This window comes from Eucalyptus grandis, chromosome 7 (genome assembly GCF_016545825.1).
Source record: "Eucalyptus grandis isolate ANBG69807.140 chromosome 7, ASM1654582v1, whole genome shotgun sequence".
NCBI classification, from domain to species: Eukaryota; Viridiplantae; Streptophyta; class Magnoliopsida; order Myrtales; family Myrtaceae; genus Eucalyptus; species Eucalyptus grandis.
The window spans coordinates 34955443-35027531 of record NC_052618.1 but is presented as its reverse complement, the minus strand read 5'-3'; the positions used below and the strand labels follow the sequence as shown (position 1 = coordinate 35027531).

General features: G+C 38.6%; 2 protein-coding genes across 3 annotated transcripts; one reads left to right on the top strand and one right to left on the bottom strand.

Annotated features, from left to right (window-relative positions):
- Positions 1–28767: 28767 nt before the first annotated feature.
- On the top strand, positions 28768–36245 carry LOC104455467 (phosphatidylinositol/phosphatidylcholine transfer protein SFH8). 2 transcript variants are annotated; one of them, XM_039316669.1, is made up of 15 exons: positions 28768–29080; positions 29287–29342; positions 29862–30165; positions 31058–31157; positions 31252–31518; positions 31616–31693; positions 31810–31911; positions 31993–32042; positions 32185–32284; positions 32381–32479; positions 32975–33088; positions 33344–33476; positions 34171–34574; positions 35743–35817; positions 35919–36245. In XM_039316669.1, the coding sequence occupies exons 2-15, from the start codon at positions 29309–29311 to the stop codon at positions 35937–35939; spliced, it is 1881 nt and encodes a 626-aa protein (XP_039172603.1). In that variant the 5' UTR covers positions 28768–29080; positions 29287–29308; the 3' UTR covers positions 35940–36245. The 2 variants fall into 2 exon arrangements, with proteins under 2 accessions (XP_039172603.1, XP_039172602.1); XM_039316668.1 differs by having other exon boundaries at positions 28768–29089; positions 29289–29342.
- Positions 36246–39642: 3397 nt separating this feature from the next.
- On the bottom strand, positions 39643–41317 carry LOC104453315 (peroxidase 11). Its single transcript, XM_010067843.3, has 4 exons — positions 41043–41317; positions 40683–40874; positions 40365–40530; positions 39643–40210 (listed from the first exon to the last, which is right to left on the bottom strand). The coding sequence occupies exons 1-4, from the start codon at positions 41277–41279 to the stop codon at positions 39786–39788; spliced, it is 1020 nt and encodes a 339-aa protein (XP_010066145.2). The 5' UTR covers positions 41280–41317; the 3' UTR covers positions 39643–39785.
- Between the last annotated feature and the right edge of the window lie 30772 nt (positions 41318–72089).

The following is a 72089-nucleotide window of genomic DNA, read 5'->3' as shown; positions in this document are numbered from 1 at the left end:
GAAAGTCAAAAAAAAAAAAATCGTCAGCTAAGAAACAGAAACAAGAAGGAAGAAAGAAGCTGATAAAGCCCTGAAAAAAGCACTGGCAAACGTCGCAAAAGGTTCTCTCATTCTACTCAACGTGGCAAAAGATTTAATGTTTACATATATGGGTGTTTTATAACTTTCTCTCTCTCTCTCTCTCTCTCTCACTCACACCTTAGGTACATTGTTTCCTCTTATATATTGGATAAGGTTCTGCTTCAAACCCCGGAGGATGAAATTAAATTGACTATAGAAAGTTGCGCATTAAGGATCTAATTCTTCTTGTGAAACATAAGGAACGTTCGGCAGTGCACGATAAGATCCTTTATTCCTTCTTATGGGTATTTGGAATTCTGATCCAGAACTTGTTGCTATTCTTCATTCTGATTTCTATATGTACGTGTCGTTTTGCTGGTCAAAATGGCAAAACCATCAAAAACTAATTCAAATAATAAGAGTTATCTGAATTCAGTGAGATATTTGACTCTTTGCTATTTATTTCATAGATGCAAGTAGTTATTGCTGAAGTTTGTTCATAATTGGTTTAGCTGATTGTTTGTACAAGATAGTTTCTTGAAAGCTCTCTTATTGTATATGAACTCTAGCCTTTTCTTTTCCCATTAACAGATTTTGAGAGACAAAATTTGTGGCGGCTTGCGTTGAGACAATGAACATTACCACTGTGGCACTGGGTTGTCTGCAGTGGACATGAAGCATCGTGTCCTCATGATGCCTAAAATCTATTGCGGCCTTTTGATATCTTTGGAGGAATCTAATCTAATTAGAAAAGCTATAGCCTGTCGATGCATTTTCAGAACAGGGTATTGAATAATACGTATATCTCTAGTTTTGGCTATACCAATTTGTCTAGCAAAACGCCAAGGAAATGGAAGAAAAATCAACAGCTAATTAACATGGCAATATAATTGTTGGAAGTTGAAATTTTGGGGCCTGTTCAGATTCTGCAAGTTAATTGGTGTCCTATCCCCAGACAAGTAGTCAAAAAAGACTAATCTGCGACTTGGTTGGAGTGCATATGCTAAACGGCCAAAATAGAGATGTTAAAATAGAGTGCATGGCTTTTGTATTCATTATGTGCTTATTGCAACTGTACTGAGTGCATTGCGATTCGAAGTATCTCTATGCAGTGCTGACAAAACATGTCAAGGGGATGCTTCTTGTATGGAAGGCGAGAGTATTCCTTCTGAGCAAGTAAAAGGCTCCACTAACAGAGCCCATAGCAGTGCCGAACCGACTCCTTCTGAGCAAATAAAAGGCACTGAATTGTTTTATGTGGCGCGTAAAATTATATTATGACATATTCCATCTGCTTTACAAATCTTAATCTTCTCAAAGAGAATTAATTGCAGATGAATTGCCTCGTAAATTTTATTTTTCCTGATTCCCGGCTTTGCTTGGGCATTTAAGAGAATAGCACCTAGCGAGGAAGATCTATTTTGTCTTTATTGCAATAAAATTCTGGTTTCTTGTTCATGGGTTGTAATCAAGAGTTTGTGCACTATTTTCATCAACAAAATTGTTAATTATGATTACCGTTTTGGAGTTCCGTTCTATCTGAGACATAAATGCAGCGCATAGCTGGACTACCAGTCAAATACTTAGCTCGGCATGACTCTCAACATGTTCCAGGGTATATGGCAATTTGGAACAGATCTCTTAATGATCAAGGAACTCCACCCTACCCCAAATTGGTGCCCCTGCAAGTAAAGTTGAAATTTAAGAAGGAAGAATGTCGAAATCGGTTAAGGCTTATTGAAACTTTGGCCAGCCGTGCAAGAGGTGAGACATCTCCTGCTTCTTTATCTATTTTTCTTTTATCTCTTTTCTTAACTATCAGAGAAATAAGGAACTTCTGATATAGCAAATAATCACAATCAGCTTCACCATTCTCTCAGCCATCATCAATGTCTGCTCATTTTTGCAAGTAATTTTTTTGACCATTTTATCTTCGAGCAGAGTTTTTGTCATTTTAACACTGCTATAGTAATTTTTTATTTATCTTTGGTGGAAATTCTTCTTCTTTTTTTTTTTTTTTTTGTGAGAGGGGGTGGGTTTGGGAGGTTGGTGTGGGTGGTTGGTGGGGATTTACTTGTTAAACGTTACTATCGGTCGTTGTACTTGGAACTGCAAATGTAGAATCCTTGCTCTCGAATCTTAGTGCATGAAGATGGAGTATAAGCTCATTTCTCGACCAATTTCTTTGTGCATAAGCATGGCTCCTCATTGAAATGGCTTCACACTTCTCTTTTCCCTTAGTTTCGGTCACTCTTTCTCGTGCTGGGAAGGAGATACCAGATTCGCAACTCTCTTGTCGACAATCATTACTAAAAATAGTTACCATTCTCTATCAGACTAGAATTTGCCTATCTAAAAATTTCAATGGTTCCCTGGCATAAGAAATGTTGGAGAGTCTTCTTTGGCATGTTAGCTATTGACTTGTCAATATACCATATTCCCTATAGACACCACGATCAAATTGTTCAGATGTTACGAATTAAATGTCTATTTTATTATGTTATTTCAGCAGATTATTCTCATTTTGAATTGGTGATTAAGCATCTCTGAGTTGCTGCTCAGGCAGGGAAAGAATCAAGTAAGGTTCCTTCAGCTAGCATGATGGCTGAGGAAGAGGATGAGAAATCGTCACCCGAAACGAGTATATGTATCAACGGAAAAACTCATAAGTATGCACGGCTATCTAACTGGACCTGTGGACAAATTGGTCTAGCGATTGTTTTGATTTGACAACTCATCCTGTCCTAGTGGATCGTCTGCCTTTTGAGTGGTTGTTGATGTCTTGATGGAAAAAACAGTTATGATATATAGTATACCTGTATCAAATGTTGCTGCAAAATCACATATCAGATGCTGAGCGTGCACCTTTAAAAGTTGAGGGCTAAGGTTTGTTTCTTATGCTGTTTTAGATGTTTAGTATTTTAGGAAACGATCTGGTTGATATAGTAATAACGAACTTATCTTTCGTATAAGAACTGAAAAGGTGGGTGAGTGGCATAGTGTTATTGTACCACCGACTCATACATTTTATTCCATGATAAAAGATCAGTAAATTAGTTGGATAAGGTTGACACTGGTTGAACAGGTGGACACCGAGTGAACCTGATTTTGACCTGCAACGTGTCGTTTAATCAAGCTAAATAAACTACTGTGCGATATCCTAGTAGGGCCGTAATTCTAGGAACATTAACATGAAAAGTATAGCAACATTCATCTTAAGTGGTAGCGCCCCGAGCAATTAGATGTTGAGACCACAGAACTAGTTCATATATAGATGCCGTTTGGGCTGTAGTTTTATCTCGATAAAGCAGGTTGTGTATCTTGCCTTGTAGGAGGAAGCAGAAAAGCCTGAGAAGGATGCGGAAATAGGAGATGAAGATGGTAAAACACGAAGATAGTGAAGGTGATGCTGAGGTTCATGATTTTCTGAAGTCCGATGAAAGTGATGATGACCTTTTCGATTGCTTGAGTTCGTACAAGAGTGAGCTCTGATTATTTCAGGCGTCGCTAACTGTAATTGTCGGGGAACTTTGCTTGATACACACAGCGGCTCACTTTTTGGGCCATAGAATGTCATAGGCTAATTATTGCCGACATTTAGAGTATGTGATCTTTCCTGTCTAGTGCAGAAGCAATACTTTTGTCTTGCGATCTTCCTGTGGTCCTGCAATGCTTGGCTAACAAATGTGATCTCTCTTGTATACAATGGATTTGGCTAATGACAGCTTTATGTAACCGTGTTGGATCCGATAAACATTCCTAGTCGCCAGAGTTATGGTTGTCCTGGATTCAGCTTAATTGTTTTGAGTAAGCTTTGCAAATGGAGGCGGTCTGTTATAGTTACCAAGTAAAGCCGTAGTCCGTCGTTGTTCGAGTGTGTAAACGTTGAGATACCAATTTCAATTGACACTCAACAGCTTTAATTGAGTAAGCTTTGCGAGTGGAGGCGGTCTGTTATAGTTACCAGGCAAAGCCGTAATCTGTCATTGTTTGAGTGTGTCAACATTGAGATAACAATTTCGATTGACACTCAATAGCTTTAACTGAACCGAATCGATAGCATTGTCGTCGGTTCTCTTAATTTAGGGATAAGTGTTTTGAAAGTACTAAAACTTATCAAGAAAGGATCAAGTTCTAAAATTTGTTAAATTGGTCCAATCAAGTCCTTCTATTAATTGCATTTTTTGATAATTTCAGGATTTAACTGCACTTTTGTGACAAGTTTTCGAATTTGATTGTATTTTTTGAACAATTTAGGATTCAGTTACACTTTCGTAGCAAATTTTTTAACTTAATTATATATTTTGAAAGTTTCAGAACCGAATTACACTTCTGTGAAGAATTTTATGACTTCCAATGCACTTATTTCCTTAAATTAACTCATCAAACCCGTGCTGGTTCGGGAGCCCGGCACTGTCACATTTCATACTTTTCATACGACATCAAAGACCACTTTTTTACGGCATTGACAACGTTTCCAAGGCGTGTTCCTGCACTCAGCTGGCGAAGTCGTTCACCTGAATTTCATTTTCAAAAGAAAGAAAGCTTCACCGGGACGTGATGCTAGTGAAACGACGTCTTACCTTCCTCATTGGTTTCAGAGAAAACTCCTGTTGCTGTTCAAGATGCCCTTTCGCCATCATCAGAAAGAAGAAACAACGCTGGACAAGGAACGATGGGGTTGTGTACTTGAAGTATGCATTATTGCCGATGCAATCGAATGGCTTGTCAAACTTGCAGATGGAAGTAGAGTCAGACAGGGCTTGCGTTACTTTTCGATGGACTCAGGGGAGCTTCCGTGTCGAATTGAGTGTCTTGAAAAGACGAACAAAGACGAGATTAATTCAAGGCACATAGTGCAAAGTCGCTCCCAACCCTGCCGCAGGCAAATATTAAAAAAGATTAGATTTGGATGTTTCAACAAAACACGACATGCGTAATCTAATCTAAATGAAGTGGCTTGCTTTGCAATGTTGGAAAGACTCTTCGATTGGATTAAGGAGGACCTATTCCTATATGCCGCCAAAGTTTACAAGAACAAAAGATCTTGCTTTTGACCGGGTAAATTCAATCCGCAGGCGACCAGATTTAAGTGAATTTTGCAATCGGATCATTGAATTTTGATTTCAATCATTTACGACGCGAACAATTGATATTGCTAGTATGAGTACCTAGAGAGGGGTGAATAGGTATATAAAAGATTTTTCTTCAACAATCGCACAATACTAGACAGTTGATGGATTTTAGACAAACGATAATCAAAGTAAGACTGAGAGAAGAGAAAATTGAACACGCAGTTTATAGTGGTTCGGCTTATATCAAGCCTACGTCCACTCTTCTTCACTGAGAGCCTATTGGCTGGATTCCACTATGAACAAAAGAGAAGTTACAGCACAGCTTTGCCTTGATTCCACAGTGTAGATGTTCTACCACACCTCCTCAAGATTCCTCACAAATATAGACTCTTTGTATACAAGTATTCGCTCAAAGGAATTGTCTAAACAAAAAGGAGCTTCGACTTTGGAATTCATCTATCGCGCACACCTTGAACAACTAAGACCGTCTTCCTTATATACTCATTTATGCCATCATACCCGTTGGCACTTACCAAAGGAATTCCTCCAATTTACCCGTTCGATGGAATCAATTAGGAAAATTGTTCAAGCTATTAAAGGAACGTGTTGATAGCCCATCAATCATGTTCGCCCATACAATCGTGGATCTCGGTTTCCATAAGTAGAACCTTCCAATAATATTTAGGCAATCACCGGATCTTCAATTTATCGAGTCAATGTTCGATCAATCAAAGGACTCCGTTATGTCTTCTCCAGCCACGAGATCTTCTCCGGTTGATAAGGTTAAATCCTTAACGGAACATCCAATTCTGGATAACCTTTCTTCAACGGATTAGAGACTGTCAATAAGGATAGACTTTGAGTCTTGAGTCTCGGCTGTCCTGAGGTCTTCGCACTTTAAATAACAGAGTTTGCAAGCCTTCGTACTAGACTCGATAGAAACGATTTGTCAACTTCAAAACACTTCAAGAGGATTTCTCCAACAATCTCCCCATTTTTGATGGTGACAAAACTTTCCTGCAGATTTGGATATCTTTGACCTGCAAAATATTTCTCAAACACATATGCATATCTTATAGAGATAAATGGCTAAAAGAATAACACTAGAATCTGCAACCACAGAAAATAGGTTAGTCTAGTATATGATAAAGCCATCCATAAGATATCAATACTAGTTAATAGAAGCAGTCAAGTCCAAGTCTAGTTCAGTTCTCATCCAAACACAAAACAAAGTCAAACAGAGTTTAAACAACACAACAATCCAACAAACAGTTAAAAGTTTAATGATTGAAAGTTTTTGTTCAAATCTTGCATCTCTCCCCCTTTTTGTCATCATTAAAAAGGATGAGATGAAGTCAAGATTGCTTGGGAACGGACAAGCCGGAAATCTTCCATAGATCGAACGATGCCTTCCAGCCTTTTAAAGTCTTCCTTTAGTTGTGCAATCTCCTCACTCTTGGCATTGGCCTGATTCTGAACAGAGAGGGCTTGCATCTTATCATTCAATGAACAGGAAGAAGCTTGACTTTCATTCTTCAAGCTTTGAACCTCGCATTCCAAGGCATAAATTTGACCTCGCATCTCCAAGAGAATATCCATGATTCTCGCGAAAATCTGCTCCATTATCAGTCTGAGTACTTGCTTCGGCTCGATCTGATGGAGTAAATGCAGACGATGGTAGATCAGCATAATCTCGCAGGTTTGGTGATGAAACTTCATGACCTTCCTCTGGAAATTGAGATGCATAAACATCCTCTGGGTCTGCAGTGAACGATCGACTCCTTCACTTGCATCAGATATGAAGACTTCACTCCTTTCTCCCGATCTCCCCCCGTTTCCATGCCTTCATGTGGAGAAGAGTGTTCCTCGGGTTCTCCTTCTTCTCTTCTTTCTTCTTCAGGTCTTTCCTCCTCTCGCTTCTTTTTCAGCTTCTCTTTCTTCTTCTTCCTTCTCCTCTCGCTTCTTTTGTCATTTGTTCCGATTCTTTCAGTGGGAACAGACGACTTAAATTCTTCAAAGTCAATGCAGAGATGGTGATGTCTTCCTCATCATCTTCATCCTCAACGAGGAGAGCTCTTCTTCTCTTGGATGGAGCAACCATGGGCTCCTTCCCTTTTCTTTTAGCAGAAGAGATTTGATGAGATTTGGCAGAGTCTTCTCCTTGAATTTCTCCAACTCCTTGCTCGGTTCTTTCGACGCATTTTGGTCACCATTTTCAGTCCTACCACCATATGATCGCATGGTCGAACACAAAAGATTTGTGGAGGCTGAATATTCGATGTCCGAATAACTTCGTAACAAGGCTTGGGTAAGGGAGTTGACCTCCGTCCTTCATCATTGCTCTATACATGTGAAACATAACAAAGTGTGAGGGAGAGAAAACCTTTTTCCAAAGAGAATGACATACATCGCCTTGGCCTCTCGAACTTGAAACATCGAGTCTTGGAAGTTGATTTTGGTCGGAGGCAATTAATCACAATCTTGTGAAGCAAGATGTTGAATGCACCCATCCTTAAGTAGGTGATCTTTTCATCTCGTTCTCCCGTCCTTCACCCGGTTCAAGTGTGGCCCGAGCAATGGAAACTTTGATTGGTTGATATCTTCCTCTTTCAACTTCTAACACATCTGCCAGCATATTCATATCCACAACATAGTCTTGGTCTTTAACGCTGAAAGAGAATCTATTTGCATCCAAAAAGCTAAGATTTGAATAGAAATATGCAAGTTAATTCAAAGATAAGCTTCGTAGTGTCGAGCGTAACTTTTCAAGTTGAAGATAACTCGAACTTTTCCTCAAGTTCATATTCACAAAGATCCAGAAAATCAAAATCCACACTCCTAGGTTTATTACCCCACGTTTCAGCAATTTCGAGTACGCATCCTTTTGCTCCTTTGATCCGAACAAATCTCCCATTTTTCCTTGATTTTCAACCGCAACACCCATTTTCGGTTGAAATTGACCGTATAATTTGTCATCATCATTCCCATCTACAGATTCGGCCCCGCCCACGAGGATCACTTGGGATATTTGCAAGGGTTTCTTCAGCCACCCCTTTTCGAGCAATTCCCAAACTTTCCATTTTTCGCAGAAAGATATATTCGTTCCCATGTCCTTTGTCTTTAAGAAAATCATCAATGTAGTTCAAAGGAGTACGAATTCCTTTTAAGGCACGATATAACTAGTAAATATAAGCGGGCTTTTGAACTCTTACAGGGTCTACATCCTCGATGATTTCTTCCTGTTGTTGATGATCAACGCCTTGAGGACTAGATGGAGGAGAATGACGCCGCGAGAATGTTGTGGGCTCGCTTGTTGTCCCGGGAGTCACTTCTTCTTCAGTAAGATCGAAGTGCGTAGGCCCCTCACTCATTCGTCGTGGTCCCCCGCTGCGATTCTCGAAGACTTTCTTGAAGATGACATCTTTCTCGGTTTTGGAAGATTCCTTGCTTGACTTTCCTGGAAAGATGACAACTTTTTGAAGATTAAACAAAGAAGAAAAACGAGAATGGAGGATCGATGCTTTCTAGGTTTTTGAGAGTAAAGTGAAGGGGAATTGACAGTGCACGATCGGTTAAAAGGAGGGATAAACGAACCGTCACAAAGGAAATAAAAAAAAATGCATTTTCAAAATAACTGCCTTTTTCCGCAAAAATGGCCATTTCAAAAATAACTTCCTTTTTGAAAATGAAACGATGCAATATTTACGTCAATTAAATATAGCAATAATTTAAACACATCGACAATCGTACCTTTTCAAGATGAGATTAAGGAGAGAAAGACTTTACTCGACGGCCGTACCAAGACTATCTTTCGATAAAGTCTTGTAAGTCTCGAGTCCGAAAGTCTTTAGACTTTGATATCCTCATACCTCAAAATGTTGAGTCTGGAACGTATAGATTCAAATTGATTTTCTCCAAAGGCTTTGTGAATATATCCGCCGCCTTGATTCTTTGAGTCAACAAATTGAATTGAAACATCTCCATTTTGAACATGGTCTCTAATAAAGTGATGTCGAATCTCTATATGCTTTGCTCTTGAATGGAGAATTGATTTTTGGTGAGGTTGATAGCGCCGGTGTTGTCGCAATTAATCTCTCGTGCATGAGTCTTCAATTTCAAAGTCTCTTAGTTGTTGTTTTATCCATAGAATTTGCGAACAGACTTCCAAGGGCTACATACTCGCTTCGTTGTTGAAAGAGACACAAGTGCTTTGTTTCCTTGAAAACCAAGACACTGTCCGCTTCCAAGCAACCGGCAAGTTCCCGAAGTGCTTTTTCTATCAACTCGCAACCGGCCAGACTCGCGTGGCTCGAATATCCTGTAAGATTAAAGTCTTCCTTCTTAGGATACCAAAGACCGATGCTTGATGATGAAGCAACGTATTTAATGATGCGTTTGCAAAGATCGAGATGGGATTCTCTAGATCCGATTGAAACCTAGCACAGATGCAAACACTCAACAAGATGTCGTCCGGAAGCGTAAGATAAAGGAGTGAACCAATGATGCTCCCTGTACAGCTTTTGATCAACTTTCTTCCCTTATTCATCTTTGTCTATCTTTAAAGAACTTGACATTGGTATGTCGGTCTTTTTTGCACTTTTCCAGTCCAAACCTTTTGACAAGATCATTAACATATTTTTCTTGATAAATAAAAGTTCCTTCCTTCAATTGTTTTACTTGAAGACCAAGAAAGAATGTTAACTCTCCCATCATACTCATTTCAAACTCATCCCGCATAGACTTAGAAAATTTATTGCACTGATTTTCATTAGAGGATCCGAAAATAATGTCATCCACATATATTTGAACAAGTAAGAAACTTTTGTTTTCCTTTTTGATAAATAAAGTTGTATCTACTTTACCTTTGACAAAACCATTTTGTATTAAGAACTTACTTAATCTGTCATACCAAGCTCGAGGTGCTTGCTTTAAACCATACAAAGCCTTTTCGGGCTCCAAGACCGAGTCCGGCTTCTTTGGGTCTTCAAACCCCGGTGGTTGTTCCACATAAACTTCCTCATGGATAAATCCATTTAGGAAAGCGCTTTTGACGTCCATTTGGAATAACTCGAAATTCTTATAACAAGCAAACGCAAGTAATAGTCGAATAGCTTCTAACCTTGCTACTGGAGCGTAAGTCTCATCATAGTCTATTCCTTCTTCTTGCGTATATCCCTTGGCTACGAGTCTTGCTTTGTTTCGTACGACTTTTCCTTTCTCATTCATCTTGTTTCTGAACACCCATTTATCTCCGATAACAGTTTTACCTTTTGGTTTGGATGTCAATTCCCAGACATCATTAATGTTGAACTGTCGAGCTCTTCTTGCATAGCTTCAATCCACTTTCATCGATAAAGCTTCTTCTATGCTCTTTGGTTCAATTTCAGAAACGGCACTAGACTCTTCTCCCTTTTTGATGGGTGCGAATTCCTTCATTAATAAGATCTTTGGGATGACTGGACTTATGCTTCCAGTTACTTGTTGATTTGTCTGGTTAATGATCTCTCTCTTTGTTTGGATCTTCACGAACAACCTGATGCTGGTTTTCCAGAGTCTGAAATGCTTCTTGAGTTGTAAGCTTTGGAAGGTCTGGAGCAGGTTCAGACTCTTCTTAATGAGTCTGACTTGATTCATCTTGCGTTGAGTCTTGAAATTTGACATTCATTGACTCCTCTACAGACTGGCTCTTCTTGTTATAGACTCGAAGGCTTTGCTTGATGTAGAATATCCAAGGAAGATACCTTCATCCGATCTTTCTTCAAACTTACCAACTCGATCTTTTGCATTTTTCAATATAAAACATTTGCAACCGAATACATGAAAGTATGAAACAATAGACTTCTTATCTTTGAATAACTCATAAGGGGTTTTCTCTAGAATTGGTCTTAAGAAGACTCTATTGATGATATAGCATGCTGTTGAAACAGCTTCAGCCCATTTCAAAATCGTGAAGAAATCTTACTTTCAATTAAAAGAGTTCTAGCCATTTCTTAAAGAGATCTGTTCTTTCTTTCCACAACTCCATTTTGCCGAGGAGTATATGGAGAGGAGAACACATGATTAAAGCCGATTCATCACAAAATTTTGTAAAATCTTGATTTTCAAATTCACCTCCATGATCTGTTCTTATACTTGAGATAACACATCCTTTTTTATTTTGAACCTTTTTAGCAAATTTTTCAAAATACGAGAAGGTTTCGGACTTACTTGCAAGGAAATATACCCAAGTAAAACGGGAGTAATCGTCCACAATTACTAGGCAATATTTCTTACCTCCAATACTCTGTGTTCTGGTTGGTCCAAAGAGATCCATATGCAGCAACTATAGTACATGATTAGTAGAGACATGCTTTATTGGTTTAAATGAATTTCTTACCTGCTTTCCCAGAATACATGGAGTGCATGGATCAGTCTTTTGATAAGGTAATTTGGGTAGTCCTCGAACAAGCTGCTTTGATGAGATTTTGGCTAATTGCTTCATGTTGACATGACCAAGCTTTCGTGCCATAAGCTTGCTTCGTCTTGAATTGAGATAAAACATTGCGATTCATTTGGTTTCACATCCGTAAGATAAATGTTTCCATGTCTTCGACCCATGAAAGACGAGTAGAGTCTTTACCGATTCCACAACATATTCCTTCTTGAAAGAAGATCTTGAAACCAAAGTATCACACAATTGACTAATCTTGAGAAGATTGTAATTGAGTCCTTCCACTAAGGAAACATTACTTATTGTGAGATTTCCAATTTTCACAGTTCCAAATCCCACAATACTTCCTTTGTCTTTGTTTCCTCCAAATGAAACTTTTCCACCATTTACTTGAGCAAGCTTTATAAAACAATTTGAGTCTCCCGTCATGTGTCTTGAGCATCCTTTGTCAAGATACCACTTTACCTTTTTCTTGATGGTGACCGCATTTAAAATAAAGTCTCAAGTTTTCTTTGGTACCCAAACTTTCTTGGGTCCTTTGGTGTTAGTAACATAAGCGGTATTAGCCCATATTTTCTTAACAGGTTTCCAAACCATAGGACACTCTTTTTCAAAGTGATCCTGACGTTGCACTTTGAACATTTGAGAGCATTTCTTCCTACATATTTTACAAAAACTTTCTTGAAATGATTTTTGTAAGCCTCTCTCGAGAGTCTTTCCTTAATTCTTTCTTTTACTTTAGGAAAATCAATCAAGGGAATTGTTTCTATTGTCATACCTAGACCGGACTTATTGAAGTAAGGTCTTTGAGCCGAAAGAATTTTTCAAGTTTTTCAGACCCTATTGAAAATTTCTTTGAAATATTTGATAAGTCTGTTTTTAAAAGAGCATTTTCTTTTAAAAGATTATCTTCATTTTCTTTAAGAGTGGAAACTTGATCAAGTCTAGACTTTTAACTCTTTCTACTAAAACATTTTTTTTTTTTTTTGTTTTAGAGCTGAGTTTTCCTTTTTCAGTTCGGAAATTCTTTTGAGAGAAGTCTTAAGACTAAAACACGGTTCATCAATGTATTTAGAAACTTTGACAGAATTTTAAAATTACTTGCCTCAAATTCACCGTTCGAGTCCGATTGTGCCATCGGACATAGATTGGCATATTCATTATCACTTTCTTCACACTCGTATCACCCGTGGTTTCGGCTTTGAGAGCTTTTCGAAATTTTTCAGCTTTTCCTCTCTTCTTCTTCGTAAGAGGACGGTTGGGTCTACGATGTGTCCCTTTTTCTTACATTCAAAGAGACTACATCTTTGTTTGGTTCTTCATCATCATGCAGACTTGGTCGCTGTCTTTGAAAGCTTTGTTTCTTTGAGTTGAACCTTCTTCCTTTTCTATTCAGTTTTTCGAATCTTCTTATCATGAGAGCAAGCTCCTCATCGTCCATATCATCTTCAGAATCAGATCATCGTAATCATCAATTGATTTTAATGCAATGGATTTCATACCTTTTGGATCTTCATCTTCATTGATCCGTTCCACTTCATAAGACTGAAGAGTTCCAATCAGCTCGTCGACAGATAGTGGCATAATTCTTTGCGTCTCTCTTATCGAAGTCTTTATGTGATTCCAATCCTTGGAGAGTCCACGCAAGAGCTTGTTTACCTTCATGGGATCGAAATTGGTTGACCTTGATTTCCAAGACCATTCACAATATCTCGTAAAATGACTAAACATGTCGCTTATAGATTCTCCGGTTTCATTCTCAAGGCTTCGTATTGACCGAGAAGAATGTTGATTCTTGTTTCCTTCACTCGATCTGTTCCTTCATAGGTGATATGCAATGGTCCTAAACTTCTTTTGCTGTAACACAAGAAGATATTCTATTATATTCAGTTGGTGACAAAGCACAATATAAGGAGTAAATTGATTTTGCATCGAGTGCTTGTCTCTTGATTATCTCTTCCTGAGTCATTCCGCTGGTCTCATCAGTTTCTTTCCCTCTTTCAGAGACTGATGCAGTGGTAGGAGTAATTCCTTTTTCTACAACGTCCCATTCCAGAGGATCCTTTGATCGTAGGAAAGCTTTCATCTTGTTCTTCCAGATGTTGTAATCATATCAAAGTAGGGTGGTCCGGTATTGCTTTGCCCTTCCATCAGCCCCCGGTGCTAGCATACTAGCCATGGATCTTTAACTCTGAAGTAAAACACTTCAAACAAAGTGAGTACACAGGCTCTAATACCAATTGATATTGCTAGTATGAGTACCTAGAGGGGGGTGAATAGGCATATAAAAGATTTTTCTTCAACAATCGCACAATACTAGACGGTTGATGGATTTTAGACAAACGATAATCAAAGTAAGATCGAGAGAAGAGAAAATTGAACACGCGGTTTATAGTGGTTCGGCTTATATCAAGCCTACGTCCACTCTTCTTCACCGAGAGCCTATTGGCTGGATTCCACTATGAACAAAAGAGAAGTTACAGCACAGCTTTGCCTTGATTCCACAAAGGTAGATGTTCTACCACACCTCCTCAAGATTCCTCACAAATATAGACTCTCTTTTGTATACAAGTATTCGCTCAAAGGAATTGTCTAAACAAAAAGGAGCTTCAGACTTTGGAATTCATCTATCGTGCATACCTTGAACAACTAAGACCGTCTTCCTTATATACTCCTTTATGCCATCATACCCGTTGGCACTTACCAAAGGAATTCCTCCAATCTACCCATTCGACGGAATCAATTAGGAAGATTGTTCAAGCTATTAAAGGAACGTGTTGATAGCCCATCAATCCTGTTCGCCCATACAATCAGGATCTCGGTTTCCATAAGTAGAACCTTCCAATAATATTTAGGCAATCACCGGATCTTCAATTTATCGAGTCAATCTTCGATCAATCTAAGGACTCCGTTATGTCTTCTCCAGCCACGAGATCTTCTCCAGTTGATAAGGTTAAATCCTTAACGAAACATCCAGTTCTGGATAACCTTTCTTCAACGGATTAGAGACTGTCAATAAGGATAGACTTTGAGTCTTGAGTCCGGCTGTCCAGGAGGTCTTCGAGACTTTAAATAACGTAGTCGCAAGCCTTCAGACTAGACCGATAGAAACGATTTGTCAACTTCAAAACACTTCAAGAGGATTTCTCCAACAACAATAACATTCTCTTTTTAGGAACAATTTATGGTCCGAAATAAAGACGCACATTTGATTAAAAATTTCTATTTTCTATGTTCTCAGCGAGTTTCTAAGCAAAAACACTCATTTAATAACGATACAAAATTTTTATTCCCAGAACAAAATTTGTTTGTTATGCCTTAAAATTTTTTACCAGTGGCCACAAGCGGTGGGTGGGAGGTGGGAAGCAAGAGGCAAGCGATTAGAAAAGTTTTTGTTTATGTTTCCATTTCCAAAACAAGAGAAGTTAAAAATTTCTACCAAATTCTTGACTAAAAATTTGTCTTAGAAATAGAAAATGAAATTATGTTACCAAATGGATTTTTGTTCCAAACTTGTTCTTGATAATAGAAAAATAGAGAAACATAATGATTATCATTCTTACCCTTGTGCATTGAATTTCCGTTTCCCTACAATTAATGCAATTTGATGAAAATCAGGCCAATTTTGTAGTTATGTACTAATGTGTCGAACACATTGCCATAATTTATTGAATACACTATCACCATTGTGTTGGCACTTTGTCAAGAAATTGCATGGATTTGATCAAAGTGCATCAATTGCAGAGATACTGGAAACTAATGCCTAAGTCGGCTCAATTTCTCTTATACTTTTCTCCTCCTCCTTGACTTGAAATTGACCCACACGCTAGTAATACAAAAAACCCAATATTCTTGTTTGCGGGAGAATGAAAACCATAAGTGTCATAAGTTGTGTACGATACTCATTTTAATGTAAAAAATTTCACCGGCTCACTTAAGTACCCAAATTTTTGAAAAACGATATTTTCAATGCCAATTCCGATGCTGACGTGGTTGGCCAAAGAGTCTAGTCAGCATCAAAACCATAAACAATGCTGTCTACTCACTTTCCTTAAAATAAGAACCCTAAAACCCCAAATTGAAAGAGGAAGCCAAAATTGAAGTCCTAACTGGCCATTCAACCAAAATTGCCTCATAATTCGATTTGCCCTCAAAACTAACAGCTCAATCTTGCAAATGAAGGCAAGAGCTTCAATAGTGGCTTAAATTCATTTCCACAAAGTGCAAAAGAAGGTGAGTGTTATTTTTATTGTGGGTTACTGAGTCCAATAAGAATATCTTGGACTTGATTGAATCCTAAAAGAAGATTCCATGGATATGCTAAGTATAGAGAAGGCTCAAAGTGCACATATTTTAAATAGATGGATGCAAAATTATCTATTCTAGCGAGAGAGGTGTTTTTGGAGTTAATTAGATGATGGCATAAACCTCCACCTACAATGGTGGGCAAGTTGAAGGATGTTGACTTATTGCAAGCTCAAATGAATGCTTTAGAATCTCTAGCTAACCATTTGAAGAAGGAATTTTGAAGATGAAAATTGAAATAAAGTGTTATTGAGCATGTTTGTATCCTTGTTTACTTGTGTAGCCTATTTTTGGTCAAATGTAAAGTGAGTGATGAGAATAAGTTTCTCCATCTACCATAGTTAAGATATATGTAATATGTACTTATATTAGGTAATTTGTAAGTATAATTGTATTGTTGGTTAGCTCCAATTTTTGTATGTAATCTATGGTGGAAATGATGGAAATGGAAGGATGGAATATTGTTTCTAAGAACTTATAAGTCTCTTACTTAGTTGTGTATCAATTTTGGTTTGCTTAGTTTTTGCTTGAGCATTTGGTTTTGCTACAATGTTTGTTGGTAACAAATATGGGTCAAATTAAGGGGTGGTAACAAGTTCTCAAGAACCAATAATCATTTGAGTATAAAGTTTAGCTGAAAGTAATCACTTAAATACTAGTCGTGATAAAAAAGTGATCACTTAAGTACCAATCATGGTAAAAAAGTATTCACTCATGCTGTGTAAGTTTCTAGAAATAAATATGTTGGTTTCATTTTCTTTTTGTTTCATTTATAGCGCACCATTGCACCCATATAGTGCATTTTGTGCTGGCCAAAATGGCCAATGCACATGTCCACAATCTTTGGCCATATTGTGCATTAGCACGATGCAAGAGACACTAGACACATATGCAAGCAAGGTGAGTGGGGACTATGTAAACTAAGCACACTCTTTGGCCATAAATCTCGGCCAATGGTGCATCTTTTGCTTGCACCAACACGACCAGCACATATAACTCTGTTGATGCAAGCACTACACCAACACCAAGGATTGTATTAGCATCAAACATAACTACAAATAAATCAACACAATCACAAAAACAAAACCACCACAACCAAAAGCAATGTATGTAAATGGAAAATATATAGATGAAATAAACATATGTCCATAAACATTGAACATAGAGCAAAAGTACACTCCAAGTGCCAAAACTTAGCATGGAGGGACACTTAATTATCAAAAATTAGGAAAGTGATACTTAAATGCCAAAATCGGAGCAAAATGGATTATTTAAGTGGCAATCCAACCAAAATCAACCAAAATGCCGAATGGCGATTTTATGCAAAGTAAGGGCAAAACAACGTTGTTTTGTACATTGATGTGGCTAGACAATGCAAAAAAACGATGTCATTTTTGTAATGACATGGTAAAAAATTAATATAAAAATTAATTAAATTAAATTTAAAACTAAATTTATTGAAAACATTTAAAAATAAAAATAAAAATATTAAATATTAAAAAAGGAAGGGGGCGGACGAGGGTTGAACCCGTTGCCGCCTCCAAAAAGGCTCGCGACGGATGGGAGAGGGTCGACCGGGGTTGTCGGGCCCTGGCCAGGGGCTGGCAACCTCGGCTGACCGGCGGCGAAGGCCTGCGAGCCCTTGCCCAGCTTTGGTAGGGGTCGGCGGCCCTCTCCCCGATCTAGGCGAGGGCTCGCATGCCCCTCGCCACTAGTCGATTGGGGTCGCAGGCCCCTTGTTAGGCCTCGGCAACCTCGACCAACCCCCTCCGGCCCTTTCGGAGGTGGTAGCGAGAGCTAGCCCTTAGCCGCCCCCTTCCTTTTTTTTTTTTTTTTTTTTAAATTTAAAATTTTTATTTTAAAATGTTTTAAATAATTTTGTTTTAAATTTAATTTTTATATTAATTTTTTATCATCATCACAAAAATGACGTCATTTTTGTATTGTCTAGCCACATCAGTGTGCAAAACGATGCCGTTTTGCCCTTACTTCACCGGAAAATCGTCACGTCGACATTTTGGCTAGATTTTCGCTAGATTGGCACTTAAATGATCCATTTTGTTCCGATTTTAGCACTTAAGTGTCACTTTCCTAATTTTTGGCACTTAAGTGTCCCTCCATGCCAAGTTTTGGCACTCCACGTCCGACACTCTTGAACATAGTCTTGACTATATTTGGCTAGTTTGAATAACCAACTAAAATATCCACATCTAGGGGTTGGATTCCAACCAAACATTGAACTAACTCAACACTAACAATATCAACTTCCCATTAGTTAATATGCACAACCTCCTCACAAAAAACAAAAACAATTATATTTATATCGAGCACCCTTCAATAACTAGTCAATATGCACAATCCCTCCTATCCATTTTTTAAGTGATAGACATTTGGGTTAAATCATCGCACTCTTCCTACGTGCAATTGGACTTAGAAGTTGTTATATTGGTTTTTTTATCGTTTGCTTTTTCTTCTTAATAGCTTTCACATTCTTGGTAGTGATGTTACTAGCTATTTTGGAACTGCCAATATCAATTATTTGAGATGGTACTAGTGTCGAATTCTTTTTTTATGGTCGTTTTGGAGCTGCCGCTTGTGTCATTTGTTTTAGTTTTGGAGCACTCTTCTTATTCAATTGTGCTCTTATTGTAGGACCCACAGCTTGTATTATTTGATTTGAGCACTAATCTTACTCGATTGTGCTCTAATTAACCTTGGTTGGGTCTTATGTCTAGTGCACCCATTAACTCTTGATTTGGGTCACCTTGAGAGATGAGCACTTCCAAAGTTTTTTCAGGCTACAACAATCTAACCATATTATAAATAAAGTCCAATACCATAAATTAAACGCATGATAATTACAAAATCTACATTCAAAATAGTCATTCCATTATTGAAGTATGTATAAAGGCTATAATCATATTGTCTTATCATTTTCCCAAGAGCTCTTCCATTCGAACTAGTGCCTTACTTTTAGCAACCCGAGCAACTTGGGTAGTTTGTCTTCTTCTAACTTGAGAAAAAAATAGTAAAATTTAAAATTTGCCAAGATCAGCCAAATAAACAACACAACACACAATAGAAATTATATGACTTACGGGATATTTGCTCCTAGTCTACGCAACGGTCAACTTAAGGATTGGCCTTTTAGTTTGGCTTTGGCTGACACTTCAGTTGTCCTTTTAGTTAGCTCTTTGGTTGCCCTTTCAATTGTCCCTTTAGTTGCCCTTTAGTTGGTCCTTCATCAACCCCTATAGATAGTTTGCTATTGATGTAGTTTCTTCAAATCACAACCAGTCTTATTGTGTCATTCTTTACAACAATATGAGTACTTAACTTTTCCACCTATCCTGCTCATTCTCTTATTTGAGATCTCCTCCTCCTACATTCTTTGTTTCTTTTTTGACCTACCAATTTGCTTTTTTAGGGGCAAAGGCTAAGGGCTCCATGACTTGTAGGTTCCCAAAATTTGCTGCTTTTAATTTGCTATGACATGTACTGGTACGATGAAACATAGGTGCTTCTCTTGTAATAATCAAGTAGGTAGTCCTCTAGAATATGATGCTTTAGCTGGATGGCACAAATGGCATGTGCAAATGAAATTTCAATCACTTGCCAACCATGATGTGAATACTTTCTCTCCTCAAACTAGAGAACATACTTATTAGCATTGTGCATTATCTCATATCCATCATCTCCATTCTAGATCACATAACAACACTTACTAGCAACCATGTTTTCCTTTAATCTCTTTGCAATCCTAGGACCACACTATTTTAGTCTACTTTCTAGGCTCATCCATTTGCCTTTAAAGCCTAGTCATGACTATTATTATTATATCTTCAAGTATGTTGATAATTGGTTTGTGCCTAGCCCTAAGATTCTCTCATTGAATGCTTCATTGAGGTTGTTATCAATGATATCACACTTGAATTCTTTATTGAAAAATGCTATATGCTAATGCTTAGGTTTGATTTGGAATAGTGCTTCAAATCCTTCCTTGTCAACTCAAGCAACCCTTGTTTATGTATTCTAAAATCAGCCATATCAGTGCTCCTTGCTATATAAGCCAAAATTGTTTCTATAGTCTATCTCCTATATAGTTCTTTGCTTAGTTTTCATAAATGTGTCTCGCACACATTCTATGTTCAGCATATGGTATCGACTTAGTTAACATTGGAACAAGTCCCTACAATAATACAAAAACAACTACTTGTAAGCTAAAATATGTGAATAACATGAAAACGCAAAAGATTGGCAATAGCATTACTTTTTGTTGCTCACTTATGAATGTCCAACCTTTCCCATTACTGATGTCTATGTTAGCCATTCTATTCTTTAAGAACTAGGATCAAGTGTTCTTGTTCTCTACCTTAGCATCTCTCTTAATGATAGCCAACAACTCTCATTTGCATAAATCTTTCAAAAACATCCATCCAACCTTATCACTCTTCTACAACTAGCCATTAATCCTTAGTCCCATGGTTAGGTAGTGGCATTTCCACAATTTATACATATATTCTACTCAATGGATTTTGAAGCCTATACTTGCCAGCATAATGCCAAACTTGAGCATATTGTTCCTTGTACCTACCCATCAGTGTACTATCACCCTTTGCTTTACTCTTTTGCATTGATTCTGGGACACATCTACTCATACCTACTCCTTCATTAATTACTTGAACTAAGGACTCTTAATTTCAGGCATTGCTTTAATAGTGTTGAAGAAATGCTTTGACAACCATTCACTTGTTACTCTTTTGTTATCAAATACAATGGAACAAATATGTTCTTCTTGCAATGACCTAAGTTGGAATGATCCACCCTCCTTGTTTGGTGCACCATATATCTTCCATGAACAATTTGGTTGTGCACTTTGCTCTCACAAATTTCTTAGGGTGTGAATGATAACGCTTCTTGACCAGGAAACAATTTTTTTCCAGAAATAGTTCCTTTTTATTTTTACTTCGAGGAACAATTTCTGAGTAAAATAAAGTATTTGATAATTACAAAAATTTCTATTCTTGAAATAAAAAAAGAATATAAATGCGTTTGGTAAGATTTTGTATTTTTTGTATATATTTGTTTTTATTCTTGCTCATGGATTGCTAACCACCGCTCGCTCGCCGGCCTCGCCCCGTCGCTACCCGCCGCACGACCGTCGGCCGCCGACCATCACTAACGATTGTTGCCGCATGATCGCCACACCGCCACCGACCGTCGGCCGTGACGGTTGGCGGCCGATGGTCGGCGGTGGCGATGGCCGGCGGCGATCGGTGGCGGGCGGTGGCTTCGGGTGGTTGGAGGTGGTTGCGACAAGAGAAAGGAACAAAAGAAAATAAAAAAGAAAATTGGTTTATTTCAGAAATTGTTCCCGAAAACAAAAAGCTACTTTTTTTTTTGTTTCTTATTTCTGTTCCAAACTGTTCTCGAGAACAAAAATAGAGAAATTGTTTCCGAAAAAACAAAAGTTTTACCAAAACATTTCTGTTCTTTTTTTTTTTTTTTTTGTTCGGGGAACAAAAGAACATAAATCGGGAGGAATATAAATGTTACCACCATGCAGCATGATAACCAAAATTTATGTTCCGTAAATAGTTTTTCTGTTCCAGGACTTATTTTTGGAAGAGAAATCCATTTGATAAACCTATTACGTTTTTTTCTATTTCGGAATAGATTTCTATTCCGAAATAGATTTGAAAGAGAAATAAGAAATAGAAAAATCTACTTCTCTATTTCTAAAATAGAAAACCGAAATAATTTCTCCCACAAATCCTAATTTTGGTAACTCTCTTCTCCTCTACGACGTCTTGCCTCCTCCTCCTCCTCCTCCGCCAAGGTCGCCGCCGCTACCACTCGCCATCGGCCGGTTTGCCGCCGGCCCCGCTCCACCGCCGGGCCGCTGTGACCCGCCGCGCCCTCGCTCCATCGCGCCGCTGCGACCTTCGCCGGCGGCCGTTGGCCATCGCAGTTGCGGTTGCAGCAGCCGCCCGCGTCGCCGCCGCCGCCGCCCGCCGCCCGCGCCGCTGGCCGCCGGCCGTTGCAGTCGCCGGCCACCGCCGCGCCGCCCGCCGTCGACCGCCGCCGATTGCCGCCGATCGCCCCCGCCCGTGTGGTCGCCGGTCGCCGGTCACCGGCCGCCGACGACCCGGAAATGAAGAAATTTTGTGTCGTTATCAAACAAATTTCTATTTTTAGAGTAGAAATTTTGTCTCGTTATCAAACGGTTATTTTTGCTTAGAAACTCTTTTAGAAATAGAAATAGAAAAATCTATTTGCCTCAAACTATTTCGGAACGGAATGGTTGTCATGCACCCCCTTAGTATTTCTCAAGAATTCAACACTCCTCTGTTCAACAATTGAATATTTGATAATAGCTTTTTTGAATTGTTTTGCATCATTGAATTTCATACAAATAGACAAAACAAGTTAACAGTAGGATCATAATAATAATACTTACTTTTCCTACTACGCACGGCTCCTTTGACATTTTCTTTTTTTGAAGTATGACTCTTGTCATCACTATTTTCTTCATAATCGATTTCATTACCATCAACTAAGCTCATTCAACCCTATTTACAAGTCAAGATTCATGCGATTCTCTAAACGCTGTAACTTTATTTCTTTGAAACTCGCTTTACTTTTTTCTTGATTGTACAAGTTCCTCATCGTCGTCATCATCACCCGGGTCATTCACATTTAGTGGAGTTTTATCATTTGATTTACTGAATAGAACAACTTCCCACTCTAATCCAACCAATTCGTCATCACTTACGTCTTCACTAGAGACTCTTCTTGATTGTTCTATATGCTTCTCCTCCTTCTCCTCCCTCTCATGTCTCTCTTGTTGTCCTTCATCTAAAACAAATCTACACCCAATTAGAGTAATGGGTTTCCCACACTACCTCCTACTTCTTTTACTTGATTGCTCTCATCATATTCATCTTCTTCATCATCTTCATCATCACCTTAATACTCAACAAATACCATAGCTTTCTTGTCATGAAGATAATAGTAAACAATATCTTTCATGCCATTATCATAATTGAAGGTTCTCAAACCATCATTCAACTCTTTCCAAGGAACACAATAGTGTAATTTCTTTATTTTGCAATGTAACTTATGCATTATTTCCCTCATGACATCAATATATGATGGTGCACCTACATTGACATAGATGGTACCTTCATTTCCACCAACATGTCCCTATTCATTGGCACCAATGAAGAATTCCCCATCATATTTGACAATGACACCTACAGTATTGTTATCCCCCATGTTGACATTGCACCCAAGAAAAAAATTAGCATTTTTATCACAACATAGAAAAGACGAACGGCAATTTAACATGATGGTCCCCACAAAAACATCTAACTAAATAAAGAATTACTTAGCCCTTGTCTTTTATTGGATAGAAAGCTACAACAAAGTACAATGGTTGATAAAATAAATCGAGATCCCCACATTGCCGGCTTTAATTTAAAACGATTCCTCTTTTGCCACTAACAACCTATTTTTTCCCTCCTCACCCGAACCCTAATTTTTTCCCCACTTGTACTAATGACTAACTTGACAGACTAAAAGCAATGAGGTGGCAAGTGAGCTATAGCAAGTGAGCGATGGACAACGATCAAGCGACGGCAACCAAGCGATTGATGGCAAGCAATGTTGAGAGAGAGAATGGTGGACGATGAGACAAACACAATCAAAGCCTTAATTTTCATTCATCAAGTGTAGTGTCATTTTGGGTAAAGTATGGTGTGGCATCTTTTTGGATAGAATGATGTGGTGTCATTTCTTGGCAACAACATGATGCAATGCAGTTTAGTCTTGAAAGTGCTAGTATGAACACTTAGAGGAGGGTGAATAGGTGTAAGAAAATTTTCGCAAAGAACAGTAAAAATATTTCAATTTTGAAATTGAGTCTAAAGAATAACAAAATTTTGAAACTAAGTCTAAAGAGCAGTAGACTTTGAGCGAGATCAAACTTTAGCAATTAAATAAAACTATGAACAAAATAAAGAGATTCAGGGAAGAGAATAAGAACACGGATTTTATAGTGGTTTGGCTTAGATTAAGCCTATGTCCACTCATCCACGCTAACAGCCTTCTGCTGGATTCCATTATGCAATCAACAAGAGATTACAACTTTGAGTGCAAACATTTAGTGGTAGATCACACTATCTCACTAAGTCACTCTTTTGGTATTTCTCTCACGATCACAAACGTTTAAGCTCATCAAAGACAAGTGTATGATCAAAGTTTGCTTAGGCTTTGGAATTATAAATTCTACGCTCCGTCTCTTACTTGCTCATCGGTCCTTCATCTCCTTAAATACTCATCCACTTCCAAACTAGCTGTTGGACAGATCTGTATCTAGAATATTTGGTAGGCGTTGAGTGATAGAAGTAGAATTCCAAATTGATTCTGATCGTCCATACAAACAGAATCTTGGTTTCCATAAGTAAAGCTTCTTCGTGTCAAAAGTTCTTGTCTTTAAGATCCAATCGTCAATCAATTAGATTGAGTCAACCAAATCAATATTGATATAGAATCCAAACCAGATCACTAGCTATTATATGTCTATTGCTTGTGTTATGTTCTGTTAAGTTGTTTTCTTTTGAACATGCTTCATTCAGAATTTGCTATGCTCTAAACTTCTATCTCGTTCTAGATGTAAAGTCTGAAAGTCTTTAGATTGAAGTAGAGTTTCTTCAGATTGAAATAGAGTTCGAGTGTCTTTCGTTTGAAATAGACTTTACAATCTGGATATTAGTCTGAATATATTCTGCTTCTGAACAGATTTAACTTTAAGGTCTGAACACAGTCTGAATAAGTTCAGCTTTAGCATAGAGTCTGTCTTCTGGTTCAGTTTTAGCATAGAGTCTGTCTTCTGGTTCAGCTTTAGTATAGAGTCTGTCTTCTAGTTCTTCATTCACGTTTAGTTTGGAATTTATCAGAGTGGGAAGATTTCTGATGTAGAACAAACTTTGACACTAAAGTCTAGCAGTCTTTAGACTTTGATACAGAAGTCTGGAAATCTTCAGGATATACTTTAGACATGTGTTACGTTCAGTCTTTTGGTAGTCTTTAGACTTTGACAATATCCTTTACATGTTCAATTATCTGCATAGTCTGTTACTTAACAATTAAACGTTAGTAGCTTTTGATTTAGTTTGTCATCTTCAAAACATCATAAGGGATTTCCCTAACAAGTCATACCTAGCCATGTCGGACTAAGCGATGCCGTTTTGCCAATCCACATGGATTGGAATTTTTAACAAAAAAATCCAACTAAGTTTTTTTTTTTTTTAAATTATAAAACCACGTGTTAGAATAATTAAATATAAAACCACACATTCTTCTAACATATTAAGCTTTTAGAACAGTTAATAGTAGTCTCACAAAATCCTACATGGTATCAAAGTTGGAGGTCTTGAGTTCAAATCTTACTAGGCTCAATTTACCACCTCAATCAAATTTCCACACTTTATCTAAGCATGAAGGGAAGTGTTAGAATATTTAAATAATAAACCACGCATTTATCTAACAGCTTAAGCTTTTAGAATTGTTGACAGTTGTCTCACAAAATCTCACAACACTCCCCCTCATGCCGAATCGGGTCTTTTGCCTAGAATATTTAAATAATAAACCATGCATTTACTTAAGTTTTTAAAACAGTTGACAGTGGTCTTACAAAATCTCACAACACTCCTCTTCATGCTTAATCTAGTCCTATGCCTAATACTAAGCATGAGAATTTAATTGATGAGGTAAATGGGGTATGGTGAAATTTTGTAGGACCATTACCAATTGTTCTAAAAGTTTAAGCCGTTAGATGAATGCATGATTTATGTATTTAAATATTCTAATATTTTCCCTCACACTTAGTCTAGCTTTTTGCCTAGCACTAAGCATGGAATTTAATTAAGGAGGCAAATGGGGCCTAGTCAGATTTTGTAGGACATCTTTTGTCTAGTACTAAGTGTGGAAATTTAATTGAGAAGGCAAATGGGGCATAATGAGATTTTGTGGGACCACTGCCAATTGTTTAAAAAGTTATGATGTTAGATTTAAACTTAAGACCTCTAAACTTTGATATTATGTGAGAATTTATGGGACTACTGCCAACTGTTCTAAAAACTTAAGTTATTAGATGAATGTGTGATTTAATATTTAATTATTCCAACACTCCCCCTCATATTTAGTTTTTTTTTTTTGCCTAGTACTAAGGTGTAGACATATTTAATTGGGAAGACAATTAGGGCCTAAAAAGATTTGAATTCAGGACCTTCAACTCTAATACCATGTGAGATTTTGTAGGATCAAGGCCAGTTGTTTTAAAAATTTAAGTCATTAGATGAAAACATGGTTATTATTTAAATATTCTAACATCATGTAACCATTTTAGCAAGAATATCTCGTTGTTAGCACTTAAGTGAATCGTTTTTCTCCGATTTTGATATTTAAGTGAGCCAGCGAAAAGTTTGAGCACTAAAGTGAGTGTCGTAACAACTTATAGCACTTATGGTATCTTTCTCCTTCTTGTTTTCTATACTACACAAAATGATAGAGTTAATCAATTTGTTTCCCTCTTCTTTCGCCTGATTCTTTTTTGGAATTTGTTAGATCCACCATCGATATACAATTATATACATACATCCTTTGAAAAGTGACATGCATCTTTAATTTTAAATTTATAATTGCATTCTTTCACATTCGACCATCCAATATAGAAAATGCCTAAGCTACCTCTTTTTTTCATTGGACCTAGTAAATATCTTTCATTTCTTTTCTTTTTTTAATGCCTTCCACATGGACCAAAAAGAAGAGACTGAGTTCTCACGACATCTAAGAAAATTCAATTTTGGCAAAAGGAGAAATTGGAAAAAGGGCCCGCCAGGGGGGTGGGGGGTGCCGACCAATGAGAGCAAAATTTGCCCTTTATCCAAGCACCTACAGCTTGACTTGGGACCCAATGTCGGACTAATGTCTTTGCTTTGAGCAACTTTGGCATAAATTCTTCATGTTTTCCTCGTTTAGGAATCTCAACTTTGTATTATGCATAAAGACAAAAAGAAAAGGGACCGATTAAAGAGGACAAGAAAACTAAAATTGGAGTGTGCTACTCCAAATGGATTTCCATTGCGTGCTTAATAGATTGGCATGACCCTTCTCTAGCGGTCCATTTGGCATGTCAATTCCAAAAGGTCAAAAGGGCAAATTGCAAAATTAAAAGTGTCAGATCGATTCGGCGAAATAGTTGGGAATGTGTATCGTAAGAAATGTGGGATCTTTATGTTCAATTGCTATCTTCCATAGTTATATGGATCAAGCCGCGAATAATTTCTAGAGTCCTTTCAATTACGACTTGGATATCTAGCCTACAATTTGAACACAGAAAAGTAAAGTACGGTTCTACACAAAACACGGTCGATATTACCATCTAATCTCGACAAAAAAGAATAGTAATGAAGATCTCGACATTCTTTTTTGGGTGGTCTGTCATTCCTAGCCAACATTCCGGGTCTAATGCTCATCAGGAATCCCCTTGGCATGGCATTTAAAAAAATTGTTGATGAAAATGTCTTGAGACAAATATCATAGGATGAAATTAGCCACTTGGGAATTGGTCAATTTTGGATGCCTTAAAAGATGACAAATACGATATGCATTTGGTGAATCAAAACCTCAAATCCAATGGTGTGCAAGCCTATGCTTTTTAAGAACTAAGAACACTTCGATTGATAGGGAAGAGGCTATTGCTACTTCGAGTATTGGGTTAGGGTCGTGGTCTGAGATTCGCACCAATAATTATGAGGTGCAAGGTTTGATCCCTATCATGGTGCCCATCCAAGTCGGCACACCTCGGTTGATTTTATGTGTGCAAGCTTTTCCTTGTGCAGAATAAAATTTGTAGAGAGATTTGGTTTGGTGTGAGAAAAGTGACAAACATGGAAACTGTTTCTTTTTGGAAAGTAAACTATATCTCTATCTTTATCTTAATATAATTGGAAAAGTGAGATCGCTCTTGCTTTCTCATCTTTTTAAGCCAATCTTGATTTTATCCTTTTGGGGCAACGAATAAAGTTCGATATTCCGTTCACTAATTACATAATTTGAATGCAAAAAAAAAAAAAAAATTAGCTGACCGACTTTCAAATAAAAAATTTAAAATAAGGAATCTCATTAATCAATGCCTTTGAAACACATGTTAAGCATGCTTAATTATGAATACTTCAATATATTCTGTTAAGGAGCACTCGATAAAGAATGTATTGCTATTTTCAATACCCTGTTTCTCCCACCTTATGTTTTAAACAATGCATAGGAAATAAATTTATTTTCTTAATTCAATTTCGAAGACAATGGCTACACAAAACGCAAGAAAAATAGCACATCAAAAACTATAAATTTTTCTCGACTTTCCGCTCCATCAATAGTTTGGAGAGGGCGCTCCTTCACAAAAGCAGAGTCAAACATTCAATCACACAACCTGAAAAAAAAAAAAAAAATTTAGGAGGGATGCAGTGCAATGGAATGGAATCAATTCAAAAAATTCTTAATTATCTCCCAACCGGGGAATGATTTAAATTATTTCCTCTCGGATCGAAAAATTCCTCCTCCGCGTGCCACCGAAGCATTATTAAATTCTCACCGGCGGTGACCAAATCATGACCCAATTATCCACAGCAACGTCCCCAAAAAAAAAAATCCCCACCTCCCCAGCGCGCGCTGTCACCGCAGGGTCAACCGCGCGGCGCCCCTCCACGTGTCGCCCCGCCATTGGCTCTCGCGGGCCCCACCTCCCCCTTGTCTCTGTCTGTCTCTCTCTCTCTCTCCGCGAGGTCGCGCTATACATACATTGCCATCGTCTCTGACGTTCTCTCTCCTCCCTCCTGTCTTTATCTCAGATCTAACCCCGCTCTCTCTCTCCTTGGGGCCGACGATAAACGGCCATAAGTCCTCTCTCTGTCTCTGTCTCTGTCTAGCTCTTCCTTATTTTTATTTATTTTGGTTAATTTATTTTGGGAGCTAAATCTATCTATCTATCTAAAATCCGTCATCGTCGGCGACATCGCCGAGGGGAGCCGTGGGGGTAGAAAGAAAGAGTCGCGGATCCGTCGGAGGAGGACGAAACCAACCTTCCCGGGCCGCGCGCATCGCATTTATGGTCGGCCGATCTCCCTCGTGATCATCCGCGCTGCTGAGTGCAGAGGTGAAGTGGCGGCGTCGTTTTTCTTCTTCTTTTTTGGCTCCGATGAGCTAGCTTGTTCGGTTTCCGGCGTCTTATCGGGGGCTTTTTTTTTTTTTTTTTTTTTTTTTGGGGTTCTAGGGTTTCGATTGAGGGCTCTCGCGCGCGGCGGCGGCGGCGGCGGCTGTGAAATTTGATCTCGGGCGGTTTCTTTTGGTCGCAGGTGGGGATTTTGCTCAGGAGATGTCGGGCCCACTGGATCGATTCGCGAGACCTTGTGAGTAGCGACAGCTCTTGCGATTCTATGTGTTTTGGTGCTGCTTTTTTGTGGTGATTGTTGTTTGCTGCCACAGGTGGGGGGGGGGTTGTGACTGTGTGTTTTCGCTTGGTGGGTATGATCTAGGGTGTTGCTGGCTGTTCCGTCGGTTCGATCGTGCTGCATTCGAGAGAAAAGTGTTTGGGGGGGATGCTTGCTCTTGAATGACGATTTCGCAATTTGGGTCCTGCGGGCGAGGGTTGACCTGTTTTAGGCTGAAGGGAACGACTGCAATTTTCGATTTTGAAAGCTTTGGCATGATCTTCGCTGCCTGTTTTACGAATGGTCTTGTCAATGGGTGTTAGGTTTTGTTTCTGCTCGTTTGTGGATTAGCACCAAATGCCTAGAAGTGTCCAGTCTTTGGTACTTCGTTTTGCTGGAGTTAATTCTTTCTTTATAGCTAGTGCTGGGTAGTGCTGGGTCTGGCTTTTCTTGTGTCGGTTGATAATTTTAACCTGTTTGCAAACTCTCTCGTGTCAGGCTTTGAGGGATCTTCTGGTAGTGACGAAAAAAGAGAGAGGAAATCTGACTTTGAAATCTCTGAAGATGAGAGGAAGACTAGAATCGGTTCCTTCACGAAGAAGGCGATAAATGCGTCCACGAAGTTCAAACGTTCCTTGAAGAAAAAGAGCAGTAGAAGGAAAAGTGATGGTAGAGTTAGCTCCGTTTCCATTGAGGATGTTAGGGATCTAGAAGAGCTGCAGGCAGTTGATGAATTTCGACAGGCACTGCTTTTGGATGAATTGCTGCCAGAGAAGCAAGATGATTATCACATGATGTTACGGTATTTCTGTTTGTCCTATATATTACCTTTTTGCATGCAAATGATTTATATGCTGTTTAATCCTGTCATCTGTGTTTGGACCATGCTATTTTTGTGGTTCATGAAATAGGCATTGGTAAATCAGCCAGCTTATTATAGGTTTTTCTGTTCTCTCTGCTGACATTTGGCTGAAGTTTGGTTCTCTCATTATTTAGAAGCACTTCCTTTCAATGAGATTCTGGTTTTTATTCAGTTAGACTTCTATGAACTCATGCAATCTTCATATGGTTTTACAGCTCATCTAGAAGCTGGTTAAGATGCTTGTATTGCATTATATACATTGCGGAAAATCAAGTCTTTGAAAATATGTACTGTTAGATGGTGGTTTGCATTAGATGTATGAGACTTACTGTGCTTTTCTCACATTTTACCTTTTGCCTTTTCTTGCAGCTCTCGCAGTTCTAATTATATTTAGCACTAAACACCTGATATCTTTTGAAAATATACAAAGATTGACATGAAGATTGTTATGTAGTTTTTCGTAATTTTTGGAGATTTGTTTCTTTTTCCTCTTCGAACTTGGGAAGTAAAGCGAGTTTTCTTTTTCTAAAGTAAAACCAAACAAGCCTTGACAGTTCATGCATAAATTGGAAGGACATATTCATAGCTTCTAGATGTACATCTTGTGGGTAGCAGTCTTAGTTCCTTGAGTATAGCAGGTTTTTATAAGATATTGCCTTAACTGCTTTGGTCTTTCTGCATGTGCCAAATTTATTTGTTCTTTCTGATGTGTGGAATACCTCATATAGGCAGTGGCATTTCGTTTTTTTTTTTTGGCATGGTTCTACAGAATCAGTTTACTATGCATTGCATTTTCATTCTAACAATATATGTGCATTTTGAAATCTTTTAGGTTCCTGAAGGCAAGAAAATTTGATATTGAAAAGGCAAAGCACATGTGGGCTGACATGCTTCAGTGGAGAAAAGATTTTGGTGTTGACACTATTATGAAGGTTATTTTAGTTGACAGTTACTGATATGATTATTTGAGTGGCTTGGCAAATTGTTTTTTGATTTTCACTGAACACCAAATTTTGCCTGTTTCAGGATTTTGAATTTAAAGAGTTAGATGAAGTTCTGAACTATTACCCTCATGGATATCATGGTGTGGATAAAGAGGGTCGACCAGTTTACATTGAAAGACTGGGAAAAGTTGATGCTACCAAGCTTATGCAGGTCACAACTCTTGATCGATATATTAGATATCATGTGCAAGAATTCGAGAGAAGCTTTGTTGTCAAGTTTCCTGCTTGTGCGATCGCTGCAAAGAGGCACATAGATTCGAGCACAACCATATTAGATGTGCAAGGCGTGGTATGTTTACTTGTCATTAATTACCTTATATATCAAGGGTGTACACATGGTGCATTTCATGATCCATTCTCTACAATTTTCCCCCATGTTTGTTCAGGGCCTTAAGAACTTCACTAAATCTGCACGAGAACTCATTACTCGACTTCAGAAGATTGATAGTGACAACTACCCGGAGGTACGTATCTCATAGCCTTTAAATTCTAATGTCCACGTAATTTTGTGGTGTGCATATTGCAAAAATAACTATGGCGTTCCTTGATTTTTATTTACTTGAAACTTCAATTGCTGCAGACTCTGTTCCAAATGTTCATTATCAATGCTGGTCCTGGATTTAAGCTTCTGTGGAATACTGTTAAGTCATTTCTGGATCCAAAAACTACTAGCAAGATACATGTACGTTGCATTTCTTTTTTCCAGCTTTTCAGTGTGTCAAATTTTTTCCTTCTTTATTTTTCACTTTGTGGGAAATTGTAGGTTCTTGGAAACAGGTACCAGAGCAAGTTGCTTGAGATAATTGATGCCAGGTAAGCATAGGCCTTTACTGTTAAACCTAATGGCTAATGTAATTATCCACATGCACACAAAATGGTTGTCACACTTCTTATTCTTCTGACTTTTTATGTCTATGTTTCGGTCATCTTATATGCTCAATTTCCCTATGCACAGTGAGTTGCCACAATTTCTAGGTGGCACCTGCACCTGTGCTGATCAGGGTGGTTGTCTTCGATCTGACAAGGGGCCGTGGAAGAACCCAGATATATTGAAGGTATATGATGATTTAAGTCCTTTGTCATTTAAAGGTTTAAGCTGCATACCTTGCTTTAGTTTATACGGTAAGGCCTCATGTAGTGACTCTTTACAGGTGGTTTTAAGTGGTGAAGCACGACGAGCCAGGCAGGTTGTTAAGGTTTTGAATAGTGAGGGGAAGGTCATTGCTTATGCTAAGCCAGGGTATCCAATGGTTAGTTCTTTTCTATTTCTATTCTGCCTTGAATATATGCATGAGATTTCCAACAGTGCTGTAGCTACGTGCAACACAAAGTATTTGATATGGGGATGTGCTTATTTTGCAGCTCTGCCCTTTGTTATTAGTAGTAATGTATTAAATGATATAAGAACTTTTGATAAATGAATGCCTAAGTCCATGGATTTGGTGGCTAAGATATAAATTCCTGGTAAAAAGTCTTCTTTTATTGGGGGGGACACTCATATTAATAGTAGTCACATTTAGTATGACAAGCCAAAATCTGTATTTCTATGCTTCTATGTTAAAGGTTCTGAGGAACATCTATTTAACTTTGAGACATTTTTTGGTCGAGTTTAGGAGTATTAAGCTATCAATGTAGGCAGTATGTCCTGCTGCTATATCTGACCTAGACAATGATGAATGCATTAAGGATTGGCGTATATTTATTTGCAAGTAAGAGTTCAATTGTCCTTTCATGATCTGGTTCAGGTTAAAGGGAGTGATACATCGACTGCTGAATCGGGATCTGAAGCTGAAGATATTGCTTCCCCAAAAGCAATGAAGAGTTACTCTCATCTTCGGTTGACTCCTGTTCGAGAAGAAGTGAGTTCTTACTGCTATGAATATGCAATTAAGTATTTTAGCAGTTGTATTGGTTTGACTTGTAGTATGAAGCTCCATAGAGCTATTCGTGATATGTTTATCAAATCTAATATTTTCTGATCAGTTGCCTCTCTTGTTTTGTGATGTGTTGTAATTACCAAGCTGTTCGTTATTGTATGGCGAATTGCTGGATATATAAGAGTAGCTGAATTTCTGGATTCTGGCTTCCATTTACAATGTATTTCAAATGTATAGGCTAAGGCAATTGGAAGGGCAGGCTATGCTGGAACATTCTCAGGGTATGATGAATATGTACCCATGGTTGATAAGGCGGTTGATGCTGGTTGGAAGAAGCAATCAACCCTTCAGAGGCCTCTTGCTTCTAAAGGTTAGCATGTCTGCTCTTATTTTTATGTAAACCCAGTGACTGGAAAAGAAAGTAAAGAGAACTAGTGAGGACAACATAACAACTGGCTGTTCCTTCTTATATACTATGTAAGGCAAGTTAGACTTAGATTACAAAGCACAGGTGCTGGGTAAATTGGACTTCAGACTTAGATTACAAAGCACAGGTGCTGGGTAAATTGGACTTCAGACTTAGATTACAAAGCACAGGTGCTGGGTAAATTGGACTTTAAAGATCCTGGTTAATTGCTTCTGTCACCCAGTGTTTCCTGGCTGTGGATGATATCCACGGCTTTAAGGGCTCACAGCTGTGCCTACTCAAGGAAAATAAATTCTCAGGAGCTACATATGGTTTTCTTGTTTTTTATATTTTAAGAAAGAAGCAAAGTATGTTCTACATCTCAATTGTCTTTGACTGATGGAGACCAGGAACTGGTGCTGACCTATTTTAGAGGAATTCTGTTCTTGGTGTATGCTTTTAGGAATGAAATCTATGCTTGTAGTTAAGGACTTACCACTGGGCAGGTTGGGAATTCTTCTAGTGAGCCATTAACATGTCAAGCATGTATTGTTGTTAGTAATGCTGGCCAATCTGTGGTTTACAATCGCTTCTCTTCCCTGTATTTTAGGGTTTTGTTTGATAAAATCAAGTATGATTTAAATTACCTATGATTCAGGGACTGTAGCTCAGCCAGACCCTTCAAAGAAACCAGAAGGACTTCGTGCTCGGATTTTATTAGCTGCTATGGCCTTCTTCATGACTCTTTTTGCTTTCCTCCAATCAATTACACACCGTGTTACTAAGAAGCTTCCCAGCAGCCCACTTGATGTTGACCAGAAGATTTCCGAAGTTGCTCCTGATAGTACTCAGAAGGAAGAGTTCCGTCCCCCATCACCTACTCCAGCATTTACTGAGGCAGATCTCCTATCCTCTGTAATGAAAAGACTGGGTGAGCTGGAGGAGAAGGTCGATACACTTAAAGCGAAGCCATCTGAAATGCCCTGTGAGAAAGAGGAATTGCTTAATGCTGCTGTTTGCCGTGTTGATGCCTTAGAAGCAGAGCTAATTGCTACTAAAAAGGTACTCTTGTTATGTTTAGTAAAGAATTCACTTCTTTTCTTGTTTTTGTTTTCTTTGGGGGGATTCTTTCATGTTTCTTCATTGTCACATTGTGTTAATACTTCTCATTATAGCAATATTATAATCTTCTCTTTTTACTTTATATAAAGTGGTGGTTTAAAATTCAGGCTTCAATCTTTGGCTGAATTTATTATTTAAAAAGAAGAAGAAGAAGAAACAAAATAAATCATAGTTGATACTATTAATTGGTTTCTCTCTTGCTTTACAAGTTCATCCTGCTTGAATATGAAGTTATATGGTGATTGATCCTTGGAATATTTTGCATTGTTTCTGTCTAGAAATCTTGTCATCGGTGTATTGTATAGCATTTAGTTTGCCACCTCAATCTTCTGTCTAGAGATTGGTTCCTACTGATGATGGAAAGTATATGATTTTTCCTGGTAACCACTCTTAATAACGATACTTGTCTTTTCCTAGTATGCATCTTATATTATAGCATCACTCAAATATCAGACATTACATTATTTGCTCAAGTCTTTTTATTGGAGGAAATTCTCATATATTGGAGCATGTATGCTTATCCTTTCAGTATTCACTGCTCGTGAGCAAGCGTGCATATGTAGTGTCTTCTATAGTGTAGAACGGTAAAAGTACAGCTCAGTAAACAGATTATTTAGTTATTCCTATCCTTGAATGATAATTACTTCTCTTTTTATCATAGATTTGTTAATGAACATTTATTTTCTGGACTTTTTTAATCTAGAAATTGCTCCAGGTAAGAACTCAAACATTTTCCATTGGCTAAGCAATTCAAATTTATGTAGTAATGAAGTCTTATGTGACATTTTAGACATGCTAGCTTGTGCATGAGTTGTGCATGAGTTCATCAATGAAATATGGGTGCTTCTATGCGATTGTATGTATGAGTTGGCACCTTTTAAAGGTCTTAATGAACCGATAGAAATTAGTACGGTCATCTGCCCTCAAAGGTACGTGAGTGCATGTAGTTTCCACACCTATGTGCTTCAGCTTTTGCATTTTCCCAAACCCATATTATGCATGTGTCTTATAATTACATAAGTCGAAAAAGCAAAGCTTCCTTGGTATCTCAAATGTGACTTTTCTGACTGCTGCCCCCTTTCTATTGGTTGCTTAACTTTGCTCGCAGGCTCTATATGAGGCCTTGATAAGGCAAGAGGAACTGCTCGCGTACATGGATCATCAACGAGAGACACAATTCCGGGTATGTTGATGATCAATTTTTGTGCTTCCTTTTCTGTGAATAGGCAGATAAAATAGATGGTACTTCCTTGAGCTAACATTAGATTACTGCATGTTGTCCAGAAAAAGAAGTTTTGCTGGTAGGTTGTTTTCCTGATGCGAGAGAACCGGGGGATACCTTTGAATTCCTCATGGACGCCTTTGAACGGTGTTCCGCTTATCTTGTGTCAATACTATGGGGGGGAATACACAGGCGCAAGAAACTGGATTGTCCGTGCGCAGATTGTAAGGATATATGCAGAGAATTATTGTGCATAAAATTTGTCTTTCGATTTGTCCCAGCTCCATTCCTTGTTTGCAACGTGAGGTGAGTAAAACTTGAGACGAGTAAAACTTGAGACGTAATATTTCCTACATAATTTAAGCTTCTATATCGGTTTGTTTGGCAAATCTCACAATATGTCTCGGCTAGTTACTTTCGGGTTTCCATTTGTAGAATTAATAGATCGAGGGAAAAGAAATTCCTGCAAGAACATGATGCAAGGAATTCGTTATGCATTAGATAACCTACAAAATTCCAGGCTCTGCTGCATAATGAGGACAAAGTTGTGAGGAAAAATATCAATTATGAGTACCCGGTAAATTTAGAAAGCGTGGAATTAAATAACTATGTGAATCCGACTCCTTGTCGATGATTACCTCCATGATTGTGTCCGTGCCAAATTCCTTCCTCCACCGGAGCATGTCGGTCGGCATTTGCTTTGTCTTCTCGATACCACAACTCTGGCCCTCAAAAGTCTCTGTAATCACATGAAATATTAATCCCCAGTATAGCCTTGTCTTCTGCATAATCACACTCAAACTCAAGTGACGCCTGAACAGAGAGCGACCTTAGTATGATATTTGATCATCGTGTCTGGATGGCGAAAGCTCTTCTGGGATGAGTACTTGGCAAAAAAAACATCCACTGCCTTGGAATGCTCAGCGTCTAATGAGATGGATATGACGTTGCTGGCTCTTTGGCCCCTTTTGGTTGAGGCATTCATTGCCGCCTTCTTTGGGGAGCCAAGCTTGGTTTTCGTCCTTATCGAGTTTGTCTGAGTCCTCTCTGCGTCCTGTGTGGAAGAAGTGAAAAGAAAGCATCCTCAAATGCATCATCAGCAATGCGGAAAACAAATTGAGGTCGATGTTAAACCGGTACTTGCATAACAATTCCAGGCAATCAAAACCTGCTGCGACATTATGCTTCGCGAAATAATATCAAATCCTAGAAATGCCAACCTAAGTTGACTACTTTCTTATGGCATTAGGGACCGGATTGTCATAGAAACTTAGGGCACCCAGGGACAAGAACTGCGGTGAAAGAATACACATCTCATGATTGCTATGATCATCATGCCTTTTCTGATCCGCCAAAGAACATGGAAAACATATTTCTCGATCAGCATCTCTGTTTCCTTGCCTCTTGTAGAAAATCACATGATCAGAGAGAACTTAGGAGGTAAGAAGTCATGGTTTTTGAGCTATCAAGAAGGGAAAAGTTTACTATTCAAATCCAATCCAATTTGCCATTTTGAATCTTTTGCCCTAAATAAGCATTCTCTTCTCATTCCATGGGGTGATGAACCTTACAACCTCATTTGCTGGATAGCACGTTGAGAGCCTAACTGGAATGCAGACTTTGCAAGCAAACCACATTGCTTGAGGTAAAAAGGCAAACAGATTCCACAAGAAGAACGAGACGTACCCGGCTTGACGGAACAAAGGAGCTGTCCGGAAACACCATCGCTCATGCTCGAATCTCGTGAATCTCGCTCAAGTTCACACAGCTGGAGATGGAGGCAGTAGAATTAAGCGCTCCTACCCAGAGACTTGAAGCCGATGCCTTCACCGGATGCGTATGTCCCTATACATTTGTAAAAAGACTCAGAAAATCGAAAAACCTCATTCGACCCACGAAATAAATTCTTATTGCAGCACTCTCAGTATAAAGAAAAATAATTGCATCCGCCACAATTCAGCAACGCAGTTACAACGTATTGCAGCTCGCCTAATCAGACTTGCGCGCAACGTTTGATCAATGAAGAACGGTGCATGACAAGCTGATGGAGCTGCCTAAGCTATTCAAGAATTAAAATGATGATCAAGCATGATAAGCTAATGAATCGACGTGAAAGGAGGAGGAGAAGAAGTTTTTCTTAACCTTTGGACAAGAATGCAGAGAGTTCTGGGGAGAGGCGAAAGAACAGGAGTATGATTGTCACCCGAAATAATCTCGCAAAATGGGGCGCCCTGAGAGAATAAAGGAAACAGCCCGGAATAATCAAATTTATTTCATCACATTCTCATATTTTAGAGAGAGAGAGAGAGCTAAATAATGCAAGCCACTCCTTCCGGAAGGCTTAAATGCAAGCCACTCCTTTCGGAAGCAACTAACCTCATTCCAATTTCAGAAGCGAATTCCGAGTACAGGGTCGACCGATTCTATCTTGAGGAGTCCTCAACATTAATAATTATGCGAAGAGGAAGAAAAAAGAGAAAAGGAAAAGGAAAAAGGAAATAGCTTCGTCTTCTTGTTTTAATCTTGTTGCTTCTTCTTCTTCTTCTTCGTAGAATGTCTTTTTAACTTTTCGTTTTTCTTTTGGGGGGGTTTTAGTAATTGATTCCTGATACTTGAAGGGAGACAGACTTGTTTTCTAATCGTTTACTTAATATTTTAGCGAGAGGAATTTTTTTTTTTTTTTGGGGATCACTTAAGAATTACTCGTGATCGATCGACCTATCTAATTTCCAATAGAGCTTGAGCTCAAACTACTCAAGTATCTTATGAGTCAAACTCGAGCTCACGAATACTCAGTTCGACATGATCATAAATCTATCGAGCTTTTTGTAATTCGTCATAAATGTCCATAGTCATAAAAATTAGACCCAAATATCTTCAAAATTACATAATATTAGAAATTTTTTTAGATCGAGCTCGAGCTCGAGTTCCTTTACAAACTTGTTACAGGCGAGTTTGAGTTCAGTTAGAATATTTCGATCTTCTGTTTGAGTTGAGGTCGCGCATAAATTATTATTCTGCTCAAGTCGAATTTTGAGCCTTGAGTAGTACATGATGGAAGGAGTTTGGCACTCTATGGCTCAATTCGATTTCCGAAGTTCCTCACAGCAGGTAGAAATAGAAGCCTACATAGAAGTGACTATATCGATAAAATCATGTTCCTTGAGTGACTTAATTGGCACGTTAAAAACAAAAGAGTGATAATATGCTTGATAATCATAAGGGAAATTAATGTACAAATTTTTTTAAAGTTCCCTCGTTTTGTTATTTAACGAGTGTCCATTCAGAGACATGTGTTCATAGAATTGTTATTAGCGAGGGTTAATATCATGAAAAATTATAAACTGATACACTTTTAGCAAATTTCCCTCAAACTAAAAACTATAAATTGAACATATGTGACAAATTCATCTTAAACTAATTTCTTAACTATCAAAAACCCAAAATTGATATAAATGTGACAAATTTATCTTTTATTAATTTCCATTAAATTTGATTTAATATTATGAAAAATCATAAACTAATAGACTTTTGACAATTGGAAAGTTAAACCATGAATCGTATACACATGTCAACTGTCATGTATTATCCAACTCAACAACTTGATAATAAATTTTTGAGAGAAAAAAAGATGGTTAATTTGTTGTGGGTATATCAATTTGGGTTTTTTTTTTTTTTTTTTTTTTCGTGATATTAACCATATTAGCTACTCTAGTTTATCTCAAACTAGTGAAATTGCACTGCTGGGGAAAAAACAAAGAAATAGAGTAATAAATTACTAATGGCTGTGTTGAGACCGGTCCACGTCTCCATTACAAGAATAGTTCTAACATCCAAATGAATTTGCTAATCATAATTAGCTCAAGTTCGCATACGATAAATATAACAGCAGAAATTAAGAAATAAAACGAGTCTTCATATCATATTGATCAAGCATTGATGAATCTGCAACTCTTCCTCACTTCCCCATTGGGAAAGCTATCCGGATTCGTGAGGTTCCCCATCTTTACCATGGAAACGGAGAACTGCTGAAAGAAGGCTGCCACGTCAAGTGCATACTGTTCCACAAGCTGCTTGGTCTGAAGGGCCAATGCACTTGAGTATAGTTCCTGGTCAGAATTTAGCAATCCCTCTCCATTCAGGAGCAAATGGTAGTAGGAGTTGTCGAACGTGTTGGGCGTTTCGTAGTCCAAAGGCGCGGTGTTGTTATCTCCCCCTCCTGCGGCCGGGCATTTGGACTTCAATTGGCTGAGGTGCACTTCAGATAATGGACTACCGCCCGACGTCAATTCGTAGTCCCCATATATTCTGGCACGGAAGTTCTCACAGCGTGCCACGCCGATCGTGTGAGCCCCTAGCGATTCACATGTGCATTATAGTTAAAAGGAAAGTCTCATGCAATGTACTATACAAGTCTTAATCAGCGCGCTTTCTTCTGTGGCAATAAGCTCACCTTGGGTGAGTAATTCGGTCGATCACTTGAAAAGGAGTAGGAACTTAATAATTACCGGAAAGTGCGACGGTGTCGGTGACAGAGAGGCCGAGGTAAAGGAACTTGTAAATGATGGAAATGAGGCCTTGATTCGGAGTAGGAATATTGGTGTTTGCAAGCTCGTAGCTTGCGCTTCTCGAGTCTTTTCTCCCCACCGGAACATCCCAATACGGTCCGCCCACCTAACAAGTACGAAAGATAATCGATATCAGTCACATTGATTTTCTGATATTTCTCCTCGGTTAGCAAGTAATAACTACAGAAGTTATAATTCGGAACATTATTTGACATGTCAATGAGGAATTCAGAGAGAAAGAGAGGGGACAATCTATACCAGAATGACAGCATCTCTAGCAGCAATGGTCAATATATCAGCGCAAGAGACAATTCCAGGGCATTGGGATTCAACCTTGCTCTTGATCCTATCGATGATTTCAAAACCTTTTAGAGAGTTTATATTTGGAGAAGCTGTCTTCTCCCCTCGTAGCATGACCGTATCATCCAACAGGACCGAACCGTCACATCCCTAATAAAACAGCGCATCCAAAACATTCAGAAAACACTCTCCCTTTGCAGATTGATCCATGCTTCAAGATGGTTGTCACTACTAACGCATACTTTCATCCCAAAGTACATGTTCAATTTAACACAACAGAATATAAAATTGCGTAGAGTTACGATATAAGCAATGCACCTGAACGAAGCAGTCGTGGAAGTGTAGACGGAGTACTAAAGCAGCGTTATGCGGATCAGAGAGCACCTCATGTTCCATTTCTTGGCGGATGATTTCGAGCACGTTTGGGCACGAGGATGCATAGTAATCGAGCGTCAGTGGAGGGTCGCTTGCACCGGAACGTATAATGCCAGAAATGAAGGCGATGGCTGCCAAGAACTGCATCGTGAGGATTCTTGGATGATATAAAGCCGCCATTGTCGGTTCTTTGCCTCACTGTGCATTCCCTGAAACCGTGCAATATATAAAGGAGCAAACGGAGAGAAGTACAAACATAGAGAATTACAACCTCAGTTCTTGCATGGCTGACTTGAGGATTTTGCATGAAGTTTTCTTAAAGTCAAGAGGGGATGCAACTAATGTTGTTCTGTTTGGTGGGTAATACCAAGACTAAAATTACTTAAATCGTTCTGACTTCAGAGAGAGAGAGAGAGAGAGAGAGAGAGAGAGAGACGTGCGCATGTGGCTCAAGAGAATAAATGTTTTAGATTTGGGAAGTCACCAAACGAATCGCGATGATAGCTGCTATTAGGGGACCTATTTTAGCTTCTTGTTTTGGACAGAGTTTTCTCCGGGTTTTGGCCACAAAATGTGGGGAAAATTTGTCCAAATGATTATAAATCTATGACATCTTGCTAATTGAGTTCTAAACTTTTTCACTTTTTTTCAATTGAATTTATTCGGTCAATTTATACTTGAAATTACTGACGTAGACGCTGACTGTCTTACGTAACACAGCCGGCATTAAGGGGAACAATTTTTATAATATTTTTCTTTCTTCCTTTTCTTCTTTCTTTTTTCTTTCTGAGCCCAGTTGGCCAACCCTCAGTGATCATAGGTGAGGGCTGCGAGCGAGGGCCATGAAGCCCTCACCAGCCCTCATGAGGTCCGGGTGAGGGCTGCGATCCTCACCCAGTGGCCGACAAGGGTCGTTGCCAGACTTGGTAGAAGAAAAGGAAAATGAAAGAAAGAGTTGATTAAGCAACTCTTGAGCGTGGAATTCATTGAACGGCTAGTCTTACTCTAAATAAACTAGAAATCTTATTTATGTATGTCTTCAAAGGAATATACGCGCAGTTAGTATACGTATGCATCTTCAAAAGTTTCAAGTCATCAACCAAAAATGCGATGTTCTTTGTCACTAATTCTTGGTGTGTACTTGAAGAAAAAGAATGTGAAAGTTTGGAATGGCTCTCCTTGAACTTTGACGAAGTCATGAGACAGCTGACAAAGCAAACAACAACTCATTTAGCCAATGTGGATCAACCATCGAAGGACCTACCAGACTGTACATACAGAATTTGACTATGCAGATCCATATCTAAGGCCAGTAGCTATGTTGTGCATTGGAAATTTAGCACAAATGTTTTGTTTCATCTTTAATCGAGTAAATACAGATCCTGTTCCTTCAATTCAGGGGCATAAATCATCATAAGCGCAAGAAGACTTTGAATCTTCCGAAAGAACCACCTCTTCTCTAGACCAGAATCTGCTAACTCCACAATATACTACAAGTTACATGCTTCTCAGGAGGATAAGAATCATGTCTGAGTTGCGACCATCTCGGCGCTCTTGGCCATTGAGACCTGTCCATTCTGAGGATGTGCTTCCCAGCAAGTTCCTCAAACGATTTTTCATATCCAATGGTGAGATATTCAAGGGTGCCGAATAGGCCTAATTAATCATCAACTCTTCCAATTGCTTCAACGCTTGAACAGAACGACAGACATATCCCTACAAACTGGTATCAGCTTCAAAAGCATAGTGGGAAAACAACCTCTACTCGTCCAAAAAAATTGTCGAAAAAGCAGAAAAAAGAAAAAGAACTCCATGAAGTACTGTAGTAAGAAAATGAGAAAACAAATATTACCGATGAGGATGAAAATTGGAGACTCGTTGCTCACAAACTAGCAAGATATGTCATGGAGGATGAATATTCCGCAAAAAGCTCCGGACCCTTTTACTTAGCTAATTGCACAACTTGTTGACAGAATTTATGAAGCCCGGGACTGAGCCAAAAGTTTACTAAAATGGAAGTGCTTCATTCGGAGCAATAAAAGTTTGGCGTCTTTTGGAGGTGAGAGCGGTTGCTTTGGCGTCGGTGAACACCAGTTTTAGACAACTACAAAACATTTTTTTCCTGGAAAGTTCCGTTTCTAATGAACCAGAAAAGAAACATGGGTTATCTGAAAGGAAGGAGAAAGCAAACTCTTTCCCCAGGCACTCTCTCTCTCTCTCTCTCTCTCTCTCTCTACACGCGGGGGTACGTGCCAACTGCCAGAATGATTTCTGGACAAATTCGCCGACCAAATATTATCTATATGGACTTACGTAGGCATATCCACATTGTGAATCAAGTTTTGTCCTAGATTTGCAGATGAACTTGAAGGTTTTAAGAGTAATCATTTGGTGGAGCTCGCATTTCATTATGTACTATGTGGACCAAAGATTAGGAATCCCGTGCGTCGGTGTCTCAGACGGGTGGATCATCAAGAGGGAAGGGTCCGCCCTCCGGCGGACAACATTAATTCGGGGAAACTCTAATTTTGCTTCGTGCACAACACTCTGGCATGCATGCGTGGTACTTTAGACATTTCCTGTAATTCGGCTATATTGTTTAAGTTTCCTATGCATTCGAATTCTGTTTTGCACGTTTTGTGGCCTTGAAATCAACGGAGTATGTCATGGAACTGTTGAGAGAGACAGTATGATGCATTTAAATGCAAGCGACAGGGAGGCGTTGGAGTAATGGAAGTAAAAGAGTTGGATTTGGAATAACTTATGTTACAATTTGAGAGATGACATGCATGCAAATTGAAACTATTTCCACTGGCATGCATCAGTGCACCACGATCTCCAGTCCTACAATGCTTCTTTCTTCTATTGTGTGCATGAGCTATAAAAAAACACCTCTGCTACGTCGGACTGGATTGTCTCCATCAGATAATCTCGATTTCTGTTATGTTTTCCCATAATTATGAAGAGGATCTTTATAAAAAAGCCCATATTCATGAATAAATTTTTGCTTATTGCTGATAAAGATTTACAAAAACTCATATGGCATAGAAATTCAGCTACCAAGCAGGTAGTTACACCACTTCTTCTTGGTTTTCTCTTTTATATATTTTAGGTACTCTATTTAATGCACGTTAAAATAGGTATTTCTGAAGTTTTTTCAGCGACAATGCAACTAGTTAGAGACCTTTGTAAAGATGTGCCTTGAAGTCAACGTCCAAGATGTCTGAAAGATATTCATCTACAGAAATTCTCTATTTTCTGAGATACAGTTGGCAATTCTAGATATAATGATGGAAATTGGTGACCCATTTTCAACAAAATCTAGAAATGTATTTCTCTTCCTCAAGAAGTAACCGAATGAAAGCAAGCAAGCAGCGGCTAAAGAAATGTCTAGAGTCAACTAGATTTGTGTAGCAAAGTCCACTATATTATCCCAACAAATGGAGATATATGTCTTGACAAAGCTCTATGATAAAGCTGGCTAGGGCGGAGAGCTACAGAAACAAAGATTTTGACATGACTTAGTCGGTGCAACTTCCCATGTAAGAGGGTGTGAGGAATGGAGCCCATATAAGCCTACATCTATTGCACTCCTCCACCAATACCTCCTCTAACTATAGTAAAACCACTTCTATAAACTAGTGAAACTATCTTTATCCCATGAAACCTTACTTACTCCTTTGAATTCATATATCTTGTCCATCCTCTCCCAAATATATTCAATATAACTACACATCTGCACATTGAATCAAAAACTATCATCGATACCAAAACAATACTTTCCTGCAACAGTCAAATTTTCAAAATGGTATTAGAGCTTCAAAACATCAATGATGGTATTAGAGCTAGGAAAGTTTGGATGGGTTTGAGCATTTGTCCTAACCATCCTCAACTAAAATCAAACCTCGAGCTCGAGAGCAGAGCTAAAGCCATAGCTAGAGCCAAAGCAAAAGCTAGAGTCAAGGCCGGAGTCAGGGCAAGAGCTTACAAGAGCCAAAACTAGAGCTAACAACTACAACTAGAAACATTTTTGATGCCCTAATACACATGAGACCTCGTTGGAAAAAAGGCATGCTGACTTGAAAGAGAGTGCAAGAGTCTAGCAAAAGGATGCAAAGGATCTTGAACAAAGACGATGCAAAGATAGACTAAGAAGAATTTTAGGGTATGTTCAAAACTATACAAATCATATTCAGAATACTACAAAAATGGATCAAGGGGGAGTGTTAGAAATTAGCGATCTATTTTCAACAAAATCTAGAAGCATATTTTCTTCCTCAAGAAGTAACGGGATGAAAGCAAGCAAGCAGCGGCTAAAGAAATGTCTAGAGTCAACCAGAATTTGTGTAGAAAAGTCCACAAAAATATCTCTACAAATGGCAAAGATATATGCCTTGAAAGTTGGTTCACAAAGCTCTATGATAAAGTTGGCGATAGCTAAGAGCTACAGAAAAATCTCTGATTTGAATAGAGATTTTTCCACAACTTAGTCGGTGCAACTTGCCTATAAATAGGCAAAGGAGTCACTCATGTATGAGGGTGTGAGGAGTAGATTTCGTACAGCCTAGATCTCTTGCACTTCATCAATACCTCCAGTTTTATAAACCGGTGAAACTATCTTTGTCCCACGAAATCTTACCTATTCCTTTGAATTCATGTACCTTGTCCATCCTCTCCCAAATATATTCAACATAACTACACATTTTCACATTAAACCAAAAACTATTATCCATATCAAAATCATGCTTTTGTGCAACAGTTGAATTTTCAACATAAAATAATCTTAGATGGGTTAGCCATTCCATTAATCATGCTTCTGTATGACAGTCAAATTTTCAATATAGAAGAACTTTATATGGATTGGCCGTTCTTAGTTGGCCAAACAAGTGTTCAACTTTCAGGCTCCGTATCATTCGACATAGTTATGCGAGCTTTCTCCTTTTTGCAGCTCAACGCCAGGTGACATTTAAAGCTTTTTTAAGTATCAAACTAGATGGACTTGCCAATCTTTTCTTCATAATAATTACTCATGATAGTTGAGTCCACCATTACAAATGGCTGTGTATAGAGAAATGTACGTCTCTATTACAAGAATCGTTTTCACTTCCAAATGAATTTGCTAATTAGCTCGAGTTTGCATATGTCCGACTCTGGATAAAAAACCAACAAAGATTAAAAATCAAACAAGTATTTATTACACATGACTCAGCGATCATGTATTGATAAATCTGCAGTTCTTCCTCACTTCTCCATTGACAAAGCTATCCAAATTCGGGATGTTCCCCATCTTGACCATGGATTCGGAGAACTGCTGGAAGAAAGCCGCCATGTCATGCGCATACTGTACCGCAATCTTCTTGGTCTGAATCGCCAATTCACTTGAATACAGTTCTTGGTCGGAGATGAGTAATCCCTCTCCATTCAAGAGCAAGTGGTAGTAGGAGTTAGGGGTGAGCGTGGTTTCCAGGTAGAACCGGGAATCGGAAAACGACAGCGGAGGGTCCGGTTTGGTTCCCGGTTCTAAAGAGACCGGTTTTGGTTCCTAGTTCCTTTATCTAGGAACCGGCAGAACCAGAACTGGTTAGAGTAAAAAAAAAAAAACCTATAGCACTGGTTAGAGTTTAAAAAAAAAAAAAAAAAAAAAAAACCCTATAGCACATGATATCTGCCCCCCCCACGTGATTTCCCTCCTTCCCCTTTCTTTTTTTTCTCTCTCTCTTTATTTTCTCCCCTTTTTCCTCCTCACGTCACTTCCTGCCCCACTTTTTTCTTCTCTTCTTTCTCTCTTTCTCTTCTCTTTCCCCCTCTCTTGGCCAAAACCCACCCTTCTTCTTCTTCTTCTTCTTCTTCTTCTTCTTCCTTCCTTCCTTCCTTCCTTCCTCTTGTTGGCTGCTGCTTCACCCACCACCACACCGCCACCCCACGCCCTACTCACCACCACCTCTTGGCCACTGAACCACCATCACCCACTGCTCATCCGATGAGTCATTGAGCCCAATGAGCTATTGCGCCATCCGCGCCGCCCCTCGCTGCTATGAGTCACCGTTGCCGTCCCCAAGCCACCGTCATCACCTCTTGCTGCCGCTCACTTGGCCGTCCAGGCCGTCGTTGCTCCAAACCGCCACTGCCTCTACCCGAATTAAGCTCTTCCTCCCTTGGCCATGGGTTGAGCTGCAACCGCCGCCATCTTTGCCGCACTATTAGTGCCACTGTTGGTGCCGTGAGACTCATGTCTTTGTCGCCGTCGCGTCGCCATCACCGCGTGCTCACCGTTGCCGGACCTCTCTCGACACCACCACTAGACGCCATCACCCCTCGCTCGCCTCACTACTCAGCCGCTTGCTGTCAACGCCACCATTAGACGCCACTCGTCCCCCCGGTGGAGGCTGCTCTCTCACCCAGCTGCCTCAATGCTGCTCGCCACTTGCCCAACCGCCCAATCAGCCTTAACTCCACACCCCTTTGCCTCCGCCTCCACCTCTAGCTTAGTCACACCCCCACTCTCTCTCTCCTTCCGCCTATTCGGTCGGGGGGTGATGCGGGATGCCCTTGGAGACTCCAGCAGGGGCCTACTGGCTAATCGACAAGACAGTAGGTTTTCCTCTGCATTTTTGTTCTTTTCAGTTTTCAGAATAGCTTTTCCTCTGCATTTTTGCTCAAGTGACAGAAGCCTATGGAACAACCAAAGTCCTTGCTTGCTTGAGCTTGCTCCTTTGCCTAACTAAGATGAGCAACATCGACAGTTGCTCAACCTTCATTATTATGCAACCATAGTTATTATTCTTGGTCTCTTTCTACTGCTTCTTCTCTGTCTTTTTCATCAACAGATCCTGAGCTTATTGAATGCATACCAATCTTTCAATTAATAATACCCTTTTTTATGATTCTTCCCTTAGGCTTTTTGTTTGCCAATGATAAGGGTTATATGTCGTCCCATTTCATTGCAAACCATGATGGATTCTCGTGGAGTTTGAGAATGCTAAACTCCTTGTAACAAATCAGAAGGTTTCAAATGTCAAGGAAATAATTCCTTTGCTGGAGAAGGCAACTCAATTAAGCATCCCCTTGCTAATCATTGCAGAGGATATCGCTAGGCAAGTACTGGAAACACTTGTTGTGAACAAATTCCAAGGCTTGCTGAATGTAGCTGTTGTGCAACGTCCAGGATTTGGAGAAGGAAAGAGAGGTGTATTGTAGGACATTGCTTTATCGACAGGTGAACTTGTAAAGCGTCGCAACCTGGGATGGATTGCAGGTGTGGAATTTTTCCCTGTTTTTATAGTATTTGTTGTGAACAAAATAGAGAAGTTCTATTAAGTTTGGCTTTGGTGAAATGACCAATAGCTTGTCTCGATTCTCAGCATAATTTTTTCTCAAAATTTAGTGCATGGCCTATCATAAATCATGCTTTTTTAATGTGAAGTAAACCTTGCAACAGGAACAAATGGATTTTACACATTCATTGCTTATGGTAACTTTCTCCTTGACCAGGTGGTAGGAACACATGGATATGCTGCTCCTGATTGCATTCAGAATCATCAACTTTGTGGTAGGAACACATGAATTCTGCTCCCAAGGAACTATTTTGGCAATTTATGGACATAGAAGCTTTGGTTTGTCTCTTTCCTTCTTTGTTATAGTTTAAATCTGAAAATGAAAAAAAAAAAGAAAAAAAAAGAACCTATTGGAACTTAGAACTGATCCTAGAACCTGTGACAAGGTAGGTTCAAGATTTTTTTATTCTGACAAGTAGGTTTCAAGTTCCAAAAAATGAGGAACCTGTATATGGCGGTAGATTCAGGTTCCAAGTGGAATCAAACCGGAACTAGGAACCGCTCACCCTAGTAATAATATTATGAAGAGTGCTACGTAAAAGTATCAACTTTAATTGTACTACTAACTTCAACAATGTAAAAATCATTGTAACTATCTTCATGTGGTCTATTTACAAACTTATATTTGTGAATCTATCCACAGAGGTAATTCATTTATTTCTTTTATAATTCAAAGGCAAGAGTATGGAAGCTTGACTATCCGAAGGCTAATAGAATACCCTACAACTTTCATGAATAGATTAAGATCAAACCTTAACTCAAATTAGTTTACACGTAGTTGATGGAATTTGATACCACAACTAACCGTGCAATCCTAAGAGGTTAACAAGCCAATTGCACGGCAGGCCCTGGGATTCGATGTGCGATCATGTACGCTATGCAACAAGGCCCAACTCCACTGGGCTATATGTCATAATTGGTAATTCATATTTTTCAACTAAATTATAATCTGAATTCTTACTATTTTTGGATAATTCAGAGGCACGAATGTACATATCCAACTATCTAGAACTTCATGCAATATGTTATAAGTCTCATGATATAGTAAAATTCATACTTCCGGCCTCAACAATTTGAAATTCTTATTTAGTGTCAGACTCAAACTACTCAAGTATCTTATGGGTCAAACTTGAGCTCAAGGATACTAGCAAGATATGCTTGTGAGTCAAATTAAGCTTTTAGTAATTTGTCTTGAATGTCCACATTAATAAAAATTAGGCTTGAAAATCTTTAAAATTACATAATATATCCATAATATTGGATTTTTTTAGATCAAGCTTGAGCTTGAGTTCCTTTATAAATTTATTTTAGTCAAGTCGAGTTAGAGCATTTCACTCTTCTATCAGTGTATGAATTATTATATTGCTCAGGTTGAATTTTGAGCCTTGAGCACGTGATGGAGTTGAGTTCAAGTCCATCACCATATGGCTCAATTCGATTCACCATGTTCCACCCAGCAGCTAGAAGAGCGATAATATGCGCGATAATCATAAGCGAAATTAATGGACAAAACAATTAAAAAGTTCCCTTGATTTGTTATTTAACGAGTGTCCATGCGGCGACACGTATTGACAAAGTTGATATCAGTTACTCTGGTTTATCTCAAACTCGTGAAATTGCACAGCATGGCAAAGCAATAATCTATTGAAGAGTGTACAGAATATCAAATTGGTACTAAATACGAAGTTAAATTGCTTCGTCTAAGATCTTGTGCGAATCTCGACATCCTTTGAACGTAAAACACCAAAACATAAAGTCAAGGGCGCTCTGACTCGATGGAAGGGGCATGGGTCAACACTGTAATAAATTTACCACAACAATCTTTACTTGGTCACTTGATAAATTTATACTTGCGAATCTATCCATAAAGGTAATTCTTTTTTTTTCTTTTATAATTAAAAGGCATGAACATAGAAGCTCAACTATCTAAAGCCTAATGGATTACCCTACAACTTCCATGAAACGATCAAGATTAAATTTTAACCGGAAATAATTTGCAAACAATTGGTAAATTTTGACACCATAACTTACCGTGCCAGTTCTAAAAGGTTAACAAGCCAATTGCACGTGCAGGGCACTAGGATTCGATGTTCGATCATGTAGGATATGAACTAAGGCTGCACTCCACTGAGCTATTTGTCATAATTGTTAATTCAAAATTTTCAGCGGAATTATAATTTGAATTCTTACAAATAGAAATGGAGATGCAGAAAGAAATATAGAAGATGTAAGAATTGTATATTTTAATTTATGAATTGCTCATTAAAATCTAATTGCAATCGGTGAAGACTCCTATATGTACATACACTCACACACTTAGAAAGGATCTTTAGAAATAAGTATTGGCAATGAAATTAGTAACCACCGGTGGAGATAACATTTGAATCAATCAATGATTGGTCATCATATGGATATTCTAATTGTGCTTTGATTCGGGTGCAATTTGAAGATAATTTATCAATATCGGATTGTTTATCATGCGGATATTCTGATTGTGCTTTGATCTTGATGCCATTTGGAAATAACGTTATTAATCTCAAATTGATTATCATGTAAATACGCTAGTACTCTGATTCTGACATGAGCTGGGGATAGGGTTTGATTTTGATGTGAGTTGAAATAGCTAGTAGTGGATTGGGTCAACACTTGTTTTTTTAGATAATTTAGAAGCACAAATGCACATCCGGCTATTTGAAAGTTCATAAAATATCATAAAAGTCTCTTGATTTAGTTAGGGTTAATATCCTGAAAAACTCTAAACTAGTACACCTATGACAAATTTATCCCAAACCATTTTTTTGACTACCAAAAACCTCAAACTGGTATATCTTTGACAAATTTACCTCAAACTAGTACACTTGTGACAAATTTACCCTCTGTTAGTTTTTGTTAAATTTTACAGTCAAATTATTAAGTTAAATAACACGTGACAGTTGACTAATATACCAATTTGGGATTTTACACTCCGTTTGTCACAATTTACAATTTTTGTGATTTTTTTGTGGTATTAATCAAATTTAGTAGAAGGTATATTTGTCACAAATTTATCAATTTGAAGTTTTTTGCGGTCGAATATATTAGTTTGGGGTAAATGACAACAAGTTTAGAGTTTTTTATGGTTAGTCGGAATAAATTTGTCACGGGTATACCAATTTGAGGTTTTTCATAGTAAAAAAAATAGTTTTGGGTAAATTTGTCACATTTATACCAGTTTGGGGTTTTCAGGATATTAACCCATTTAGTTATATCCATACTTTCGGCCTCAACTATTTGCAATTTTGGTTTTCTTCTCCTCCCCTACAATATTCTTCGATTCTTCAACTTATTATAATTATATTGTTCAAATAACTATAGCTTCAACAGTCTTACTAATTGTGTCATTCTAAAACATTAGTTTATTATTTTATTTTTTTGGTCTGTTGCAACATTAGTTCATTTGATGTATTCTACAACACTAATTCTATTCTATTCTACTACATAAATGGAATTTTTAGGAAAATTTATTATTCATATATGTCTTATACTTTGTAATATTCAAGACACCATATTCTCTAATTTTTTTTCATCTTTTTAGAATTCGATTATCTCTCCCTGTCATTTCCTAATTATCAATAGATGCATGTCAAGTAGCAAACCCTCATTCGACGAACTTGCATCAAAACTTCCATTTGCCTTGCCATGAAAGAACTTGGCAAGATGTCGCAAGCCCAACATCCAAAAGACATCCACATTATAATCCTCCTTCATTTCGTTGAAAATAATTTTTAGGAAATGTTTTTCAAATTTTCTAACATTCGTTTTACGGAAAATAAATTAGTCAAGGAAAACGTTTTCGGTTATTGGAAAAAAAAAACACCTTTAAAAGTAGAGAAAATATTTTCCACTTTCAAGAGTAGAAAACATTTTCATAACTTCTTCCACTTCACTTTTTTTTTCATCAAATACATTTTCATTTCATTTTTATGTTTTCTTTTTCTTTTTACTTTTTAAATTGAGTTTTTTATTTTATTTATTTATTTTTCTTTCTTTCCCTCTCTTCTTCTTCTTTGGCCTTGGCTGATTGCCAGCCATGGCTCCATGGTTAACGATCGACCACAAGCCAACTCAAAACTCGCCTAATCTGGCAAAGCTAAGCTCACTTGAGGCCAACGAGTTTGGGCCTAGCTAGATCTAGTGGGCTAGGCAAGGTTCAAGCCTCACCCAAGGTCGCCAAAGGTCGGCAAGGCTCTAGCAATCTTGAGTGAGGCTCACTAAATCTGCCTTGCCACGGGCTAGCAAGGGCAATCATTAGTCACCTGTCGTGGTCGATGAGGCTTGACCTCGTTGGAATCTAGTGAGCTCGAGCCTCACTAGCTTGTGGCTAGGACAAAGATCGCTAATGGCCGACAACCAACCAAGGTTGAAGAAAAGAGAAGGAAAGAAAGCAAAAGAAAAGGAAAGGAAAAAATAAAAATAAAATAAATAATAAAAATTATTGAAGATGATTGTGTCATGGGCCAATCGATTGGGATCGTGACCGCGAAGCGACTCAGGCACTTTTGGATCACCTAAGCTAAGTCTTGCTCGATCGATTGCACACTTGGTCACTTTACCCGGATCGTAGAGAGAGAAAGTTTAGACAGAGGAGCTCTGGAAAGAAATGAGCTTTATATTGCTGAAAGGATTGGATGGTTCCAAATGAGGGGGAGGGCACCCTGTCGCAACCGAGTTTTCGAGTACCACGTAGGATTTGGCTAATGGATTGTTAAGACTAAACTTAGCTCGGGCTCTCCCAAACCCATACCAATTTGCGACTTAGATTCAAGTTCTTAACATGCAATTGATTTTCCAATCTGGAGTCGCCACTAATCTATTTTTGGTGGGTCGATTAGAAACCCAAGTAAAGTAACGGGTGATTTACTTTACTCCTACAAACCAGAGATTATGAGTCCGGGGACTTAGTTATGCTAGATTTCTCTAATTCAATTTCGGTACTTTTTTCTTTTATTTTGAAAAAAGTGTTTTATAGGCAGCTTGAATTGATTTTAAATCTATTTCCCTAATATATGAGGTGATCATGCGGATGCGCAAACCATCAATTTAACACCCAGATAAAGCGATGAATAATAAAAAATTGCAGAACTTACTTCATTGTAACGAAAGCATCTATAATATTAGATCAAAATTCACATCAACAGTCCTAGATATGATTTCTAATTAACATAAAATCACTCAATTTTTGTTTTCACTTATTTAATGAAAATCATGATCTATGCAATGCATGTAACTAATCTAACATGAAATGATATGACATGGCAACATGACCTAAACTATATGATATAAATAAGCATGCGGCCTATCCTGAAGCATGAGATGAATTAATTCTAATTTTTTTTTTTTCATGAAATTCGAAATTAAAGAAATGCAACAATTAAATATGCAATATAAATTAACCAAATGACTTAATTCCAATGACGAGCAATTTCTAACTAAATGAACCTAGCAATAATCACTAAATGATGGGAATTTCATGAACCTAATTCTACATGACATGTGCATGAATTTTCCCTTTTTTGTATTTTTTTTATGAAAATTCGTAATTAAAAACCACTAAAAATCTAACTAAAGTGAAAACTAAAGTGATCGTAGATTAGTCAATATTCCTAAAATGATTTGTGACACACCCAGACTCTCAATTTCTGAATTCGATCTCAATTCCACGGTTAATTTCACTTTGGCACGATACTAGCGCGGCCCAACCTACCGGGTAGCCTTTAGAGATTTTTATGCATTTGACCTGTGGTTGATCATCTCAAGCCACAATGTACATCTTTGAAACATTGGTGACTTTCGGTTGTCGGGGTAATCTCAAGATTTCAAATACGAACACGGGGTACCCAATCGATAGAAAGTCGGTCTAGTGTCGATCGACACGGTGTGCGATCTGGTGGAATCACCCACACTGATCACATGCCTCTGTCGAGTCGACCTATCTCCGATCTTTAATTGATTTTAATTGTGCCGTAATGACCATTGCAGACTAGCTCGGTTGAAAGGTCGCTTCCTGGTCAAATTCTTGAGTCTGATGCATTAGAAACTCTTAACAGCTTCACCCGATAGACTAGTTTCCACATGAGTGGCCAACGCAAGGAAAAGAACTATATGCGTGCTCACGAAATGCCCGTCTCAATTTATTGAAAATAGAATTGGAAAATCGGGATGTCACAAATGGGCTTTCTCTATTAAGACCTAGATTGAGCAATTCACTATGGTTAAAAGGATCCCGTGACAACAATACTAAAGTGCCATATAAGCATTGACCATCAATGTCAACAATTTCTAGCCCAAATTAATCAGATGAACTCAATTGGCAAAATGTAAAAATATTTAGAACTCAACTAGCAAACTTAAAAAGTTTACGACTGATAGGCAAAAGTATAAAATGTTTATGACTTTTTGGACAATTTTTCCAATAATTTACACTATCATTCTTAGTGAATATTAAATTATTTATGTTCCATTTATTACACAAAAAATGAATGATTTGAAAATTATTTTTTAAATATAACGATAGGGAAAATATTATATTTATTCTCCAATTATCAAATATATGTTTACAAAAATGAATGACCAGGAAAATATTTTCATTGTTACGAAAATGATTAGAATCAAATTATTATTGAAAATGATTTTTTTATTGATTACTTATTTTAAGTAACACTATCAATCATTTTTTTATAAAAGTAATTTTAAAATTATTCATTTTTCTTGAAACAAACAAAGTCTTAATTATATTTTGAATTCAATATTGCAAAATTTAAGAGGTTCACTTGGCCATATAACAACAATGTGTGAGAATTTGTTAGGATCCAATTTTAAAACAATATTGTTTACCCAATAATTAAGAAAGTCATCATTAAGTGGAAGAATTTTTGTACTTTTAATAGTTAAAGATAAAATTATTACCATTTGATAATAATTTATATATAAACATCATAAATGATGAAAATATTTGTAGTTCGTCTATTTTATAAGTAATATAAATTATAATTTTTAAAAATGTATTTATAATATTATTTATTTTTACGAAATAAAGGGAAACTTAAGGGTGCCCATGGCATTGTTTCTATTCCGAGGAACTATTTCTTTTCAAAAATAGTTTTTTTTTCTATTTCTACTCCAAGAACAATTTCTGAGTAAAATAAGGAGTTTGGTAATTATACAAAATTTCTATTCTTGCAATAGAAAAATAATAAAAATGTGTTTGATAAAAAATTATAAATTTATCTATTTTTTTTTTCTTCTTACCCACGGACCGCCACCCACCACCGCATGATTGTTGCACAATTGGCGCAAAAGCGCCACACGACCATCGCACGATCGCCGCACGATCGACACATGACTGCAGCACGACCGCCAAACAACCCCCAACCAATGCTTGACAGGAGGCCGGTGGGGGCAACAACAAGAAAGAAGAACAAAATAAAAATATAAAATAAAATAAAAAACTTTTTCTAGAAATTGTTCCCGGGAACAAGAACCTAATTTTTATTTCTTATTTTTGTTCTAAATCTTAGCTCGTATGGTAGAAAGAAATACATGAATTTTTCTACCATACTATCGGATCTTATTCCCCAGCCACTTTTCTATTCTGGGGAACAGAAAAATAAGTTGACGTTACCAAAAAGATTTCGGTTTTTTTCTATTCCGGGGAACAAAAGAACATAAATTGAGAGAAGAGAGAGAGTAGAGAGAGAGACCTTGATTTGCAAAGTCAAATTGCCATGAAGAATTCATATGTTGGCACGAGTGGCGGCTATGAAGGAGGAGGCAAGTATCACGTATTCTCGAGTTTCCATGGCCGAGATACTCGAGTTGGATTCACCAGCTTCCTTCATCGAGACTTGGTAAATAAGGGTGTTCGAGCCTTCATAGATAATGAAGAACTTGGGGTTGGCGAAGAAATTGGTGGAATGCTCTTGCAAGCAATCGACGACTCCCAGATCTACGTACCCATCTTCTTAAAAAATTAAACTAGTAGCAAATGGTGTCTCCGTGAGCTCAAAAGTATGGTAGACAACAAATCCAATTCAGCGTAGAAAAGAATCCTACCCATCTTTTACGATGTGAAGCCAGACGATGTTGTCCTTGAAAACTCATTATGCACAACGGCCATGGAGAAGCACAAGAAGGAGCGCAACGAGGAGCAAAGGAGAAATTTCTACACGAAATAGAATCCGGGAGAAGGCTCTTGAGAAGGTCGATAAAACCAAGGACTGGGAGCTGTCAAAATTTGAAAGGTAAGCTCTAAAGATCCCTGACTTTTCTAGCTCTAGAATCAAGCTCGTCCAATTCAAGCGATTATGGAGATAATTAAATTAGCAAATCGTCCGATCTTTAAGAAAAATACAGGTGCAATCATACGCAAGAATTATCAAGGGTAAATAAAAGGAGCACATTTTTTTTTTTTTGGATTTAGATACATACATGTTAATCTCTATGATCGATATAGCTTTTGTAAGTAATGAACTTGCTTGTTTGTGGCAGCCAAGCGAAACTTGTGGATGCGGTAGTTGAAGTGGTTTTGCAGGAGTTGAAGATTATGAGAAAAGTTTGTGACTAAAGATTTAGTCGGACTTGATGATTGCGTGGCAGAAGTATTGGAAAAGTTAGATGTTAGCTGTACAAATGAAGTGAGGCTGCTTGGAATTTATGGAATGGGGGTAGCGGTAAAACCACTATAGCTAGGGTTGTCTACAATGAACTTCTTTCTCACTTTGGAAAGTGTTCCGCCTTCCTTGATGATATTTGAGGAGAGTTAAACAGGAAGGGGTTAGTCTGGTTGCAGGAGGAGTTACTAAAGGAAATTGATAGTGCTGATGCACCAAAATTTATTGGGGGAGTTGATCGTAGATGGGAGAGGATAGTGAGAACACTTTGTAGTAAGAAGTTTCTCATAGCTCTTGATGACTTGATTAGATAAAGCAAATTGAGAATCTAATTGGACTAGATCGGTTGTGTTTTGGAACAAGAATAATTATCACCACTAGGAACATAGGTGTACTGGAGACTATAAAAAAAATGAAGTTGAAAAATTCTATCCTTGCACTCCAAATTCTGGCTTATGATATGGTTGAAATGAAATTTAGCCACGCACTCCAACTTTTCAAGAGGCATGCACTTTTGGAAGGCTCTCCGCCGCACGATCGTTGCACGATTGCCGCAAAACCACCGTACGACCGCCGCAGGACCATCGCACGACCGTCGCACGACTGCCGCACGACCGCCGCACGACCGCCGACTGATGCTTGGCAGGGGCCGGCGGTGGCCACAACAAGGAGGAAGAACAAAAGAACATTAGAAAAGAAAAAAATTATTTCTAGATATTGTTCTCGAGAACAAGAAGCTACTTTTTCTTTATTTCTTATTTATGTTCCAAATCTATTCCCCGGCCACTTTTCTTTTCTGGTGAATAGAAAAATAAGTCAACGTTACCAAAAAGATTTCTGTTTTTTTTTGTTCCAGGAAACAAAAGAACAGAAATCGGGAGAAGAGCGAGAGTAGAGAGAGACCTTGATTTGTAAAGTAAAACTGCCATGAAGAATTCAGATGTTGGAATGAGTGGCGGCTATGAAGGAGGAGGCAAGTTTCACGTATTCTCGAGTTTCCATGGCCCAAACTGTATAACGAAGTCATATGAATTAACATAAGTGACTCGGTATTATAGCGGTATAAACCCTCTCTTTGTCTAAACCATTTACTAACATAAATGGAACCATCAGCTTTGTATGCTTCTTATTTAATATTCATATTATTAAGGAAATCGAATAAAGTGAGGATTGCTCCGTCTCCCCTCTGCATCCTCTCTTATGTGCCTGCCTCTTTCTTCACACGGAACGTTTCTTTCATCTATCCTCTGCATCTTTATCCTCTGCGAACGTTTCTTTCATCTATCCTCTGCATCTTTATCCTCTGCATCTGCGTCTTTACCCTCAACATTCTCCTCTGCGTCTTTACCCTCTACAATCCTTTGCAAATTGTATAACGCAGTCATATAATAAGTGAATTGGTATTAAAGTAGTATAAACCCTCTCTAAACCCTTTACTAACAAAAATGGAACCATCAGTTGTATGCTTCTTTTTGAAGATTCATATTATTAAGGGAAGCGAATATGATTAGATAAAGCAAATTGAGAATCTAATTGGACTAGATCGCTTGTGTTCTGGAACAAGAATAATTATCACCCCTAGGAACATAGGTGTACTGGAGACTATAAAAAAAATGAAGTCGAAAAATTCTATCCTTGCACTCCAAATTCTGAATTATGAAATGGTTGAAATGAAATTTAGCCACGCACTCCAACTTTTCAAGAGGCATGCACTTTCGGAAGGTTCTCCGCCGCACGATCGTTACACGATTCCCGCAAAACCGTCGTACGACTGTCGCACGACCACTGCACGACCGCCGCACGACCGCCGCACGACCGCCGCACGACCCCCGCACGACCCCCGCACGATTGCCGCACGACCGCCGACTGATTCTTGGCGGGGGCCGGCGGGCCACAACAAGGAAGAAGAACAAAAGAAAATTGAAAAGAAAAAAAAATTATTTCTAGAAATTGTTCTCGAGAACAAGAAACTACTTTTTTCTTTATTTCTTATTTATGTTCCAAATCTATTCCCCAGCCACTTTTCTTTTCTGGTGAATAGAAAAATAAGTCGACGTTACCAAAAAGATTTATGTTGTTTTTTTGTTCCAGGAAACAAAAGAACAGAAATCGGGAGAAGAGCGAGAGTAGAGAGAGACCTTGATTTGTAAAGTAAAACTGCCATGAAGAATTCAGATGTTGGAACGAGTGGCGGCTATGAAGGAGGAGGCAAGTTTCACGCATTCTCGAGTTTCCATGGCCCAAATTGTATAACGAAGTCATATGAATTAACATAAGTGAATCGGTATTATAGCGGTATAAACCCTCTCTTTGTCTAAACCCTTTACTAACAAAAATGGAACCATCAGCTTTGTATGCTTCTTATTTAATATTCATATTATTAAGGAAATCGAATAAAGTGAGGATTGCTCCGTCTCCCCTCTGCATCCTCTCTTCGTGCCTGCCTCTTTCTTCACACGGAACGTTTCTTTCATCTATCCTCTGCATCTTTATCCTCTGCGTCTGCGTCTTTACCCTCTACATTCTCCTCTGCGTCTTTACCTCTACAATCCTTTGCAAATTGTATAACGCAGTCATATAATAAGTGAATTGGTATTAAAGTAGTATAAACCCTCTCTAAACCCTTTACTAACAAAAATGGAACCATCAGTTGTATGCTTCTTTTTGAAGATTCATATTATTAACGGAAGCGAATATGATTAGATAAAGCAAATTGAGAATCTAATTGGACTAGATCGGTTGTGTTTTGGAACAAGAATAATTATCACCACTAGGAACATAGCCGTATTGGAGACTAAAAAAAAAATGAAGTCGAAAAATTCTATCCTTGCACTCCAAATTCTGAATTATGAAATGGTTGAAATGAAATTTAGCCATGCACTCCAACTTTTCAAGAGGCATGCACTTTCGGAAGGTTCTCCGCCGCACGATCGTTACACGATTGCCGCAAAACCGCCGCACGACCGTCGCACGACCACCGCACGACCGTCGCACGTCCGCCGCACGACCGCCGCACGACCCCCGCACGATCGCCGCACGACCGCCGACTGATTCTTGGCAGGGGCCGGCGGTGGCCACAACAAGGAAGAAGAACAAAAGAAAAATTGAAAAGAAAAAAAATTGTTTCTAGAAATTGTTCTCGAGAACAAGAAACTACTTTTTTCTTTATTTCTTATTTATGTTCCAAATCTATTCCCCAGCCACTTTTTCTTTTCTGGTGAATAGAAAAATAAGTCGACGTTACCAAAAGATTTATGTTCTTTTTTTTGTTCCAGGAAACAAAAGAACAGAAATCGGGAGAAGAGCGAGAGTAGAGAGAGACCTTGATTTGTAAAGTAAAACTGCCATGAAGAATTCAGATGTTGGAACGAGTGGCGGCTATGAAGGAGGAGGCAAGTTTCACGTATTCTCGAGTTTCCATGGCCCAAATTGTATAAAGAAGTCATATCAATTAACATAAGTGAATTGGTATTATAGCAGTATAAACCCTCTCTTTGTCTAAACCCTTTACTAACAAAAATGGAACCATCAGCTTTGTATGCTTCTTATTTAATATTCATATTATTAAGGAAATCGAATAAAGTGAGGATTGCTCCGTCTCCCCTCTGCATCCTCTCTTATGTGCCTGCCTCTTTCTTCACACAGAACGTTTCTTTCATCTATCCTCTGCATCTTTATCCTCTGCATCTGCGTCTTTACCCTCAACATTCTCCTTTGCGTCTTTACCCTCTACAATCCTTTGCAAATTGTATAACGCAGTCATATAATAAGTGAATTGGTATTAAAGTAGTATAAACCCTCTCTAAACCCTTTACTAACAAAAATGGAACCATCAATTGTATGCTTCTTTTGAAGATTCATATTATTAAGGAAGCGAATATGATTAGATAAAGCAAATTGAGAATCTAATTGGACTAGATCGGTTGTGTTCTGGAACAAGAATAATTATCACCCCTAGGAACATAGGTGTACTGGAGACTATACAAAAATGAAGTCGAAAAATTCTATCCTTGCACTCCAAATTCTGAATTATGAAATGGTTGAAATGAAATTTAGCCACGCACTCCAACTTTCAAGAGGCATGCACTTTCGGAAGGTTCTCCGCCGCACGATCGTTACACGATTCCCGCAAAACCGTCGTACGACCGTCGCACGACCACTGCATGACCGCCGCACGACCGCCGCACGACCCCCGCACGACCCCCGCATGACCCCCGCACGATCGCCGCACGACCGCCGACTGATTCTTGGCAGGGGCCGGCGGTGGCCACAACAAGGAAGAAGAACAAAAGAAAAATTGAAAAGAAAAAAAATTATTTCTAGAAATTGTTCTCGAGAACAAGAAACTATTTTTTTCTTTATTTCTTATTTATGTTCCAAATCTATTCCCCAGCCACTTTTCTTTTCTAGTGAATAGAAAAATAAGTCGACGTTACCAAAAGATTTATGTTCTTTTTTTGTTCCAGAAACAAAAGAACAGAAATCGGGAGAAGAGCGAGAGTAGAGAGAGACCTTGATTTGTAAAGTAAAACTGCCATGAAGAATTCAGATGTTGGAACGAGTGGCGGCTATGAAGGAGGAGGCAAGTTTCACGTATTCTCGAGTTTCCATGGCCCAAATTGTATAAGGAAGTCATATGAATTAACATAAGTGAATCGGTATTATAGCGGTATAAACTCTCTTTGTCTAAACCCTTTACTAACAAAAATGGAACCATTAGCTTTGTATGCTTCTTATTTAATATTCATATTATTAAGGAAATCGAATAAAGTGAGGATTGCTCCGTCTCCCCTCTGCATCCTCTCTTTGTGCCCGCCTCTTTCTTCACTGAACGTTTCTTTCATCTATCCTCTGCATCTTTATCCTCCGCGTCTGCGTCTTTACCCTCTACATTCTCCTCTGCGTCTTTACCCTCTACAATCCTTTGCAAATTGTATAACTCAGTCATATAATAAGTGAATTAGTATTAAACAAAGTATAAACCCTCTCTAAACCCTTTACTAACAAAAATGGAACCATCGGTTGTATGCTTCTTTTTGAAGATTCATATTATTAAGGAAGCGAATATGATTAGATAAAGCAAATTGAGAATCTAATTGGACTAGATCGGTTGTGTTTTGGAACAAGATTAATTATCACCACTAGGAACATAGGCATCGAGACTATAAAAAAAATGAAGTCGAAAAATTCTATCCTTGCACTCCAAATTCTGAATTATGAAATGGTTGAAATGAAATTTAGCCACGCACTCCAACTTTTCAAGAGGCATGCACTTTCGGAAGGTTCTCTGCCGCACGATTGCCGCAAAACCGCCGTACGACCGTCGCACGACCACCGCACGACCGTCGCACGACCCCCGCACAACCGCCACACGACCCCCGCACGATCGCCGGACAACCGCCGACTGATTCTTGGCGTGGGGCGGTGGCCACAACAAGGAAGAAGAACAAAAAGAAAATTGAAAAGAAAAAAATTATTTCTAGAAATTGTTCTCGAGAACAAGAAACTACTTTTTCTTTATTTCTTATTTATGTTCCAAATCTATTCCCAGCCACTTTTCTTTTCTGGTGAATAGAAAATAAGTCGACGTTACCAAAAAGATTTATGTTCTTTTTTAGTTCCAGGAAACAAAAGAACAGAAATCGGGAGAAGAGCGAGAGTAGGGAGAGACCTTGATTTGTAAAGTAAAACTGCCATGAAGAATTCAGATATTGGAACGAGTGGCGGCTATGAAGGAGGAGGCAAGTTTCACGTATTCTCGAGTTTCCATGGCCCAAATTGTATAACGAAGTCATATGAATTAACATAAGCGAATCGGTATTATAGCGGTATAAACCCTCTCTTTGTCTAAACCCTTTACTAACAAAAATGGAACCATCAGCTTTGTATGCTTCTTATTTAATATTCATATTATTAAGGAAATCGAATAAAGTGAGGATTGCTCCGTCTCCCCTCTGCATCCTCTCTTCTGTGCCTGCCTCTTTCTTCACTCGGAACGTTTCTTTCATCTATCCTCTGCATCTTTATCCTCTGCGTCTGCGTCTTTACCCTCTACATTCTCCTCTGCGTCTTTACCCTCTACAATCCTTTGCAAATTGTATAACGCAGTCATATAATAAGTGAATTGGTATTAAAGTAGTATAAACCCTCTCTAAACCCTTTACTAACAAAAATGGAACCATCGGTTGTATGCTTCTTTTGAAGATTCATATTATTAAGGGAAGCGAATGTGATTAGATAAAGCAAATTGAGAATCTAATTGGACTAGATCGGTTGTCTTTTGGAACAAGAATAATTATCACCACTAGGAACATAGGCGTACTGGAGATTATAAAAAAAATGAAGTCGAAAAATTCTATCCTTGCACTCCAAATTCTGGCTTATGATATGGTTGAAATGAAATTTAGCCACGCACTCCAACTTTTCAAGAGGCATGCACTTTTGGAAGGTTCTCCGCCGCACGATCGTTGCACGATTGCCGCAAAACCGCCGTACGACCGTCGCACGACCACCGCACGACCGCCGCACGACCCCCGCACGATCGCCGCACGACCGCCGACTAATTCTTGGCTGGGGCCGGCGGTGGCCACAACAAGGAAGAAGAACAAAAGAAAAATAGAAAAGAAAAAAAATTATTTCTAGAAATTGTTCTCGAGAACAAGAAGCTACTTTTTTCTTTATTTCTTATTTATGTTCCAAATCTATTCCCCAGCCACTTTTCTTTTCTGGTGAATAGAAAAAGTCGACGTTACAAAAAGATTTATGTTCTTTTTTTGTTCTAGGAAACAAAAGAACAGAAATCGGGAGAAGAGCGAGAGTAGAGAGAGACCTTGATTTGTAAAGTAAAACTGCCATGAAGAATTCAGATGTTGGAACGAGTGGCGGCTATGAAGGAGGAGGCAAGTTTCACGTATTCTCGAGTTTCCATGGCCCAAATTTTATAACGAAGTCATATCAATTAACATAAGTGAATCGGTATGTAGCGGTATAAACCCTCTCTTTGTCTAAACCATTTACTAACATAAATGGAACCATCACCTTTGTATGCTTCTTTTTTAAGATTCATATTATTAAGGAAAGCGAGGAAAGTATGACATTGCATACCTTGCTGGTAATGTGGCGGAAATTATGCGCCCAGTAATGATCACCGACTAGAATTAGACGAGGATATATAGCTCGTAGACGTAGAACAAAAATAAACCTTCTCTGTCTAAACCCTTTACTAACAAAAATGGAACCATCAGCTTTGTATATTTTTTTTTTTAAAGATTCATATTATTATGGAAAGCGAATAAAGTATGACATTGCATACCTTGCTGGTAATGTGGCGGAAATTATGCGCCGAGTAATTATCAATGACCAGAATTAGACGAGGATATATAGCTCGTGGATGTAGAACAAAAATAAACCTTCTCTGTCTAAACCCTTTACTAACAAAAATGGAACCATCAGCTTTGTATGCTTTTTTTTTTAATATTCATATTATTAAGGAAATCGAATAAAGTGAGGATTGCTCCGTCTCCCTCTGCATCCTCTCTTCGTGCCTGCCTCTTTCTTCACTCGGAACGTTTCTTTCATCTCTATCCTCTGCATCTTTATCCTCTACGTCTGCGTCTTTACCCTCTACATTCTCCTCTGCGTCTTTACCCTCTACATTCTCCTCTGCGTCTTTACCCTCTACAATCCTTTGCAAATTGTATAACGCAGTCATATAATAAGTGAATTGGTATTAAAGCAGTATAAACCCTCTCTAAACCCTTTACTAACAAAAATGGAACCATCAGTTGTATGCTTCTTTTTGAAGATTCATATTATTAAGGGAAGCGAATATGATTAGATAAAGCAAATTGAGAATCTAATTGGACTAGATCGGTTGTGTTTTTGGAACAAGAATAATTATCACCACTAGGAACATAGGCATCGAGACTATAAAAAAAATGAAGTCGAAAAGTTCTATCCTTGCACTCCAAATTCTGGCTTATGAAATGGTTGAAATGAAATTTAGCCACGCACTCCAACTTTTCAAGAGGCATGCACTTTTGGAAGGTTCTCCGCCGCACGATCGTTGCATGATTGCCGCAAAACCGGTGTACGACCGCCGCACGACCCCCACACGACCCCCGCACGACCCAACCGCCGACTGATGCTTGGCAGGCGGGCCAGCGGGCCACAACAAGGAAGAAGAACAAAAGAAAATAGAAAAGAAAAAACATTATTTCTAGAAATTGTTCTCGAGAACAAGAAGCTACTGTTTTCTTTATTTCTTATTTCCGTTCCAAATCTATTCCCTAGCCACTTTTCTTTTCTGGTGAATAGAAAAATAAGTTGACGTTACCAAAAAGATTTATGTTCTTTTTTTGTTCCAGGAAACAAAAGAACAAAAATCGGGAGAAGTGCAAAGTAGAGAGAGACCTTGATTTGTAAAGTAAAACTGCCATGAAGAATTCAGATGAGTGGCGGCTATGAAGGAGGAGGCAAGTTTCACATATTTCCGAGTTTCCATGGCCAAGATACTCGAGTTGGATTCACCAGCTTCCTTCATCGAGACTTGGTAAATAAGGGTGTTCGAGTCTTCATAGATAATGAAGAACTTCGGGTTGGCAAAGAAATTGGTGGAATGCTCTTGCAAGCAATCGACGACTCCCAGATCTACGTACCCATCTTCTTAAAAAATTATACTAGTAGCAAATGGTGTCTCCGTGAGCTCAAAAGTATGGTAGACAACAAATCCAATTCAGCGGAGAAAAGAATCCTACCCATCTTTTACGATGTGAAGCCAGATGATGTTGTCCTTGAAAACTCATTATGCACAACGGCCATGGAGAAGTACAAGAAGGAGCGCAACGAGGAGCAAAAGGAGAAATTTCTACACGAAATAGAATCCTGGAAGGAGGCTCTTCAGAAGGTCGATAAAATCAAGGGCTGGGTGCTGTCCAGATGTAAAGAGTAAGCTCTAAAGATCCCTGACCTTTCTAGCTCTTGAATCAAGCTCGTCCAATTCAAGCGATTACGGAGATAATTAAATTAGCAAATCTTCCGATCTTTAAGAAAAATACAGGTGCAATCATACGCAAGAATTATCAAGGGTAAATAAAAGGAGCACACCGTTTTTTTTTTTTTTTTTTTTTTTTGGATTTAGATACATACATGTTAATCTCTATGATCGATATAGCTTTTGTAAGTAATGAACTTGCTTCTGTTTGTGGCAGCCAAGCGAAACTTGTGGACGCGGTAGTTGAAGTGGTTTTGCAGGAGTTGAAGATATGAGAAATGTTTGTGACTAAAGATTTAGTCGGACTTGATGATCGCGTGGCAGAAGTATTGGAAAAGTTAGATGTTAGCTGAACTAATGAAGTGAGGCTGCTTGGAATGAATGGAATGGGGGTAGCGGTAAAACCACTATAGCTAGGGTTGTCTACAATGAACTTCTTTCTCACTTTGGAAATTGTTCCGCCTTCCTTGATGATATTTGAGGAGAGTTAAACAGGAAGGGGTTAGTCTGGTTGCAGGAGGAGTTACTAAAGGAAATTGATAGTGCTGATGCACCAAAATTTATTGGGGGAGTTGATCGCAGATGGGAGAGGATAGTGAGAACACTTCGTAGTAAGAAGTTTCTCATAGCTCTTGATGATCGATCTTTAAAAAAAATACAAGTGCAATCATACGCAAGAGTTATCAAGGGTAAATAAAAGGAGCACACCGTTTTTTTTTTTTTTGGATTTAGATACATACATGTTAATCTCTATGATCGATATAGCTTTTGTAACTAATGAACTTGCTTCTATTTGTGGCAGCCAAGCGAAACTTGTGGACGCGGTAGTTGAAGTGGTTTTGCAGGAGTTGAAGATATGAGAAAAGTCTGTGACTAAAGATTTAGTCGGACTTGATGATCACGTGGCAGAAGTATTGGAAAGGTTATATGTTAGTTGTACTAATGAAGTGAGGCTGCTTGGAATTTATGGAATGGGGGTAGCGGTAAAACCACTCTAGCTAGGGTTGTCTACAATGAACTTCTTTCTCACTTTGGAAAGTGTTTCGCCTTCCTTGGTGATATTTGAGGAGAGTTAAACAAGAAGGGTTAGTCTGATTGCAGGAGGAGTTACTAAAGAAAATTGATAGTGCCGATGCACCAAAATTTATTGGGGGAGTCGATCGCGGATGGGAGAGGATAGTGAGAACACTTCATAGTAAGAAGTTTCTCATAGCTCTTGATGACGTTGATGAGATAAAGCAAATTGAGAATCTAATTGGACTAGATTAGTTGTGTTTTGGAACAAGAATAATTATCACCACTAGGAACATAGGTGTACTGGAGACTATCGAAAAAATGAAGTCGACAAATTATATCCTTGCACTCCAAATTCTGGCTTATGAAATGGTGAAAATGAAATCTAGCCACGCACTCCAACTTTTCAAGAGGCATGAACTTTTGGAAGGCTCTCTGCCGCACAACCGTTGCACGATTGCCGCAAAACCGCTGTATGGCCGTCGCACAATAGCCGCATGACCGCCGCACGACCCCCGCACGACCGCCGCACGACCGTCGACCGATGCTTTGCAGGGGCCGGCGGTGGCCACAACAAGGAAGAAAAAAAAAACAACAGAAAAATAGAAAAGAAAGAAAAAAACTTATTTCTAGAAATTGTTCGTGAGAATAAGAAGCTACTTTTTTTCTTTAATTTCTTATTTCTGTTCCAAATCTATTCCTTAGCCACTTTTCTATTTTTGTTCCTGGGGTGGGTGATGTCTGAATCACTTCTTAATCCTGGTCGAGCTCGGTTGTGTTGAAAAAATCGACAGGATAAGATTCAAATACTTGGTTGACTTTTATCCTCTTCCCACCTGTGGAAGGCATTGAAGATCTATTCCAGATCTTGAGCATCTCCTACGCAGATCCCACTGTCAAATAACAGCAATCATGTATATCGAGGATACAAACAAGCTGTTAGCGCAAGGAGCTCTGTCTGCCATGGCAATTGGTTGTGGCTCCTATCTAGCGGTTAAAATCCAGACTAAAACATGTCACTAAGGGAGTCTCTGCTCAATCATGTGCAAGCGAACTGGCAAGATGGAAATATTGATGTCCCAAAAGTAGATGTACCATGGTGCTTTTTCCTTGTATTTGGGGTGACATCACAGGGCAGGTTCTCTCTCTCTCTCTCTCTCTCTCTCTCTCAAGAAAAATTTTGAATGTGTCACTGGCTTGTTTCTTTTGTGTTTTTCTTTTGGTCTTTCAGTGGCATTCCAATGTTTCTCTTCCCGCTCCCAAAGTTGTATCATAATCTTTTGGTTTTCTTGTCATATTTTTAAGTTTCGGTTGGCGTATCGTACATGTGGATTTATATACCGAGTATATCCGATACTTTACTTTATAATTTCGCTGCATATATCGAGGTCTGAAGCATTACAAAGATTGTTTTTGGGCCTCTTTCGAACTGTAAACTAAATAACAAATCATGGCATTGAATTCTGTACCCTTGAGGGCACACTGAATGAACTATGTTAGTCCTACCCAAAATCAGGACTAGAGCTGTCTCAGGTTAGAAGGTCTTGAACCTCGACTGGCTTGCCACTGCCCAGAATCGAGCGGCAGAGACACGGACCCAAATTTTAACTGACCTGTCTTCTCCATATGAGTGTCTATTACGATTCTTGTCTAGCTTAGCGTTTGTTAAGATGCATCTGTGTTAAACATGAGCGAAGAACTAAATCCTATGTGGATTCACTACCAGCTGAAAGGAGCAGTGAATCCATAGGGTGAAGTGCCTCTAGGGAAATTAGATCGAACTAAACATGTCGAGAAGTCGGATAATTCAGCTTAACCCCGGATTCATCGATCCATCAGAAGGAAGACGAGGAATCCTAGTTCCGATGCAGTACTAGTTTAAAGCTCAATGACCGGGGTCACGAGCAGCGGATGCATGAGCGAACAAGGGGGGTCCTATTAAATTGTGTTGGTCGTCCTCGGGTTTTTAGGGTGCTCGCGTGGATCACTTGCATGGACCAAGTAGCACCCCCATTAATTCCGTGTTGGAGTTCATGCATGATGTGTGGAGACATTCAAGACCCTCCTTTGATCGAATCGACAATGACCATGACTTTTTCGTCAGATTGGCCGATATACATAGGAAAATTACCAAAAAAAGTTTAAATTTATTGTACAAATGTCAATTCAATTTTAAACATTTCAATTACCTTTTTTGACAATTTATTAATATAGTATTTTCGATTAACTTTGGCTCGAAGTGGCTGATATAAACATGTGATGTGGTGCGAGCGGTGTTGATGTGAATAATTTTTGAAGTAAGAGCATGCATCCCCCATTCATGACATATAATTAGCATCGATTCCCAATCGAGTTGACTTGATCAAAACCCAAGACCTTGCAAATTTAGAATAATTGAAAAATCGTTCAACTTAGCGTCGGTCGTGCCATGTAGGTAGGTTGGTATTCAAATTCTGCAATTTTCGGTCAAAATTGATTGGAATGACTAATTAGCAAATTATCAAAATGTTTAAGATTCAATTAGCTAATTAAAAATTTTAGGATTTAATTAGCATATCCATGTAATAGATTAAGAACTTTCTTGGATAATTATCAATGACTCGTGCCGATGGAAATGGGAGTCTGGTGTGGACCAAAGCCAAATTGTTTCTTTAAAACCCCACGCATAGGCCAGGCTGAGATTGACATTTCGTCAACCTCTAGGCAAAACCCACTTTTACGTGGGCGTCAACGTTTGCCACTATCGAAAAAAAAAGAGGGAGACAAAGGCTATGTTTCGTTTTGCTTCGAGTCCCACTGGGTCCATCCTGAAGCTTTTCCATCCTCACGTCTTGCTTTCAGCCAGAGAGATGTTTTTCGCCTCAAAGAAAGTGCAATTCTGTTCCTGCCATCGTTCTCGCAAATTTCAAACAAGAAAGTCCTCCATTCGATTATTCTTTTCGCGCGAAGGAAGAACTCGCATGGAATACCAAATTAACCTGCATTGTAATATGCATTAGACCCTATCCACGCGCGAACGCCAGCATCTGAGCATAAAGAGTCCATTAGAAACGATTATAGACTACTAATTTGATTGCTTAAAAGGGGATCAGCAAGATAGATGTGCAGTCTCCTCTACTCTTTTTTGAGTTAGGTCAAATTTTTTACTAGAGTCAGCCGGATTATAAGTTTTCCAATGAGAGTCGTTCTGTCCAATTTGACAGTTGGATGGTATTGCAAATTCTTTACTTTGACCGCTCGATCTTGAAGATGCAAGTCGTGATTTTTTTTTATGTCTACAAACTGCTTCTGGAAGGCATCAAGAATCGTACCGACGGATCAATGAATCACTAAGAGTGAACAGTTCGAGCTATTTTTGTCGAATGTCCCGCCCATCTCTTCAAACGCTCATCACTAGGTTCCTCTGCGAAGCCTGCTGTTTTGCATGAAAGCTCACGAGCATGTAGGGCTCATAAAGAGTTTTCCAAGAACTAATCAGTCGCACATTCGGAAGACTACTAGCTAATATGAGGCTCGAAAGGCATTCCCCATGTGATAGATCTCATATAAGTTGAGTCTGCGCTCCACCGGTTTGGGTCAACCTCGACATTTGGTCACGACAGCCTCATTGGATACATACCTTTCGACTAGTTTAGGACCATATCTTCCTTCCAACAGTTTCACTACGGAGTTTTTCTTAGCCAAATTGCCTGAGGCCTACGCCTTTTTGAATCCAATCATTAGCTTCCAACTTGAAACCACACTCACCGATAACTAACCGGCCAACAGAAGTTCTCATGAAACGTGATGATTATACCATGAGATGAAGCTTTTAAACTTTTTAGAGATTTGTCGAATATCAGCAGCATCAATGTCGCTGACTTCCCTAAAAGGTATATAGATGGAATGAAAATTGAAGTGATACAATAGTAATTGGCGGAAGTAGGAGGGAGATTTAAGTAGAAAGAAGTGTCTGTTTGCAAAATACAAAGAACAGTGTGCGGTGAATAATAAAACTTGAAGGAAGAATCATGTGAAGAAAGGAGGTGTCTGCTTGTGATATGCACCGAATGGAATATGCCAAATCTTTTCCTCAATGTCAAGAGAAGTTTGGGCAAGTAAAACTGGAGAAACAACTACCTTCTATTAAGAAATTGGCTAGTACTCAAATAGAGCCGAGAGTCAGCTCAGAGACCTCAAAGAGGGAGCCTTAGTTCGAGTAGTTAGACATATCTAGGTAACGCATAACTCATTGATTTGAGTGAAATGTTAACTCTAGTAGATTTGCTGATAGACTCGGAATTTGGTCCCTATTAGAGATCTCTTGAGGATGAGGTCTTCAACTTTCTTTGTGCATCCCAAGAAGCAGTAGTAGAAGTCTCATATCTTATCCTATAGAGATTTTGAAGAGAGAGCTCAAGTGCAAACAATTAATATATCTACTTAATTTATAAATTATTATTTAAATTTTTTAGTAACCTGGCTCCAATTCAACATGTTAATGTGCTCGGGCCTTGACTACCTCTTAGAGATCTAACCTTAGAATGAGATACTAGACTTCTCTACACATCCCAGTAGGCGGCAATAGAGTCAATGATTGATCAATGACATCGATATGTTTTAATATTTGTTGATGATCTCAAGAAAATGATCTCTTAAATTTTGCAGTTGTCAGGTGAGGATTGCTATCACAGTTCAGTCTACACCAAAAAGAGATAATGAGTGAAGGCTTACATTGTGTCATAGCAACGTTGGCTCTGGTGTAGCCCAGTGTGGTTATTACAAGTGTGGTGGTTAGCACTAATGGATGTTGCAGCTAATAGCAACCTAGCAAATATTTAAGTTAAAATATGTTGGTGTAGAATGATACTATTGATTAGGGTAAAGCAGTCTAATACGGAACACTCACATGTATGAGGGAGATTTGCACGTTGAACCACACGTGGGGTGTTAATTTGGTGAAAGAGCCATACAATTACTCATCAACGTAGTGTGAAACAATTCATATATCTAGTCAACCATA

Bases quoted from the DNA above. Each gene is read 5' to 3' on its own strand.
- LOC104455467 (XM_039316669.1), top strand. From the start codon at position 29,309: ATGTCGGGCCCACTGGATCGATTCGCGAGACCTT. The intron at 31,158-31,251 runs GTTATTTTAGTT...TGCCTGTTTCAG, and splicing joins GTGTTGACACTATTATGAAG to GATTTTGAATTTAAAGAGTT. The intron at 34,575-35,742 runs GTACTCTTGTTA...CTTTGCTCGCAG, and splicing joins AGCTAATTGCTACTAAAAAG to GCTCTATATGAGGCCTTGAT.
- LOC104453315 (XM_010067843.3), bottom strand. From the start codon at position 41,279: ATGGCGGCTTTATATCATCCAAGAATCCTCACGATGCAGTTCTTGGCA. The intron at 40,531-40,682 runs GTATAGATTGTC...CGTACTTGTTAG, and splicing joins CTAGAGATGCTGTCATTCTG to GTGGGCGGACCGTATTGGGA. The intron at 40,211-40,364 runs GTAATTATTAAG...GTGAATCGCTAG, and splicing joins CGACACCGTCGCACTTTCCG to GGGCTCACACGATCGGCGTG.